Source organism: Nycticebus coucang, chromosome 12 (assembly GCF_027406575.1).
Source record: "Nycticebus coucang isolate mNycCou1 chromosome 12, mNycCou1.pri, whole genome shotgun sequence".
NCBI lineage: Eukaryota > Metazoa > Chordata > Mammalia > Primates > Lorisidae > Nycticebus > Nycticebus coucang.
Window position 1 is genome coordinate 37,018,522 of NC_069791.1, and position 72,089 is coordinate 37,090,610.

Below are 72,089 nucleotides of genomic sequence, written 5' to 3' on the forward strand. Positions count from 1 at the left end.
ATGAAACAAGACCCCTGACCTCAAGGAATGTATAGTCTAATTAGGGAGAGAAATACTTAAACAAATAAACAAATGACCATGTGACATAAGCAATATCAGAAGTGCAGAAGTGAAACAGAGGGAGGAATGAGTCAATCTTTCTGGGAGGGAAGGAAGAGAAAGTGAGCAAGGTTTTGAAGGATGAATTCAAGTTCAAAGACAAAATATGGAAGAACTTCTAGGCAGATGGAACAGCATTTGCAAAAGTAAAGAGAGAGGGAGTAGCAGGCTGTGTGAAGCAAGTTAGCTATGAATTTTGAGTCAGTTTCATAGAAACAGAGCAAGATTGAGAGGTGACTGGTCTTAAATCCAATGCCAAGGAACTTGCTTGAATTTTGTCCCAGAGATGTTATCTAAAATGGAAGATGATTAAACTGAAACCAACAGGATCAGATTTATATTTTAGAAATTATGCTCATGGCAGGAAAAAAGATGGATGAGATCAATAAAACAGAAGCCTCTGATACAGGAAAACCTTTTTAAGTTCCCACCTCACTAAATGTAATTATCTAAATGGAGCACTTTCTACTTTTTGCGAAAAGAGGAAAGCAACTTATTTTGAGCCCAAATTTGAATCTGTTAAAAAATAAATAAATAACTAAATAAGGAAAATGGTTATTTTGAAAGTATGACGTGATTGTGACTTGGATTGTGTCATTCACGTTCAATATTGCCTGGCATGTGGTGGGCACTAAATATTTAATTACTTGATTAATTAATATAATTGGCCTTCATATTGGGTCTTTTTCATATTGTTTACAAATCAGTCTTTGCAATTTACCCTTTTTAATAGAAAATAGAATTAGCTTAAAATACTTAAAAGTAATCAAACTGGATTTATTTAAATTTTTTCTATAAATCAGACTTTTATTTAGTCAGGCTGCCCTTTACCCCAATTAATCCAAATCAGTGAGCTTTTACTGTAATTGAAAGTTGTGCATACTTGCCATTTCCACTGACCCTCTAAGAGCCTGTAATAGCAATTGGAAAAGTTCCAAGGTGCTGGCACCTTTAGTTTCTCCTTTCCTTTCTTACAGACAATAGAAGTTTGCATTGTCAAGTTTAAATCTGTTCTCAAAACGCCCTCTCATATTCTCAACATCTCTTTCTTTAGAAAGTTTGCTATTTCTTAACATTGACTTTACTCAATAGATCCTTAGATGGATATTAAGTAAATTTCTTCTATTCACCATCTCCATTAAAGTCAACCACCAGCCACAGAGCTAGAGACCTCAGTCAGCCTCAGGCTCCCTCCTTCTCTCATTCAGGCCATTTGTGATCCAGCCTTGTTCAATTGCTGACTGTTTAAAAGTCTTCCAAAGCTGTTGTTTCTACTACTTTAACTTTCCCACCTGTCTTTAACTTCTCACCATTTCTTACCCAGACTGTGAATGGACCTCTTTCCAAAGGTTTCTCACCACCCATGCCATGGCCTTCAATCCATCCAGAACCATGGTCCACTGTATTTCTTATTTCACATGTAAGTCTGATTGATTTCTCTTAGTGGGTGTAAAAGTCTTCAGTGGACTGGGCATAGTGGTGCACCTCTGTAGTCCCAGAACTTTAGGAGGCTGAAGAGGGAGGATTGCTTGAGCCCAGGAGTTCAAGTCTCCAGTGAACTATGATTTGCACCACTATACTCCGGCCTGGGTGACAGAATGAGACCACGTCTCTTCAGAAAAGAAAAACAATAATAATAATAAATAGATACGATTCTTCAGTGGTTCTCCACTACTATTCACAAGCCCAAATCCATTTTTTTTTCAGTACAACCCAAACAGCCCCTTACCACGTGTTCCCGAAATACTTGTCATATATTTTTACACCTCTGTACTCTTGCACATATTTTCCATGCAGTCTGAAATTTTCTCTGCCTAGCCCTCTTCTTCAATTAGGAAATGCATGTACATTCTTCCAAGATGAGCTCCAGGGGAGAGGAACTGTCATTTAGTGGTTAGAGCAGCGACCTCCGTGGGTTTAAACCTCGGTGTGATAGTAGGACTGCTTCCAACTGCATGCACCTACCACCCTACCACATACCTCCCGGCTTTAGGAGCTGGGACAAATTACACAGTTGTTCTGAGCCTCAATGGCATTTCAACAGGGCATTGTCATGAGGATTAAATGAGATAAAGTCTTCAAGGTGTGCCATAGAGTGCTTTAGCATAGCAACTGTGCAGTCAAGAGTGACCATTATTTTTCAATGTCATCTCTTCTGTGAGGTTCTCTTCCATCCAATCACCAATCCCTTAAATTGGAATTAATGGATTCTCCTCCTGGGCTCTCAGAATGTTTTACATATACTTCCAAGCACTTACCTTATTGTAGATCCTTATTTCTTTGATGATAGAGTTAACCATTTATTCAGTACTGTGTATGTGTGTTACATTTGTAAGCCCCTTACATGTATTATCTAATTTAACCCTCAGAACTCCATGAGGGAGGTATGAATATACCATAATATACTAATGTTAGTGAGGAGAAGCCCAAGAAAATAAGCAAGTTACCTACTGTTATTCTGCCAGTTTGTAGCAGAATCATGATTTGAAAACAGGTAGTCTTGCTCAGAACAAACATATTCCCTTAACCACCATATAGTCCCTTGGAATATAACTTCCTGAGTTCAGAAGCCATGCCCCTCTCATCTCTGTTTCACAAGTACATGCGCAACTTTGACAGACAACTATGAGGCTTACTATGAGCTTCTGAAGAGCTCTTGGAACCCAATATCTGGCTGCCTCCGACCCAAGACAAATGAAAACCCAGGCACAAAAGTCATCCATTCAACTTGGTTTGTTCTTCTTTTTCCATCTGCAAACTCAATTCTTTTCCTTTGGTCCAAGGTAAAAACAGGGAATTTTATACTAAATGTAGCCCAGTTCCCTGCCTGCTCTACGTTGGAAGCAGTGAGGAAGATTTCTGTGAGTTAGAAAAGTTACTTCAAAAGGAAGGGACTTGAATTTCAAATTATATTTCTCATTTCCAGAAAGGAGTATCATATTTCTTTTTTTTTATTAAATCATAAACACATAGATCATGTATACATTATGGGGTACAATGTGCTTATTTCATATAGAATTGGGAGTGCTTATATCACACTGGTTAATATATACCTCAAATAAACTAAGTATGCTGGTTTTTTTTTCTTTTGCCTCTTTTGCATTAATTTCTGGATTTTGTGTTTTATATCCATATATATTCTGCTACTACATTTCATGTCTTTTTTTTTCATTGCAGGCTGTCTCAAGTCCTTTTTGGAAAATAGTAAATAAAAATTCAATCAAACAAAAAAATCAAAAATAAATAAATAAAACCAAAAGGAAGGGACTATACCCAGTGTGCATTCTGGCTGTGGCTAGGCTGTAACAGGTGGATGAGTATAAAACATTGTAATCAACAAGTTAGTCTTTAAGGATCTTTTGTTCCTCTAGAGAATATTTTCACCATTAATTTACCAAATTTAAGAAAGACAGTTGTGGAGAAAGTATACCTTCATATTTACACTCAGAAATATGGGTATAAAAGAGCAATTTTTTTAAGTGTTTCATGGGAAATAGCATACTTCTGAAATGTTAAATTTTACCATCTAAAATTTCACTGCATTTCTTATGGGGATAGGGGTGTATATAAGGCCCAGATATATATTTCACCATCTATTTCAGCTAGCTGTGCTCTTACTTCTGTTTATAAAATAGGTGAATATAAAATTACCCAGCATTGCTCTGTGTAGCTTAAAAAATTGTAAGCCTGTATATGTTGGGTAAAATTTGCATCTGTTTTGTGAGCATCACTCAATAAATCTCTAATTTAAACACACAATGCCTTTATACTTGCCTGAGCTCTTGCTGGGTCTGAGGTCGGATCATCTGTACGTACCCATTCAGAGCATTTCATGAACTATATGATGTTGGCAGGTCATTAATAAAAACTGAAAAAGTAAAAAGCCCCATAATTAGCTCCTGAGGTAACTTTGAATGTAACATTTTCACCTCAGATTCAACACCATTAAACAAAATGACTGGGGTTTATTCACTAATGTAGCCTGAGAATCATTCCACTATAGTTAAACTTTGCCAAATTGAGAGACACTCAAATAGCAATATGTTGTGATTCATTGAATCAGAGGCCACAGACAAATCAATAGAGATAGTTGCAGCATAAAAAATGATAATGAACAAATGTAACAATATCATCAAGGTTACCTTGAGAGGAGCAAAGAAGTGGTTTAAAACCATTACTAAAAATAGGGTTGATATATCAGCCTTGAATAGAAAGCTTCTTAAAGTTTTCAGCACATTTAGGGAAAACTAAAATAAGGCAAATAAATAATCATTAGGAAAAAATTATTTACCAAAATATTATATAAAGGGCTAGTCTTTTACTATTATAAGCAACCTGATAAGTGATAAAGCTTTAAGCAATAGGTTAAAAAGGGCTTACTATGGCTGTTATAAAAGCAAATTCTAAGAAACAGAAGCCCAGTATACCAAATCAGTGAGTCAATATATATTTATTTTTTAAATCTTGAGGGAACTTGTTGGTTAAATGACAGATAAAGAAATAAAGGATATGAATGAGTCTAATTCTTTCCTTACTTTAACTCAATTTGATTATTTATCTTAGAACAAAACCCAGTCCCTGGAAGAGATTATGATGTTTACCTGAATTACTCAAGTGGCTCATTGAATAATTTGTTTGCATAAAGAATGCATTAGCAAGTTATCTATTCAAATAAAAAGCATTACACTGATGTACACTTAAATTGGTGCCTTAGACAGCTGGTGGGAAACAGTGTCATATTATTTTTTCCAATGATGAAAGTCTAAAAGCTTAAAGCTAGGGTTACTTTAAGATTTAATCCCAGCCCACCTTCCAGTCACTTCTTTCTTTTATAAAAGTACCCATTTCTTAATATATTAAAGAATTAAAATATCATCTAACTTACTTTTTTTGACTATTTCATGAGTAAGTTTCTGTAGGTATTTTTCAAATATTTTTTCAGACAGTAACAACAATGGCAAATTCTACCTAATACTTAAACATTTTTCTAAACCACAAAATCACTATATGAAAAACAACTAAATCATAAAATAAAGGTTGAACTCAGGTTGTTCAGAAATATGAATGTTAAGCTCTTAGGGAAAGGAGGCAAAAATTAGAAATTCATCACCTTCTCCATGGTGAGATTATCTTTTCGATATAAAATAAGAAATTTCAATAATTCATTTTATGCTTTAGCAACACAAGATAAAAAATTATTTACCACTTAAAAGAAGTTTATAGAATGCTTTGATTATGAGCAGCTAAACTCATATGTAGTCTTTAGAATTCATTATTTTGCTTAATGCATGTACAAATGTGAATTTCTCAACTCTTTTATCTTGGAAACCCAGTTGGGTGCTTGCATTGGTACAGTTTTCAGAGAATTCATACTCCTCACCAATCCAAAACAGAAAAAGTCATTTAAAGACCTACCTTCACAACAAGAATAGACGTATTTATCTAAGAAATCAAAAGAAAAGTTTTATAACCCTTATAAATCTGAATGATCATCCGAATGATAACCACAGTGAAATGTTACAATTCCAGCTCCTGGTAAGGTTCCTATTCACCATCACAGAATCTGGGACAGTACGCTTCCTTTTTTATTTTTGCAGTTTTTGGCCAGGGCCAGGCTCGAACCTGCCACTCCCGGTATATGGGGCCAGCGTCCTACACCTTGAGCCACAGGCACCGCCCCGTTTCCTTTTGTATTAGTACACGGTCCAAGGCTATTGATAGCTTCTGTATTATTGATTGTTTTCAGAAAAGCCCAATTTAGAAATGAAACTCTTTCATTGGGACTATTTAATTTTAACTGCCAAAATTCAAATAGAAACAGACAGTTTTGTTATAGTGTAGAAAATAAAGACAATGTTCTCGCCTATGACTTGCTAATCCTAACTTGAGTAGGGCCGCCTGAGAATGCAGTTTATTTAACTTACTGAATTTTGCCTTTGAAACTAAGACTTTTAAAATATGAATCCCAGGCCTAACACGTACTGTAGAGCTTTGCAATCTGGATGACTGTAATTACTTGACAGTACTGGTTCTTAGTCATTTGAGGAACACGGACTCCTGGACTACCTAACTGAATATTAGCACAATATTTTAACTATCATGGCACTTAGATGACATTTTAAATGTATGCTGGATTTCATCAACACAATTCCCTTCATTCTGCTTTATTTGGTAAACATATAAAGAGATGATGACACCAGGGATTTGGGGCAAGGATCCATGTACAATGATACATACGCATCATTCCATTGATGTGAACTTTTAAAAATACACCCTCCTTGGCACTGTAAATATATAATCTAACTGAAATGTGAAGAATCAAGAGTACAAGGGAAGTAGAATTTTGGGATTTCACTCAATACATCAGGTCTTTCAGACATTAAGAAATTGGCATACATTTTGGAGTATAAGCAAGCTACCTAACTATATCAGTCTGGCTAGGCATGAAATGATTTCAAGTTATCTAAAAACTCCTATAACAAACCATAATGTCGCTATAAGGGAGAATCCTCCCTGAGTTTCTGACTTTTCTAAGCCAAATTACAATAGTGCCATCTTACATTGGAAAGGTCTGAGTGTGTCTTATTCTCTCTACAGGAAAAGGTTAACCAAAAAGGCTTTCCATCTGTCTGAATACTAGAATCCACCAAAATCTCCAGACTCAGAATTATTGGAGGTATTACTCTAGCACTAGCTTTGTTCCTGCCTGGTACATTAATCTAAACGTAGTTGGTCAACCAGCAACTACCTATCAAGTGTTTCTGTGCCAGGTACTGTGCTTAAGAATGAGTTTATACCAATAAAACAACTAGAAAACTGCCTGCTCACTGGAAGCACTCAACAAATGTTGACTATTATTATCATTAGGTCATAACTCCCCCACTTAAGGAACTATAGTCTATCATGATATTTCAAATAAAGAGTGATAAGATTATGAAGGAAGTACAGTCATCTTAGATATCCATGGGAAACTCATTCCTGGACCCAGGGGTATAACCAAATCTGTGGATGTTCAGATCCCATACATAAAATGGTATATAGTATTTGCATATAACTTATGTACTTCATCCCATATACTTCAACTCATCTCTAGATTATATACACTTAATACAATGTAAATGCTATGTAAATAATTATTATACTGTATTATTATAACAAAATTATATTATTTTGAATTATTTTATATTGCATTTGTATTATTTTGTATTTTTGTACTGTATTTAAAAATTTTTTCCCAATATTTTTGGTCTGAAGTTGTTTGAATCCATGGCTGCAGAACTCACAGGTTTGGAAGCCATAGAGGCAGAGGTTCCACTGTATATATAAGTGCCACCGAAACCAAGAGGCAGGCTATGGAAGTTCTAGTGAAACAGGGAAAGTTTTTCAGGAGAGAAAGAACACTGGTTAGCTAAACAAATCAGAAGGGAGCTGGGGCCTCCTAGGTAGGCAATTACAGAAATATCACACACAGTATTTATTGAGGTGACTATAATACTTTAGCATGATTGAAGCCAAAATTACATGTAGAAGTTTTTGACAGACACCACACCAGAAAGGAATGATGAGGCAGATTATGTTGTTAAGTGCTAAGCTAAGTTTTATTTTGAATGCCATGAAGAGTTATTTAAAAGATGCTAACACAGAAGAGTTCTTCCCTATCAGAGGTCAAACTTGATTTATTCACCGAATAATTTTAGGTTTTGGCTTTCTCATGTTAAAAAAAAGAAAAAAATGAATGGATAGAATCCAGGGGTGTTTAGCTATCTTCTAGCCTGAACTTTTTTTGTTTGTTTGCTTTAGTGATTCCATTTTTTTTGTGTCAAGAATGAGCAAAATGAATGGACAATACAGAAGTTTTCATTTTTCAGTAGCCAGATATTATTGTAGAGAGATAACTATATGACTTTTAAACTTTATATGTAGCTTATCTAAATAAATAAATAAACCAATCACTTTCTGATTTTGCCTTATGTCTTTTGCTCTATAGGCACATTACAAAAAACAAAACAGGCTTCCAAAAATTCCAGATATTCCCTTCAAAATAATGATCAAAATGCATTCATGGGCCCACTTGAAATTTGCATAAGATATTTTTCTATTTGTAACTTGAAAAGGAGGAAAAACACAAATTATTGCTCAATCATTAACACAGTCAGGTACCACTTCAGTGGCTGATATTCAATCAGCCGATTAAAATCATCTAGTCAGTTACCTTATGATTTTCCAATTTTATAGTCAGATCAGTTGGAGATGCAATTAATACATACCTAAATTATCAAGTTTTAGTTTTGTAGTGTGTATCACTAAAATTATAATTTTGATTGACAAGTATAAAATTTAACTTTTCTTCCTAAGACTTGAATTTTTCAATTATTTTATTAAAATTAAAATGGCTTCTTATATGCTGCATTCATGTCTCATATGAGCTCATGGAACCTTTTATGAGACAAAAATGTAACAAGTTTATTCTGGCCACCTTCCTCTACATTCTTCCCTTGATCATTTTTATTACTTGAAAAATAGAGCCAATCAACAAAATCCAGTAAAATTATTGGGTTTTGTGGCATTAGAAGATAGGCAGACAGACTTCCATGCTGCAGAATTAGCACTGACCAGCTCCAGTCTAGGCCCTGTCCACACCCCTCGAGAAATCACCCAAGAATCTGGACTCCTGGGGACAGGCCTCCAGATCTCAGAGTGAGAGCGGAGGGGAGTGCTGGGAGCTCAGAATTGCAGGGTGGTGTGGAGTCAGCTGCAGCAAAGCTGAGTCATATGTAGACATGGCATCCTCGACCTGAAGAGTGTAGTAGCCAGAATAGTGTCAGTTGTGGCAACCTGGAAACAGAAGCTACTAGATCCCTGCTGTTCATTCTCTCCAGTGACACAGACTCAAAGCAGTCCCCTAAACAGTTTGGAGGGAATGGGAATGTGAAGGGAGAAATGTTATTGATGCCTGTGTACCACTGAATTTGATTTGACAAGTTAATCATAGAATCGACGAGTGGTTTCTGGAAGCGATCACCATTCTGGTATAGTGAAACTAGGAAGCATCTCAAGAATATATACTTTTACTGGAGTTTGTAAATGTTTCACATATAAAACTCCAGTTATCCTGGCACCAAGACATCATCAAACACTTAGTCATGGGCTCTGGAGGAAGGCTTCTGGGTACCATGATGTAATGCGTGTGATTGGGTCACACTTGTGGACACCTGCTGCATCCTCAGTGCTGAGTGGAAGGACCAGGCAAAGTCTCTGAAGAAAGAGGTTGATCATAATACAATAATATTAAAATCACTTTGAGGTTTCTGCAGGAAGAATGGTTTCAAGTTTACCATATTAAGCAATTAAAACAAATGTTGAAAACTGGCCTCAAAGTTGTTCAACTGAAAATGAAGGCTGTCTGGTAAGAGCTGCACCGCAACCGTGATCGGCACCCTCCCAGACGTCTGTAAGAGCTGAGCTGCGACCACAATCAGCGCCTGCCAGGCCTCTGCAGGCCCTGAACAGGAACTGCGTGAGCCATGCAACCCTGCGTCCTTCTTCCTATACCCTCCCTGCCTCCACACCAGCCTGCTCATCTGGCCTGGGACTCTGGTAGCCACATGCCCTTCGGAGCCCTCCCTGCCTCTGCGCAGAGCACTTCTCCTGGCCAGAGACTTCTGGAGCCTTGGGCTCTCTGTGCCAAAGTCACTGGGCGCCAGGCACTCCCAGAACCATGCGCACTCCCACCCCTGTCCTGTTGCTGGATCCAGGTGTGTCACACTCCGGAGCTGCTTCCACAACCAGAACTCCCTGACTGGGGCAGCCCCTGAGGAACTACACAGGGTCACTCCCTACAAAGATCCAGCAACAATAGAGGGATCACGCTGGGGTCTAATCTTGGAGAGACACCTCCCCAACTCTGAGGACTGCCAGAGGCAACGGTGAAAAACAATCATGAGGTGAAATCAATAGAAAAACTCTGGCAATATGAATAGTCAGAGTAGATCAATTCACCCAGGGATCAATGGGGCAGACACAGCACAAGATCCCATGCACAAACAAATAGCTGAGATGTCAGAAATCAAATTCAGAATCTGGATAGCAAATCAGATCAAATTAGAATTCCAAGCAGTAACCCAAAAGATATCTCAAGAATTTAACAAATTCAAAGACCAAATGACCAAAGATTTTACATTGAGACAAAAAGTTGCAGCCCTCAAAGATCTGAGAAACACAGAGGAATCCCTCATAACAGAATGGAGCAAGCAGAAGAAAGGATTTCTGACACTGAAGACAAAGCTTTCAAACGCTCCCAAACTCTTGAAGAGGAAGAGAAATGGAGGGCAAAAACAGATCACCCTCTGAGAGAGCTCTGGGATAATTCAAAGAAAACCAATATTCGTCTTATAGGGATCCCTGAAAGCGATGAAATGGCTTCACAAGGCACAGAGTCTCTTCTCCATGAGATTATGAAGGAGAACTCTCCAGAAATGCCAAGAGATTCAGAAATTCAGATAGCAGACAGTTTCAGAACTCCAGCATGACTCAACCCAAATAAGACATCCCCCAGACACATCATAATCAATTTCACTAAAGTTAATATGAAGAAGAAAATTCTGAAAGCAGATAGATGAAATAAAACCATCACCTATAAGGGGAAGAATATTAGAATAACTGCAGCTCTCTCTGCTGAAACCTTTCAAGCTAGAAGAGGATGGTCATTGACTTTTAATCTCCTAAAACAAAATAACTTTCAACCCAGGATCCTATACCCAGCTAAACTGAGTTTCATTTATGACGGAGAAATTAAATACTTCAATGACATTCACCTGTTGAAGAAATTTGCCATAACTAAGCCAGTTCTCCAGGATATTCTCAGACCTATCCTCCATAAAGGCCAGCATAATCTTCCACCACAAAAGTAAACTCACCCAGAAAATTTTGATCAAATTCCAACTTCCACAGTTGCAAAAGGATTAAAAACGTCCACCAGACTCTCGAAAGGCTTATCAATATTCTCAATTAATGTGAATGGTTTAAATTGTCCTCTAAAGAGGCACACATTGACTGACTGGATACAAAACCTCAAGCCAGATATCTGCTGAATACGAAAATCTCATCTTACATTAAAAGACAAATATAGACTCAAGGTGAAGGGATGGTCATCTATACTCCAGGCAAATGGAAAGCAGAAAAAAGCAGACATTGCAATCCTATTTGCAGAGGCAATAGGCTTTAAATCAACCAAAATAAGGAAGGATAACGATGGACACTTCATATTTGTTAAAGGTAATACTCAATATGATGAGATTTCAATTATTAATATTTATGCAGCCAACCAGAATGCACCTCGGTTTACAAGAGAAACTCTAACAGACATGAGCAACTTGATTTCTTCCAGTTCCATAGTAGTTGGAGATTTTAACACCCTTTTAGCAGTGCTGGATAGATCCTCCAAAAAGAAGCTAAGCAAAGAAATCTTAGATTTAAACTTAACCATTCAATATCTGGACTTAACAGACATCTACAGAACATTTCAACCCAACAAAATTGAATATACATTCTTCTCATCAGCCCACAGAACATACTCCAAAATCGACCACATCCTAGACCACAAATCTAACCTCAGCAAATTTTTAAAAATAGAAATTATCCCTTGCATCTTCTCAGACCATCATGGAATAAAAGTTGAACTCAGTAACAACAGGAATCTGCATACCCATACAAAAACATGGAAGCTAAGCAACCTAATGCTGAAGGATAGATGAATTATAGATGAGATTAAGAAGGAAATCAACAAATTTTTGGAACAAAACAACAATGAAGACACAAATTATCAGAACCACTGGGATACTGCAGAGGCAGTCCTAAGAATGAAATTTATAGCACTGCAAGCCTTCCTCAAGAAAACGGAAAGAGAGGAAGTTAATAACTTAATGGGACATCTCAAACAACTGGAGAAGGAAGAACATTCCAACACCAAACCCAGCACAAGAAAAGAAATAACCAAAATCAGAGCAGAATTAAATGAAATTGAAAACAAAAGAATTATACAACAGATCAATAAATCCAAAAGTTGAAAAGAGCAATAAAATAGATAAATCTTTGGCGAACCTAACTAGGAAAAAAAGAGTAAAATCTCTAATTTCATCAATCAGAAATGGTAACGATGAAATAACAACAGACCCCTCAGAAATTCAAAAAATCCTTAACGAATACTACAAGAAACTACTCTCAGAAATACGAAAATCTGACAGAAATCGACCAAAACCTGGAAGTATGCCACCTACCAAGACTTAGCCAGAATGAAGTGGAAATGTTGAACAGGCCTATATCAAGTTCTGAAATAGCATCAACTATACAACATCTCCCTAAAAAGAAAAGCCCAGGACCAGATGGCTTTACGTCAGAATTCCACCAAACCTTTAAAAAAGAACTAGTACCTATATTACTAAACCTCTTCCAAAATATAGAAAAAGAAGGAATATTACCCAGCACATTCTACGAAGCAAACATCACTTGATCCCCAAACCAGGGAAAGACCCAACAAGAAAAGAAAATTATAGACTAATATCACTAATGAATATTGATGCAAAAATACTCAATAAGATCCTAACAAACAGAATCCAACAACACATCAAAAAAATTATACACCATGACCAAGTGGGATTTATCCCAGGGTCACAAGGCTGGTTCAATATACATAAATCTATAAATGTAATTCAGCACATAAACAAACTAAAAAATAAGGACCATATGATTCTTTCAATTAATGCAGAAAAAGCTTTTGATAATATCCAGCATCCCTCCATGATCAGAACACTTAAGAAAATTGGTATAGAAGGGACATTTCTTAAACTAATAGAGGCCATCTACAGCAAACCCACAGGCAATATCGTATTGAATGGAATTAAATTGAAATCATTTCCACTTAGATCAGGAACCAGGCAAGGTTGCCCATTGTCTCCATTGCTCTTCAACATTGTAATGGAAGTTTTAGCCATTGCAATTAGGGAAGAAAAGGCAATCAAAGTTATCCACCAAGGGGCAGAAGAGATCAAACTTTCACTCTTTGCAGATGATATGATTGTATATCTGGAAAACACTAGGGATTCTACCACAAAACTTTTAGAACTGATTAAGGAATACAGCAATGTCTCAGGCTACAAAATCAACACCCACAATCTGTAGCCTTTATATATACCAACAATAACCAAGCCGAAAAAACGGTCAAGGACTCTATCCCTTTCACAGTAGTGCCAAAGAAGATGAAATATTTGGGAGTATACCGAACAAAGGACGTGAAAGATCTCTACAAAGAGAACTATGAAACTTTAAGAAAAGAAATAGCTGAAAATGTTAACAAATGGAAAAACATACCATGCTCATGGCTGGGAAGAATCAACATGGTTAAAATGTCTATACTACCCAAAGCAATATATAATTTTAATGCAATTCCTATTAAAGCTCCATTGTCATATTTTAAAGATCTTGAAAAAATACTTTGTTTTATATGGAATCAGAAAAAACCTCGAATAGCCAAAACATTACTCAGCAATAAAAACAAAGCAGGAGGAACGCTACCAGACCTAAGACTGTACTATAAACCGATAGTGATCAAAACAGCGTGGTACTGGCACAAAAACAGAGGTAGATGTCTGGAACAGAATAGAGAACCAAGAGATGAATCCAGCTATTTATCATTATTTGATCTTTGACAAGCCGATTAAAAACATTCAGTGGGGAGAAGATTCCCTATTTAATAAATGGTGCTGGGTGAACTGGCTGGCAATCTGTAAAAGACTGAAACTGGACCCACACCTTTCACCATTAACTAAGATAAACTCTCACTGGATAAAAGATTTAAACTTAAGACATGAAACTATAAAAATACTTGAAGAAAGTGCAGGGAAAACTCTTGAAGGAATTGGCCTGGGTGAATATTTTCTGAGGAGGACTCCCCAGGCAATTGAAGCAGTATCAAAATACATTACTGAGATCTGATCAAACTAAAAAGCTTCTGCACAGCCAAGAACATAGTAAGTAAAGCAAGCAGACAGCCCTCAGAATGGGAGAAAATATTTGCAGGTTATACTTTCGATAAAGGTTTAATAACCAGAATCCACAGAGAACTCAAACGTATTAGGAAGAAAAGAACAAGTGATCCCATCTCTGGGTGGGCAAGGGACTTGAAGAGAAACTTCTGTAAAGAAGACAGATGCACAATCTACAAACACATGAAAAAAAGCTCATCATCCTTTATCATCAGAGATATGCAAAGCAAAACTACTTTGAGACATCACTTAACCCCAGTAAGAGTAGCCCACATAACAAAATCCCAAAACCAGAAATGTTGGCATGGATGTGGAGAAAAGGGCACACTTCTACACTACTGGTGGGAATGCACACTAATACATTCCTTCTGGAAGGATGTTTGGAGAATACTTAGAGATCTAAAAATAGACCTGCCATTCGATCCTATAATTCCTTTACTAGGTTTATACCCAGAAGACCAAAAATCACAATATAACAAAGACATCTGTCCCAGAATGTTTATTGCAGCCCAACTCATAATTGCTAAGTTATAGACGAAGCCCAAGTGCCCATTGACCCATGAATGGACTAGCAAATTGTGGTACATGTATACCATGGAATATTATGCATCCTTAAAGAAAGATGGAGACTTTACCTCTTTCATGTTTATATGGTTGGAGCTGGAACATATTCTTCTTAGCAAAGTATGTCAGGAATGGAAGAAAAAGTATCCAATGTACTCAGCCCTACTAGGAAGCTAATTTATAGCTTTCACATGAAGGCTATAACCCAACTATATCACAAGAATATGAGGAAAGGGCCAAGGAAGGGAGGGGGGAGGGTAATGGGTGGGGGCACACCTACGATGCATCTTAGAATGGGTACAGGCAAAACTTACTAAATGCAGAATACAAATGTCTACATACAATAACTAAGAAAATGCCAGGAAGGCTACATTGAACAGTTTGATGAGAATATTTCAGATTGTATATGAAACCAGTACATTGTACCCCTTGACTGCACTAATGTACACAGCTATGATTTAGCAATAAATAAATGAATAAATAAATAAATAAGATAGGCAGACAATGCAAGAACATGAAATTACAAAAAAAGAAAATTTAAAAGCAAATTTAAAAAAAGTAAATGTCAATTAACAATCTATCTTTTTCATGCATCTGTAAGTAAAACTCTTCATTCTTCCTTAAGGATTTTAATCTACTGCTGCTCTGACATCTTTACCTAACTCCCCATTCCTTACATTGGAAGGATCTACTTCAAGAGTCAATTCTGAGTGAATTAGACATTCTATTAGAATGTCTTCTCTCTCATCTTCACCTTTCAAAGTCAAAAGCTTTGGGGCCAAACCACGTATGTTCAGGTTGGCCATATCCATTTTCTCTATTGTTTTTGCTGTTAGCACATTCTTCCACACCATGTTCTGTTCTATAACACTGTTTTCATCACTTGGCTTTCTGCCAAGCTTTCCAGCTATGACTTTCTTCAAACTGTTGGGGTTTTTTTTGAAGACTTTCAACACAACTTGAATCTAAATATAAGTGCTCTACCACAAGCCCCTTTATCTAGTAAATGTCACCAACTTTCTCCACTTCATTTAATTCTACAGTATTTTGGCTTCATTTATATTACAATATCAGTAGATAAAGATATATTGATATATTTGGAATTGCTGCTCTAGCTTTCTGCCATGTTGGTCTGTGCTCTAATCCTCCCAAACAGATAGAGAAGATTGCAAGTCATGCTCACCCTCATCCTCAGCTAGTCACATAAAGGATCCTCCTAAGCCATGTGCAGCAGTTCATGTCTGCACACCAGCCCCCTCAGACCATCATGCCAGCAGCTGCATTCTTAGCTACAAGATGAATAGTGTACCCCTCTACAACTAATCCTAGCTGAAACAAGATTCTTGTTTGTAAATATTTCCCCCCTGAGGTTTTTTTTATCTCCTTTATGTAACTTGTTCTCAAGAAGGTAAAAATGCACTTAAGTAACCACAGAGGAGCTCAGATGGGATCCCCAAGAAACAAATCCCTGAACTCTTTTGCCAGCTTCTTATGGGGCTTCCCATGGGACCACTTTCAGGATTATGTGAGGGTGCCATAAGAACAGAAAGTCTATCCTTTGGGAGTTTCAGTGAGTCTATTATTCTAGGAAGTAGGGACATATCCCACAAGCCTCTTGCTGCTAATGGGCAGTCCCTTGTCTCTTCAGCCCTTACCATCCTTGACCTCTCTGAACTTACATCCCTAGACATGTATGTGTGTTTTGTCTCCCCTTAAGGGTGGGAACTTTGTCTTAGGAAGTTCTCTGTTCTCTCTAATGGTTTATTTTCTCCACAGTCTGTTCCAATGGTATACAGTATACTATAGTTGCTCATTAAAATTGTTTAAAACAATTATATAAAAAACTGAGGACTAATATAAAGGTCATACATTTCCAGTTCAAGAAATACATCATGCATGAAAATAACCTAAAAGAAAGAGAAATCCATTATCATCATGTTATTCAACCAGGCTGGGTCCACTTCCCTAGTACAGCAAAGTCATACGCTGAAGCTAAGTGTTGTGGTGGGAAAAAGAGGTATTTTTATTGAATGGCTCTTTATAGGAAGAACAGGCAGCTAACATTTAAGACATGAACTCTCTTATGGGTTACAAGCAAGGTGTTTGTTTGTTTGTTTCTACAAGCACAGGTTTTTAAAGATAGGGATGGCATGGGGGCAAGAAGGCTGACTACAGACATTGAATGCAAGATTATCCCAAAGAGAACAAAAAAAAATATGTGAGAAAGCATAGCACAAGTGAAATACTGAAGGAAAGGCACCAGAACTCACCCTTACTAGAGATCCTACAGGAAAGAGTTGTGGAGCATAAGAAGAAGAAAATTTTGCCAGAAACTTACCCCCAAGGGATTTGGAGCCAAGTGGATAAGGGGGGGAGGTGTGTTAACTTTTCCTCCCCTCACACCTGTAGTTGTCTGCCAGCTTCCAACTTGTCAGAGAGCCCTTCCACCCTGAAGGGCCGTCAGCCCTTGCAAGTGCCGCTGCTATCAGCACACTGAGAGCTTCTTGGGAGCAGAGCATCCGGCTAGAGGTCAGTATAGGTTTGCCTCCCTCCACCACAGACGATGGCTGAAACAGTGGATGGTATATTGCTTGTGGACATACAAAGCACCTCTATCCTGCAGGAGAAGACACAGCCAGCATCAGTCTCCCAGCATCCACGTGGACTGTGATAGCCGCAAAGGAACAGGGAGACACAGACGAATAGCTATGCTGGAGTTCTTACTTATAAAGCAGACTTCCCCAGGGGAGAACTGGGAAGTGACACAAAAGCTTTTTAAGATAGAGGAAGGAAGAACACACCCTGTCCTGGACAAGGGAACCTTTGGCTCATGAGCTGAAGTTGTCTGTATCCTGTCAGTGAAGATACTCCACACCATTTAGGGCCTTTTCCTTCTTCCCTCTCCTGTCCACTACTGCCAAGGTATCCATGGTTGAAAGGCTGTTTCTATTGGGCCTAGAGAGAGTTCTATAGGGAACAGTTAAGCCAGGGCACATGGGAACAGCTGCCATACCTCTGACAGAATGCCTATCACACTCAGGATTCCTCAGAGGTTAGGGATCACTCTTTTCCCTCTAAAAAGCCACAGCAAGTGTTTCTGTGTCTCGAGGAAAAAAGCTACCACCTTCCCTGAGGGAGGGTTATGCTATGAGTCTTCTACCCCAGCTGCCTATCTCTTCTGAGAGGAGCCTACCCTCCCTGAGGGTAAGGATGACTGTCACTTCTGAAAGAGAGAGATATGAATGGCTGTATGGCCCACAGCTGCCAGCCTCTGTTAATCTTATCAAGAGGTGCCCAACTTACCTGTCATGAGCTCACAATATATCTGCCCTTCTCCTGCCTAAGCATTTCTGGGGCAGGGAGGGTAATCACTTTTCACTGTCACAGCTAGCACCCAGAGAGGCTGGAGAGAATGTTTGCCAGCCCCGTCTTTGTTATTCCTCCCAGAACACAAGCATGCCATCCAGGGGCCTGGAAACTAGAGTTACTTTACCTTGTCCACAACCACTGGCACCTGAACACTCTCCCTGGGACCTAAGGTCCAACTGACCCAAATTGCCAACAACAACACAGTGGGTACCTAAAAAGTCAGTGGACCTCTTCCTCCCTACACTGAGCAGAAGACTTCCCAGCAAAGAAGAACAAATAAATTGCAAAGCTATCTGTTTTGAGCTGAGAGAAGAGATTCCACGTGAGAAGGATCCAGAATATTATCCCTGGAAAAATGAAAATCAGGCTATTTCATACCCCCCAAAGATCACATTAAGTATTTAGCAGTGGGCTGCAACCAAAAAGAAATTTTTGAAATGTTAGGTATAGAATTCAAAATATGGATCACAAGTAAGCTCGGTGAGATTAATAAGATTGAAAACCAATACAAAGAAACAAACAAAAAATTCAGGACATGAATTAAGAATGCACTAAACTTATAGAGACATTAAAAGAAAACATAACAAAACTTCCAGAAATGACGAGTCATTAAAGGAATTTCAAAATAGTAGAAGGTTTTGACAACAGACTAGACCAAGTAGAAGAAAGAATTTCAGAAGCTGAAGCTTTCAAATCAACCCAGTTAGTCAAAAATTAAGAAAAAAAAAATCAAGAGAAATGAATAAAATCTCTGAGAAATATGGGAATATTCAATATGCCTAAACATAAGAATTACAGGTTATCTCTGATGGAGAAGAAAAACAAAAAACCATAAAAAATCTATTTAGAGGGAATAATGGGAGAGAACTTCCCTATTCTTGCTAAAGATTTAGACATCCAAATACAAGGAGGTCATCAAACTTCTGGAAGGTTTATTGCAAATAAGACATCATGAAGGCACACAGTCATCAGTCTGACCAAAGTTAAAGTGAAGGAGAAAATCCTAAAAGCTGCAAAATGAAAGCATCGTATAATTTACAAAGAAAAACTCATCAGACTAACAGAAGACTTTTCAGAAGAAACCTTACAAGCCAGAAGGGAGTGGACCCATCTTTAGTCATCTCAAACAGACTAACTGTCAACCAAAAATTTTGTATACTAAAAAATAAATTTTCATAAATGAAGGAGAAATAAAATCTCCCTCAGACAAGGAAACACTGAGGGAATTTGTCACCATTAGACTTGCCCTACAAGAAATGCTCAAAAATATTCTAAACACACAAAAAGAATGATCTATCAATGTAAAAACACTCAAAAATAAAAATTCACAGTTCTTGTAAAACAGTAATACAAGGGAGAATAGAAAGCAATTAAATAATAATCAATGTGATGACTGGAATAGTATTTCACTTATCAATGTTAACATTGAATGTAAACAGTCAAATGCTCCAATTAAAAGATATAGAGAGGATTCACAGAAGCTTAATCAGAAATTAAAAACAGAACCTTACAACTGATATCACAGACATTCAAAATATCATTACAGACTACTATGAAAACCTCTGTGCACACAAACTAGATAGAGGAAATGGATGAATTTTTGAAAGCACACAACCTCCAAGCTTCAATCAGCTTGAATCTTAAACAGATTAGTAGCAAGTAGAAAGATTGGATCAGTAATAAAAATCTCTAAACAAGAAAAAGGCTAGGACCAGATGAATTCATAGCCAAATTCCACCACACCTATGCAAAGGAACTGGTATCTGTCCTACAGAAACTCCACCATAACATTGAGGAGGAAATCCCCCCTAACTCATTCTACAAAACCAATACCACTCTGATACCTAAGTCAAGAAAGAGCATAGCAAGAAAGAAAAACAAAAACAAAACAAACAAACAAACAAAAACTGCAGTGCAATATCCTTAATGAACATAGAGAAAAAAAATCCTCGACAAAATACTAGCAAACCAAATCAAACAACACATCAAAACAATATTCACCATGATCAAATGGATTTCAAACCAGGGATACACAATGGTTCACCATATGCAAATCAACAAATGTGATTCACAACATAAAATTAAAAATAAACCAATATGACATTTCAACAGACACAGAAAAGGCACTCCAAAAAATCCAGCACACCTTTATGACAAAAACCCTCAACAAACCAGGCATAGAAGGAATGTATCTCAAAATAATTAAAAACATATATGACAAACCCATAGTCAACATCATACTGAGTGCACTAAAATTAAAAACATTCCCCCTAAGAACTGGAACAAGGCAAGAATGTCTACTTTCACTACTTCTATTTAACATAGTCCTGGAAGTCCTAGCCAGGGCAATCAGGCAGGAGAAAGAAATAAAGGGCATCCAAATTAGGAAAGAGGAGATAAAACTATCCCTGTTTGCTGATGATATGTTCTCATACCTGGAAAACCCTAAAGTCTCCTTTAAAAGACCCCTAGAGGTGTGGCTGGAGGATGAAGAAGTGCCCTGCAATACTGGAACAGAGATAAAGAGCTATTGTGAGTGTGCAGAGCAAAGAAAAGGGTCTGCAGAAGTAACCCTGGGAAGGAAAATCCCCCAAGATTTGCAGAAATCATGGCAATGGCAAGATATTCCACTGGAGGCAAAAAAAAAAAAGGGTTTGAACCAACTATCTAAATCTCAAGAAGCAGAGTAACTCCAGGCAATGTGAGAAACTGGAACAAGATGGTGGTCTAGAGACATGTTCTTTGCAGCCACTGGTGGTGAGATGAAGAAAGGACTCCAGCCACCTCTGGCTGAGATGCCCTACCCAGAGGTATCACTTCAAGGGAGTAGGAAGGCAGCAGGGGACTCCAGAAGAGGTCAGAAACAGTGGAAAACCAGCATATAAGGCAAGTGCTTGCATGCCGGTAGAAGACAGTTGGTGTAGCGGCAGGTTTCAGACAAAAAAGTCCGGTCTGGCAGAATTTTTTTTTTTTAATGTACTTGCCAGAGCTACCTGGAAAGAGCTTGAATGAGCAAGTTATCTTAAACAGTGTCCAGTGGCTGGGACTGAGCCACCGGCAGAGTGGAGCTCTCATCGTTTAGCTGCTGGCAGGGTACCACTATTGTGGAAGAGCTGCCCTGGAGAACCAACCCACAGGGTCCTAGTGTCAGGCTGCTTCTGGAACACCTGCTGAGCTAGGCAACCACCTTTTTGGAGACTAGAACAAAACCAGTTTTTCTGGGAAAGCTGCTTTGTGGCCAAAGGGCACTGACTGGGAAAGTAAAAGCAAGTCTCTTAAGTAGGCAGACTCCTCCCTGTGAGGATTAAGGACAAATAATACAAGAAGATAGGACCTGGTTGCCTTAACAGGCATCCTCAACTGCGGCCCATGGTCCACATAAAGCGGTGTGATTGTATTTGTTCCCGTTTTGGTTTTTTACTTCAAAATAAGATATGTGCAGTGTGCATAGGAATTTGCTCATAGTTTTTTTTGTTTTTTTTTTTAAACTATAGTCCGGCCCTCCAGTGGTCTGAGGGACAGTGAATTGGTCCCCTGTTTAAAAAGTTTGAGGATGCCTGCCTTAATAACTAGATTGTGGCTTCCAGCTCCCATCTTAAATAGCCACATCAGTGTTGTGATTAGCATCTCCTAATCCCAGGATATCACTTGTCCAGGCAATATATTGCAATATGTGTTCCCCCCTCCCTCAGTTTTTCTCTCCCCTCTCTGTTTTTCTCCCTAGGTCTTTTAGTTAGTTTGTTTTTGTATTTTTAATTTTTAACTGTTTCTTTCTTCAAAAGTAACAGCTCAATTTTTGCTATAGTTTTTCTGCTCTTATTCTTTTTTTCTGATTTTTTTCTTAAGGTTTATTTTTTTCTTGTTTGTTTCTTTTGTTTTAAAGTATTTTTATTTTCCCATTTTTACTTTCTTCAATAATAAGGGCTCCATTTTCACTGTTTTTTTTTCTACCCCTTTTATTCCTTCTTTCCTTTCCATTTCTCTCATTTTCCCTCTTTTCGTAAAGATTTTCCACGTTTCTTATCTTTCCCATATAAATTTCTCAAATAACAACTAAGATATACCTCCTTTTTATTTACAACTTACACAATTTAATTTCAGTTTTCTTTATACGCTTTTATTTATTTATTCTGAACTGTTCTATTCTTTGTCAATCTGTATTCCATTTATAGGAAAGAGCCTCATTCTGAGGTCTGGGCTGGGATGCCACAGCATTAGCCTAGCTCAAGGAGACTTTGATCCCCTGGTCTAGGGTGTCCTTTTAGCTTTGGCCTTCAGAAGGACACTAGTGATAAGTCCCCACTGCAACATACTGCTGTTTGTTTTTTTGTTTTGTTTAGTTTCTGTTTGGTGGAGGTGGGATATTCTTTTTTCTCAGGATTATCAGTAGCTCTTTACCTTAAGGGACTCACCCATCCCAGCTCCTGGCCCAGAGGGATTCACCTATCACAGCCCCTCGCCCAGAGGCCAGGAATTATGAGTGTGGGCACAATCACCCTGCTGAGCACCACTATTACTCTTGTCTTTCTCTTTCTGTTCTTCTCCTCTTTTTGTCAACCTTTCCTTTTGCCCCCTCTTATTTTTCTTTTCTCTTTTTCTTTCCTTTATCCCTTCTTTCTCTTTACTCTTCTCCTCCTCACGGCCCTATACAAGAAAAAACCCACTTCAACACCAAAGCACAAAGACAAGGTAATTTAAAGAGAAGAAAAAAAGAAAAGGAAAAAGTAGGAGAAGGAAGCAGACTAAAAGAAAATACTCAAGAGGAGGAACAAACAGAAAAATGCTGGCAACATGAAAAATCAAAACAGACCAACTTCCCCAAGGGATCATAAGGTAGGTACCACACAAGATTCCACCTATTAAAAAATGATGCAAATGACAAAAAGAGAACTTAAAATGTGGATGGTAAAAACAATGAAGGAAATTTCTGAGAAAGTGGAAAATATCCAAAAGGAAACCCAAAAATAAAACCAAATAAGGGATGAAAGATATTAAGACTATAGAAAGGATATGGAGGAGCTTAAGGAATTGAGGAGTCAGTCAGAGCACTAGAAGATACAGTAGAAAGTATCAATAATAGATTAGACCATGCAGAAGAAAGAATCTCAGAGGTAGAGAATAAAACTCTTGAGCTAACAAAGGTGGTTAAAGAGGCAGAAAAGAAGAGGGAAAAAGTAGAACATTCACTCAAAAAATTATGGGATTCATGAAACATTCAAACATATGAATTATAGGTATCCTGAAAGGGAAGAAGAATGTCCCAAAGGAAGGGAAGCCCTACTGGAAGATATCATAAATGAAAATTTCCTAAGTTTACCAAAGATTCAGATACATTCTTATCAGAGGGATATCTAACCCAGGGTCATCTCAACTCAAAAAGAGCATATCCAAGACACATTATCATGAACCTTCCCAAAGTCAAGATGAAAGAGAAAATTTTGCAAGTAGTCAGGAGTTAGCATCTGATCTTCAACGAAGTGGACCAAAACCTACACATTGAGAAGGGAAAACATAAGAAAAACTCTTCTGAACATTGGCCTGGCAAAGAATTTATGATTAATACCCCCAAACCAAATACAATAAAAATAAAATAAATAAATATAGTATTTATTTTTTCCGTACAGTAAAAGGAAAAATAAGCAGAATAAATAACTTAGAGAAGGGGGAAAATACATATGCATATCTGGCAAAGGTGTAAAACCCAGAATTTATAAGGATCAGCAATTAAAAAAAAAACTCATTAAAATGTGGGCAAAAGACATGAGCACACTTTTTTCAAAAAAATATATACAAATGGCCAACAGATATAGATAAAAAAATGTTCAACATCAAGAATCATGAGGAAAATGAAAATTAAAACTATAATGAAATACTACCTTACTTGTGTCAGAACTACCATTATTAAAATGTAAAAAAACAATAGATGTTGGGGAGATACAGTGAAAGGGGGACGCTTATACATTATTGGTAGGAATGTAAATTAGTACAGTCTCTATGGAAAACAGTATGGAGATTCCTTAAAGAATAAAAGTAACATGAAAACAAGTGAAAAAAAAGAAATAAAGGTAGGCTTTCAATCTACCAATCCCATTACTGGGTATCTACCCAAAGGAAAAGAAGTCATTATATCAAAAAGGTACCTTACTCATAAGTTTATCAGAGCAAACTCACAATCGCGAAGACATGAAATCTACCTAACTGCCCATCAACTGATTAATATATAAAGAAAATGTGATATATACACTATACATACATACCACATGATACTTGTACTACTCAAAGAGGAAAAATGAAATCATTTCTTTCACAGCAACTTGGATCGAATTGGAAGCCCTTATCCTAAATGAAGTATCTTAAAAATGGAAAAACGAATTCTGGATACACTAACCTGTAAGTGGGAGCTAAAGGGGAGAAGGATGGACAAGAGGGAGGAATCAAAAACTGCCTGTCAGATACAATGTACACTGCCCTAGGGACAGATACACTAAAAGCCCTGACTTGACCACTATACAATTCATCCACTTAACAAAAAACCAATTGTACCCTCTAAATCTATTGAAATAAAAAAAGAAAAAGTCAGGGATATATTTCAGGAAAGCAGAAGTTCCAGGCAAAATTATAAATCAATAAATGGATGTTATATATTGGCCTGGACCCAAAAGTTGGGATATCCTGAAGTGTGGGTTTGGGGGAGCCTGTGGGTCATAGGTGGATTCAGAGATTCTTGGATTAGTGTAAAGGAAGGTTAAGATGAGTGTGACTCTCTCCAGGTCACTCAGAGAGAAATTCAGAACACAGAATAGCCAGCCATCAGAGTTCAATTTCTGAGTCCCCCCTCATCTGCATTTGTCATCTGGTTGAGGTTTCCCAAAAGCAACTCTAGAACATATGTTAAGATCCCATCTTTTAATTTCCTTAGGGAACCAAAATACTTCATGACTCTTACTTGGTTGGAGGACCACTGTTACTGCTATCTTCCTGCCCATCAGTTTGCCCATTCACTTTTCAAGGCTAGCTAGATGTCCAGAAGTTCCCCTGCAGGGACTCAAGATTTTCCTTTATTCCCACACTTACGGGGTCCAGCAGGCCCCTATGAGGGGTCGCTGCTCCATCTCAGATTTGATGTTCTTCTTACATGAACAAGGAAGCAGGAGGTAAGGGAACATGAATGTTAAATTACAATGAGTAGGAAATGATGCTGCCTTACTGGGCTCAGACCTCATGTAAAGAGCAAAGTTAATCCTGAGGGAAAATGTTCCTAAGCTTCCATCCAGATCTAGAATTTTACTATATTTCCTTTCTGACCTGATAGTAAAATATCTGACATGAAAACAAAGACAGCAGGCAGATGCATATGGATTGCCTGAGCCATGAGCGAGCTCAAAGAACTATCGCCTCTTCTCAACACCTGTTGCTCAAAGGAATGACCAAAAAGGGCAGCCCTTCACCTAAAGTCATAACTGTGGGGTCATACCCTATCAGCCAAGGATCCTGTGTATTAGTAAATGCATTGAGAGCCACAGTTACACAAAACCAAAATAAACTAGGGGCCGCACAATGAAAAACAAATCAAAAGAAGATATAATGAACATTCGTCAATACTTTTGAAAAAAATAAGAACTCTTATACTATCTTGGCTTAAATAAAACTAAAAACTAGAAAATTTAATAGTATAATCTGTAGTATAAAACATCCTTTAGAAACACATATGTTATCCTTAACCCTTTAAAATTATAATAGGCGATGAAAGTAATTGCAAATTTGGAGTGGAGGGACTTAATTGTCTACATTTTCTTTAAATTATTCTTCTTGCTGTAGAGTCTTCATTCCTGTTACTAGTAGGGAAAGTGAAAATGAAAAAGGGTCCTTAAATTTGACAAAAAGGATTTTTGTTAGGGTCTTCCCTTTCTGCCTTGGTGTTCTGTGTTCCTGCCTCTTCCTTCACCTTGTAGAAAAGATGTTTGAGAGCAAGGATGTTTCCAGTGAGTGGAATCCAAGTTTGTCTTTACTCTATGATTGTCAATCCTTAAAACTGATTCTCAAAATTTGAAGAGAATTTCTTTTATAGTTTACGAAACTCTTTTCTCTTCTTGGAAAAGTTGCCTTTCAAGACAATTGACTCATAACAAAATCAATTTAGAAAACTGATCAAGATCATTTACTGCCTCTTAGTTCTAGGTGTTATCCTTTTTCTCGTGAGGCAGAACATGAGAAACCATGTCATTTTCTTGTATCAGACCTGAAATAGTTGTAGCATTCCATGCTTAGCCTTTGCTTTTTAAACTACAGAGATTTAAAGATATAAACACTCTCTGTTTCATCTGCATATCTTTCATTGTTAATGAGGGAATCACAATCATTTTTTGTTGTGCCTACAAATCATTTCCACACATTTTCATCATAAATGCCTCTCTTTACATACAGTGATTCTCAACTAGGGAGGCCTGTGCTTTCTTGTGGAAAATGTTTCCAAATTCCAGGAAGGCAAGGTGAAGTACATATCCTTTGCAAATGGGCTGAATGTTTGTATCCCACCAAAATTCATACATTGAAAAACCCTAATCCTCCTATGGGCTGAATGTTTATATCCCACCAAAATTCATACATTGAAAAACCCTAATCCCCAAAGTGATGGCATTTGGAGATGAGGCCCTTGGGAAACAGTTAGGTCATGAGAGTACTCTCACACTGGCATTACTGCCCATAAAAGATGAGATGAGGAAGTTTGCTTCCTCTCTCCTTCTCTTCCAATGTGGGACTACAATGAAAAGATGGCCTGGAAGAGGGCTTTCCTCCCAAATTCCATCCTCCTGGCACCCCAGTCTTTGACTTCCAATCTCCAGAACTATAGAAATTAATGTTTGCTATTTAAACTACCCAGTCTATGATATTTTATCACAGCAGACCAAACTGAGTATGACAGTTCCCCTGCAAAAACAAACTTTGCAGTTTAGAACTACTGAACAATAAGATGACAAAGGCACCTTATAGTTCCAAACAAACCACAGGTTGGGTAAGGTCTGATGCTAACATTTTTTAAAAAAATGTTATTATCCAGGAGAAAAGTGGTTAGTTGGAAATTAAAAACGCATTGCCTAAATTTTGCTCCTTTTCAAATTTTTAAACCTCCCCTCCAACAACCAAAGTCTTTAGATTTTGCTGCCTATGTGAAATTGAAAGAGCAAGGGATGTAGTGAAGGAGATACTCATTGCCATAGAGCTAACAGTCTGACACCTCTGTGAATGAAATACCACTCTAAAACATTCTGTGCCTACAAATGTATCCTACAATTGCCACAGTGAAGAGGAAATTGTATAGCCCTGGCTATAAGTGATTCCAGAATAATTTCATGGCTTACAGGAACAGGTTTCTTTCACTTTTGAACATCTCCTCTCTCTATGTTCATTTTCAGTCTCTTACCATCAAAAGCTGTTATATTACCCAACTTCAGGTTGTAGGAGCTATTTCCTTAATACAAAATATTGCCTTGCAAGAGCTTACCCTTCCATTGCTTCACATCCCCTGTGTGTGGACCACACTTATTTCAATATATCCAAGACAAGGAAAAGAAGGAAGGGAGGAAGAAAAACAACTATTAGTATACAAAAAATTAAAAAGAAGAGAGGAGGAGGAGAAAGGTCATTTCAGAGTCCTACATTGTAGGAAGACTTCCCCATCTCTTTTTTTTTTTTTTTGTAGAGACAGAGTCTCACTTTATGGCCCTCGGTAGAGTGCCGTGGCCTCACACAGCTCACAGCAACCTCCAACTCCTGGGTTTTTAAGCGATTCTCTTGCCTCAGCCTCCCGAGTAGCTGGGACTACAGGCGCCCGCCACAACGCCCGGCTATTTTTTGGTTGCAGTTCAGCCGGGGCCGGGTTTGAACCCGCCACCCTCGGTATATGGGGCCGGCGCCTTACCGACTGAGCCACAGGTGCCGCCCCGACTTCCTCATCTCTTTAAAATGAGACTGCCATGGCAATTGCAATAACAACAAAAATAAACAAATGGGACTTCATTAAACTGAAAAGCTTCTGTACAGCTAAGGACACAATAACCAAAGCAAAGAGACAACCTACACAATGGGAAAGGATAGTTGCATATTTTCAATCAGACAAAAGCTTGATAACCAGGATCTATAGAGAGCTCAAATTAATCCACATGAAAAAAGCCAACAATCCCGTATATCAATGGGCAAGAGACACGAATAGAACTTTCTCTAAAGACAACAGACGAATGGCTAACAAACACATGAAAAAGTGTTCATCATCTCTATATATTAGAGAAATGCAAATCAAAACAACCCTGAGATATCATCTAACCCCAGTGAGAATGGCCCACATCACAAAATCTCAAAACTGCAGATGCTGGCGTGGATGTGGAGAGAAGGGAACACTTTTACACTGCTGGTGGGACTGCAAACTAGTACAACCTTTCTGGAAAGAAGTATGGAGAAACCTCAAAGCACTCAACCTAGACCTCCCATTCGATCCTGCAATCCCATTACTGGGCATCTACCCAGAAGGAAAAAAATCCTTTTATCATAAGGACACTTGTACTAGACTGTTTATTGCAGCTCAATTTACCATTGCCAAAATGTGGAAACAGCCTAAATGCCCACCAACCCAGGAATGGATTAACAAGCTGTGGTATATGTATACCATGGAATACTATTCAGCCATTAAAAAAAATGGAGACTTTACATCCTTCGTATTAACCTGGATGGAAGTGGAAGACATTATTCTTAGTAAAGCATGACAAAAATGGAGAAGCATGAATCCTATGTACTCAATCTTTATATGAGGACAATTAATGACAATTAAGGTTATGGGGGGGGAAGCAGAAAGAGGGATGGAGGGAGGAGGGTGGGGCCTTGGTGTGTGTCACACTTTGTGGGGGCAAGACATGATTGCAGGAGGGACTTTGCCTAACAATTGCAATCAGTGTAACTGGCTTATTGTACCCTCAATGAATCCCCAACAATATAAAAAAAAAAATTAAAAAAAATAAATAATAATAAAAAAAAAAATGAGTGAAGGAGCTTTTCAAAAGGAGATAGTCATTCTTAGACAGTCTGCCCTCTGCTGGTAGCTTTCCCATTCTGACATAAGTGAAGTCACCTGCCTTCTCCTCTGGGAGTTATTCTAGATGAATCTGGAGTTCTCTGCAGATTAGAGTTAAATTATAGAACAGCATGCTGAATTTTAACTTTAGATAAATAGTGAGTGTTTACATACGATGAGTAGGTAGTACGCGGTATTTAAGATACATTTATATTTTTTAAATCTTTTGTTTATCTGAAACTCAGATTTAACTGGGCATTTTCTGTTTTTATTTGCTAAATCTAGCAACCCTACTGTAGATAGTCAAGGGATTTTAAACAGCCCAGCTAAGCCACAGATGTGGTAACAAAAATCATGCCAGCCTTAATATCCTTCAGAATCATAAGACTATTCTCCACTTGGCCACTAATCAAGATTTGGACTTTCTTGTGTTAAATATTGCTAACCAGTGCTCATCACAGGAAAAACTGTTTAAATTGATCTTTAAAGTCTGCTGCACACCACTTGGACTCTTGTGGTATCCTTGGTGTGAGATGGATGTAGGGACAGATTCTGCAGCAGAGATAAAGAACTGGTTATTCTTACTCTTAGGAACTGAGATTACTTACGCCAAAAAAAGGGAAACTCAATTTTTTTCTAGACAAGCCTTGAGCTTCCAAATATCTACTCTGATACCCCAGACTACTGTGAATGCTGGGTTTCCTTCTAGAAATGGCACCTATATCATCAAAAGAGCCAGCAAGAAAGAGGAGGGAGGGAGGAAATTTGGGGGAGGGGGATGCACTTGCTGTCTGATTCTTCTTCTTCAGCAGGAAGGTGTAATGAGGAGAGGACACCAGCCTGACCAGTATTATGTTCCTTGGGCCCAAAGACACTCGTATCTGTGTCCCTTCTAGAGCTATAGGTACCAAATGCAATGTTGAGCCAGAGAATGCATAATAGGAACAGGGCCAGAATCAAATAGCCAGACAAGGAAATCAAAGAACCAGGGGGAGATGAAAGCAGGGAATGATAATGTTCAACCAGCAGTGTGTGGTCTTTGGACGATTACACCCAGCAGGAGCCTCTCCCCAATATGTCTTTTGTATCTTCTGAACATGGCAGAGAAAAGTAGGAAAGCTGAGGATCCAAGGATGAAGCAAACAGAGGCTGGGATCGTGTGAGGCTTGATGTCCCTGGTATGTGTGCTTTGTCATGGACTGACCCCAACTTTAAAGATACAGGCAAGGGGCTCACTTCCATCTTCAAAAACAGTCTTGGCAGGATTTTGTAATGGAATATCCTTAGGTAATTAAGATGAGTTTAAACTGCCTCCTAGATTACCAATTCTATAATTTCTCCCCCAAAGTGAATCCTATTTCCTCAGCCTTCTAGAATGACTCTCTTCTGGATGTCTAGCTCTAACATGTACGGAAGTGTTATGAGATGCTGGGAAGATACCGATGTGAAGAGAGCGCTAGGTTAACCATCTCAGACCTATTCTAGCCCAGGCATCCAGGATTCTCAGCTCACAGGCTCTGCCCTCCCACTTACTTGTTATATTAGCTAAAATCTATCACTTAACACCTTTCAGCTTCAGTTTTTCATCTATAGAACAAGACTATCACCACCACTAATAATACAAATAACATTAAAAAGCCATAACATGGATCAATAACAGTTATAGAATAATAACTATCTTGCCTTTAAATAGCAGGTAAGAAATTCTAGACCTGAATACAAACAACTTCTAGTAAATACAAAAGGAAACCACCAATGTCTGTGGCTTTCTGTCCTAAAAATATTGACCAACGGCCCATCAAGGAACAATTGAGGGAATCCCCAGATCTGGAAGGCAATTGTGGGGAGGAGGAAGGCTGGACATTTCCCCTACTGTTAAGAATCATTTAAGTTGCCTTATGTGGTGACTGCTGGGGTGGTCCCTGACTTAGAACTATGGTCAGCCATTTCCTGGGCTCTTTTGTTAATACTTAAAACAAAAACTCAACATTTCACCTACTTACATTTGATGTGTGTGCTTTAAAAACATTTTATAATGTTACATTTGTTCACATTTAAATATTTCTTTTAAACAGCCTCTGTTCTTTTCTTCTAATTCCCCCCCCCCAGCTTAATGGTTAAAAAATGTGTTTTTTTCATGAACAAAATAAATTAATACTTTGACTCATAGTTTAACCTCTTAAGTGTGCTTCCATTAAGTGTATTCCATTTTTTTATTTTAACTAAAATCCTTCCAGTTTTAGTTATGTTTTACTTTTATTTCTTTATATTGTTGTATCTCTCTTATTTTTAATCTCCAGAAGTGTTTCCCCAAATTTAACTATATTATTATTTTGAATTTTTTAAAATTTCCCTCGCTTAAAAAAAATGGTGAGAAGGGTATGCGGCTGAGATAACAGAGAAGAGGCAACTGTGAATCTAATTCAAGTGCTAGGTTAAAGAGGCTGGAGTTCTCTCTTTTTTTCTAGTTGAACTAGCAGTGGTATTTCTAAGGCCCCCATTACGATTCCTTCTAGAATTCAACTTCTGACTCTGAAACCTTCAAGCTAAGTAAACTAGTAGACTTCATAGGCTAACCTTTCCTGGATAACAAATCTTCCCCCAGTGGCAAGACAGCTGAGCTGCTGGCGTGGTATTGGCTTCTCATATTACGTTTTGAAGGGAATCCTTGGGTAAATCTCTGTCCAGGGACTAAATCTCCAAGCTCCTGACACACAGTGATTTTTCCTTCCTAAGGAAACACAGACTATAGCCATTTTTACAACAGAAGTCACTGTATCTAGCCACATAAAATATCTGCAGAGGGAGAATAAATAACCTGTGAATATTACCAGCTTAAAAAGAAATTCCACTAATCTACTGAAAAAGGAACTGGCCTTTTGTTTGAGGTCAAATGAGACTTTGCCTGAGAGTAGGACTTGAAAGAGAGATTTTATTTTTAAAAGACCAAGTAGGCTGGAGTGAGAAAGATTAAGATTAAGTCACCTCTGTTGCTCGTTGAATAGTAGTGAAAGTGGGCCCCAAGTCAGAGGCTTGGCTATAGACTACGGGCACCACTCTGCCCTCCTTCACCCTTAGCGAGGGCTGAGCCATGCCAGATAGACAGGGAGGTTTCCATCATGAGACAATAGGGCTTGAGCAGGTTGATGGAGTATTTAAATACTGCATGAGGGCGTGTACAACCAAGCGGAAGCATAGATAAACTTTGTCTTTTTCACATTTGGGACCTGAGAAAAATTTTCTATATATGATTAAAAGATTCTAAACATTAGCTCAGAGAAGAAAACTAAGTCCTTAATTTTTAAAATGCTAAATCAATTTTAATTCTCTTATGAGGCTATATATGACCTCATTACCATAAATTCTGCATAGGAAGCCCAAGCACACTAAGTGAATAAAAGATGCAGCGAATGAAAGCTATATCAAGACAAGAACACTCAATGTAATAGCTTAGGTTTCACCTGCAGTCAACCAAAATACCATGAACCTTCCAATAACACCCATTAAAAGGAGTTACATTAAAGAGTCTACTGTCAAGCTAATAGATCATTTTATATCTTTTTTTTTTTAGCATAACCAGTTTTTTCAAATGATTAACTTCTTTTAGCATATAGGTCACCCTCAACCCCCTTTCCTTATCATAAGAGAAAATAAAATTTCACAAAGCCAGAGGTTACCCTCAAAAAGACTTTATAACTGAGAAAAATAAAAATAATCCATCAGATTACTTATAAGTAATCAATCAGCCTAATCTGATAACCCAGGCATGTCTGGAATTCTAAGAACTAGAATGACGGGGCACCTCGATCATCTAGGATTAGAAATCTCAACCTCTATAGAAAGAATCCTCAACATCACTGGTAAACTGGCTCTTCCATTCATTCAAATAGTGTTGTGGGTTCAATTGTGTCTCCCAGAAAGTCCTAACTCAAAGGACTTCTGATTGTCACCTTATTTGGAAACAGGGTTTTTGCAGAGGTAATCAAGCTAAAATAAGGTCATTTTAGAGGGCCCTAATCCAATACGACAGGTGTCTTTATAAAATTAGAAGGCAAAAGCAGACATCACGTCATGTGACGACAGAGGCAGAGACAGGAGTGCTGAAGCAGCAAGACAAGGAAGGCCAAAGATGGGAGGCCCCGCCAGAAGCTAGGAGGAGGCTTGTAAGGGTTCTACCCAGAGTCTCAGAGGGAGTGTGGCCCTGCTGATGCCTTCAATTTGGATTTGTAGCTTCCAGAACTGTGAAGCAATACATTTCTGTTATTTTAAGCCATACAGTTTGTAGAACTTTATTATAGCAGCCCTAGGAAATTGGATATACTAGGTCTCACTATTAAGCTCCTGAACTAATCCTAGTAAAAGTGCTATATACCTCATTGTTGAATATCTCTATGGTCACCTTTGAAGTACTCCCCTTCAGAAGCTATGCACCAATGCCAGCACCTAGTCTACCCTTCAAAGCAATTTTCGAACTCTTTTTCTGGAATGACCATCAGAGTTGTCATCATATTACTCTTGATGTCTTGAATGTCATCAAAGGGTCTTCTTTTAATATCTCATTTTCTTTGGATAAAGAAAAAAGTCATTAGGGGCCAGATCAGGTAAGTAGGGGTGTGTGTTCCATTAAAGTTGTTTGTTCACTGGCTAAAAACTCCCTCACAGACAGTGCTCTGTGAGCTGGTACATTATTATGATGCAAAAGCCATGAGTTGTTAGCCAAGATTTTCAGTTAATAATTTCCTGTTTCTCTATCGATGTTTACTTGCTCTACTATGCTTTTCACAATCAGCTGACAATTTTGATCCACAAGTCGATGCATTTTTGCAGTTTTTATCCCTTCTGCTCCTTACCAGCCACTGTGACCTCTCTTCATCAGTGAGGCTTTCTCTCCCCTAGAAAACCATTTAATCCATTTGTACAGTGCCATTTTCTTCATGGCCGTATCCCCATCAACTTGGACTAACATGTCACTGATTTCACTTCCACTCTTACCAAGTTTAACAAGAAATTTAATATTTGTTCGTTGCTCTAATTCAAGCTCCAGATGCTCACAATAGCACACAAAACACTCAACAACAATAATGAACACAACTCAGCAAGACTCCACCACATGTTGAAATGAACACAAACTGGGAGACATGGACATACCAAGGTTATGAAACCTTGCTGAGTTGTTTGTACATTGCCGCCAACCTAAGTGCACGTACAGTACCTGCCTAAGAAATAATGAAATACTTTATAAGCAGATTTGAATGCTTAATAAATGAATTGATTACACATAGATTAAGCCTTTACTAATATAACATTACACCTGCTCAAATTACCCTCCATTTTTCTGAGACTCCCATGAAGAACTTGCAGACCTTTCTACTCCAGTGTCGTGTGCTTGCAATTTGACATTCACAACACTCAACAGTTTGCATATATTGTGCCATTTAATCCTTACAGGAGCACTCTAAGATATGCAATATTTTCCCTGCTTTGCAGCTGAAAAAAATGAAGGTTGAAGAGGTTAAACAAGTAACTTGCCCCAGGTCATAAAGCCAGTAAGTACAGAACTGTGATTTAAACCAAGTCTGTTTGATATTCATTTCCAGGCTCTTAGCCATAATGCTTATTGATTTTACTTCACACTCTGTCCAACAGTGTTTAACCTCTTCAAATGTTCTTTTCTGTTCATGGTATAGAACATTGTTTTAAATTCGAGATGAGGAGAAAAATCAGAATCGTGGGACGCTTGTTTAAACTTTGTAATCTCCTTAAAAATACTAACACAGAACTTCAAATATTCTCACTCCCTTTCTCTCTCCTCCCCTTTCTCTTTTATTCTACATAACCCCACCCCTTTGTGAAGCTAAATATGTAGTACCACCAGCCTGTCCTTCAAGTGTCATTTTATTTTTTTATTATTACTATTTTGAGACAGAGTCTTACTCTGTCACCCAGACTAGTGTGCCTTTGCATCAGCCTAGTTCATAGCAGCCTCAAACTACTGGGTTAAAGCGATCCTCCTGCCTCAGTTTCCTGAGTAGCTGGGACTATAGGCACCCACCACAATGCCTGGCTAATTTTTCTATTTTCAGTAGAGAGCAGGTCTCTCTCTTGCTCAGGCTAGTCTCAAACTCCTGAACTCAATCATGCCTCCCGCCTCCACCTCCCAGAGTGATAGGATTATAAGCATGAGTTCCTGAGCCCGGCTTCAAGTGTCATTTTACGTGTTATTTATTCAGTAATCAATCCTTGAAATCACAGTTGGAGCCTATAATAACACAGCCTCCCAGCTCTCTATTTCTCCTTTGTGGCACATATCAAAACAATAATGGAAATAATTATTTGAGTAGCAGGACCGACGGGTTTAAAGACTGCTGGTGCGACTCACTTGGAAGTCTGGGCAGCTGATTTTTGTACTAGTTCCATTGCCCGAAGATTGGGAAAATACGTCCTCTAGGCTACATCAGCCTGGGGAAGCCGTGAGTGGTAAGGAATGGATTCACATCCAAGTGTGTTCTCGGTGCTGTCCTCTGCCATCATATTATACATTTCTAAAAATGAGATAGCTCAGTTGAAGGGTCCTGGTTATGTCCAAATTAGACCACGTGCACAGCTGCTCTTATCTCAGGTATGGAAGGCTTTGCTTGGAGGGAGGTAACCAGTTCTGAAGAACTGATATGATCTTTTCTCACTCAGTCTTATCAACTATCATAGGACTGGGGCACCTCAAACTTATATCTCTGTGACTGGAGACAATTGACATTCTTTCTCTCTGCTGCATGTCTGCCTACACTGATTTCTTTCAGAATTCTGCAGAGAAGTAAATCTTGTTTAATTCCCCAGGTGATGTTCACTCTGTAAAATAAATTACTGCATTTCCCAAGATCTAGTAAGCATGGACTATTTCTTGCAACAATTAAAAGTGAATGAGGATGAAGTGTTAAATATAAAACCAATCTTCTAACTTTTCTCAGGAACTCCTAGCAATTTTAACTGTAACAAGAATGGATGATAGAAAACAAATTCCTTCCCGAAGAATTAGGCCCCCCATGTACAAAAGAATGCTGGCAGAGTAAGACGTAGGCTGATCCTGTTAAATCCCAGTAAATGACAAGGACAAGCTCTTATTTCACTCAATCTTAAACTAGTGACATGCTGTAGTTTATATACCTCTCCTGATAAGGAGCATAGAGATTGTTTAGGTGCCTCAAATTCATGACCCCTTGCTTTAAATAGTCCCCTGCATCCAATGTTTGGCATAAGTTTCTTTCAGAGATCTACATGGTAAGATTGACAAAAACACTGCCAATGAGCCACAGGCTGCATCCCATCTACGAATGTATTCAGTTTAGGCTGCAAAGTATTTTTTTTTTTTAACTGTTTTACTTTCTTTGGTTTTGCTGCAATATTACTGTATAATAAACACAAACATCTATTTCTTATCCACAGGTCTGCCTGTTGGCTGGGGCTCTGCTGGGCTCAACAGGAATCCTCCGGCATCTGCTGGGATTGACTGAGCTTGGAGCCAAACTGCAGGTGAGGTTCCAGTCTGTTCCACGTGTCTCCTCCATCTGGGACTGTAGAAAATGCCTTTCTGAAGGTAAATGCAGGAGCCCAAAAGGGGTGGGAAGTGAAAGGTGCTTCTTAAAGCCACAACTCATTTTTTCCCCAGTATTTCACTGAGCAATCCAAATCACATGGACAAATTCAAAGCCAAAGAAGCCAGCGATGTAGACCCCATCTATTCCATGGGGAAGCCCTAAGGAGTCAGGCGGCAAAGGGTGTCAATGTATAATTCTACTACAGGAGGAATATAGAGCGAGAACAAAGACCCAAATGAACACAATTTACATTTAAAAATTGGAATGGTTTCCATAAATTTCCAGATTTTCTTATAAATTCAGAAGATTTAATAATATCATCCCAGAGCTCAAAATACAATCTGAGTTAGTTGTTAGAGTTTTCTTATTAAAGAAACAGAACAAATAGGATTTATATCTAGATATAGAGAGAAATATATCAGTCTCTCCCTCTATATATATATAGAGAGAGAGATGCCAAAACATACACATTTTAAGAAAAAAATAAAATTGTAATAATAAATATATACTGATAATAAAAGATGACAAGTCACGTTCAAACATCTCTTGCAATTACAGAAGTTAAATGTGACTTGAATATTACAAGTTTAATTTAGTTTTTCCTTTCTTCAAATGGGTATACATTTTTTTGGCCCCCTCTGCATATACATATACACACACACATTTATGAAAGGCATGGGCTCGTGCCATTACAGAGGCTAAGAAACCCTATGATCTGCTGTCTGCAGTCTGAAAAATAGCAAAGCAAGTGCTGTAATTCAGTATGAGTCCGAAGGCCAAAGAATTGGAAGCCAGCTGTGTAAGTCCTGGTCTGAGTCCAAAGGCCCAAGAAGGGACCCCTGATGTGTGAGGACAGGAGAAAATGGATGTCCCAGTTCAAGAAGAAAGAACAAATTCCCCTCTCTCCATCTTTTTTCTTCTTTTTAGGCTCTCAGTGATGCCCATCCACATTGGTGAGGATGATCTTCTTCACTCAGATTACTGACTCAAATACCACTCTCTTCTGGAAGCACCCTCACCAACACACCAAGAAATACTGTTTTACCAGCTATGTGGGCATTCTTTAGCCCAGTTTGGTTGATATATCAAATTAACCATCACAAGATTACCACTTGTCAATTTGGCACCTAAACACATCTTCTTAATCCACACCTAATCTCCCAATAAAATAAAATGGTCATAATTTCACCTAACATGATAGAACTATTCTGTGTACCACTGAAGCATACTAATACCTTCCCCAGAAGAGGAAATAAAGTTCTTGAGTGATGTTTACTCTTCTTATATCCTATAACTTAAATACTATTATATGAGATTAATGATAATTAAATACTAATATAAAGTCAACATGTCTTATGCTACAGGATAAGGAAATAAGAGGGTAAAGATACTTGCTTAAAATATGTATATATACATTCAAATGTTTTCTTAAAAATAAAAGGAGGAAATACTCATGACAATTACAGTCCTCATTTCTGCAACTGGTCACACAGTCATAGCTGATATTTCCTACTATCCATTCTGCATTCCCTTTGCCTTCAGGAAACACGTGAGCTGGCCACACTGTCCTATCAAAATAGGACCCCAAAAAGAAGACAAAACAATTTGATTCTTTGAATCAAGATCTATGGATTAGGCCAAGTGCAGAGGCTCATGCCTGTAATCCTAGCCCTCTGGGAGACTGAGGCAGGTGGATTGCTGGGGTACAAGAGATCAAGACCAGCTTGAGCAAGAGTGAGACCCCCATTGACACTAAAATTAGAAAAATTCGCAGGGTGGGCGGCGCCTGTGGCTCAACGGGTAGGGCGCCAGTCCCATATGCCGGAGGTGGCGGGTTCAAGCCCAGCCCCGGCCAAAAATAAAAATAAAAAACAAAAAAGAAAAATTCGCAGGGTGTTGTGACCGGCACCTGTAGTCCCAGCTACTCTAGAGACCGAGAAAAGAGGACCTCTTGAGCCTAAGAGTTCAAGGTTGCTATGAGTTATGATGCCACGGCACTCTGCCCAAGGTGACAGTAAGACTCTGCCTCAAAAAAAACCCAAAAAACTATGAATTGATAATCATCTGCACTAGCAGTCACTCATAGTCTAATGGAAACCCACTGTGTCCCTATGTCTGTGTTCAAATCCTGACTCACCGCTTACTATCTGTGTAACCTTGGGCAAGTCACTTAATCTCTCTGAACTTCCATGTCTTCATCTTGCAGAGTTTTAGTGAAAACTAACTCAGATAATACACATAAAAGTTGTTCTATGCATTCAAACATGCCACACAGATGATGGTTGTCATTATTAGCAGGGCTCACCTAGTGCAGCTCAAATTACTATTTAAGGAAATGACCAATTTGCATAGCCACCTGGATTTTTACTGTCAACGACTTTGACTGGGATTCAAATGCTTTAACAGCGGGGTTATTTCATTCACTGAAGATCCAGCTGGTGTAGCAGTTTGGGATATGCACTAAAAGATGCTTGGAAATACCTGCTGGTCTTTCAGCTATTGTGCTATAAAACCAGGTAGGAGAATCCTTTTATCATTTCCACAGCTGAATATGCTTTAAACCCCCTAACAGAGCCAAAATTGTCAGACCAAATTCCACTTGTGATGAAATCCAACCAGGTTAACATGTTCTTTCCTTGTTAACCACCTAGGCTTTTCTGGATGAAATCCTGCAGCCCTAAAACAGGCAAAACTTGACTTAACTTCAAGGAAAGTTTTGGATTTCAATGGACCTTTGAAGTCTCTTCAAAAGAGATAAGAACTTCAATGAGAGGTTTGCCTATACAGAGGACCACAGAGGCAGGCCATTTGTAGAAATTCAGTTCATCTAGGAGCAGAAGTTGTCTGGTGAAAATTGGTTCAGCAAGGAGGGGCTAAGTGAGGCATGTAAGTTCAAACTCCGTAAAATGAAAATGAGTCAACTTTAAATGATCAAACTTTGTTGCTTTGTATTTTTCCTCTTGAGTTGACAAAGGCAAGCTTTTTATTTTTACTGCCATAAAGGCCAATCAATTTAATTGTTGTAGTAAATTAGAGCCAACATAGATGATACACAATTTAGGAAATACCTAACACATAATACGTTGTCTCTATATAGATCTATTCAATTATCTAATTAACAAATAAGTACTTTAAAATAAAGATTTCCACAAAGGCTATGAATGCAGACTTTTACTTATGAATAAAGAGCTTCAATTTATATTAAGTATATTCTTCAACACCAGATACGTTAAAGTGGCAATTCTTCAAGTATTTTTTATCATACAATATTTTCTAACTCAAGCTAATAATAATTGCATATTGAGAATCTTTTTCTCAACACATTTCTAGCAGGGCACATTATGCTGTAGCTAAATCATTTTTACTGTGAAAGTTATTGTTTTCTAAGCTGCAAGAAGTTGTCAAACGAGGCCACAGGAAGTTAAGTATAACAAATGTATTTAACCAGAGCTCACTGAGGAAGAGATTCTATCAAGTAACTGTAATAGAATTATATGCATATCTATACAGAGAGGGTGAGAGAGAGAGTTGGCACTCCATGATAAGAATTTGCTAATTGGAAAATGTGATTCCTGAATACATATAAGAATTCCTTGAGACCTCTCAGCTTGGAAGATACTAACTCTATCAGGTATGAACCAGCTAAGAAAGATTTTATCATACTAAATTGTCTCTGTTAGAGTTTATTAGAATGTTATCAGCTGGATGTTGTAATAAGATTCAGCAATGGTCAAAACAGGAATTCCAAAACACAAATACCTCTTTTTCCAGGAAAAAAAAAATAGAACATTATACTCTGTGCTGAATTCTAGTACTTCTGAGGAATCTGGGGGTTTTATTTAGTCTACAGATTAAAATCTTAGAGTAAATATAATAAAAATACTTTAAAGGTTATGTATCAACAAGGTGGCAGTGTGCATAAGGATGAAGCATTCTAGTCATAATTAAATTTCAAACCTAATTATAATTTGAGGCGTCCTTTTAATTACATTACAATATTTTCTTTTCCAAGGAAGACAAGTGGTATAGCATCTTTTATCTGTAATTTTCATTTAATTAAAAATGTAAATAAATCAAACTTCTTCCTTAAAAATATTTACTTTACACATAAAAAAGAGGATTTATAAAGTTAGGTTTTATCTAGTTAATCAGATTTGCTTTGGGCCATAAATACATGACATATGAATATATAAGAGTAGAGGTCTAAATTTTCTTTAATATTATGAAGCAGGGGGGAAAAATGTTGCCAGTAATTATCTTTCTTGCCAGTGAGAATTCTTTTATCACTTCTGGTAAAATCCTACTAATCCTTCAAAGCTAAGTTCAAATGTCACCTCCTTTGTGTGAAGTCTTCCCTAACTCCCAAAGCCAAATTCAGGGATAGGCAACTGAGCCATAGCCAGTGACTTAAATCCATAAGGGACACTAAAATAACCCTGGGATTTTACAAAATCCCCGAAGAAAAAAATCTTTACCAGGGAGAAGGGACACAAAGAAAGGACCTGCTGAACCAGGAAGTCTCGAGGGCCCATAAGAATGTGGGTATGAGGTAACATAGGTAACCAATGACCAATAGAAGTAGACAACAATCAATGACCAATAGAAAAGGGTAATAATGCCTGGAGGCTCAGAGAGGCCACTGAAAGACTTGCAACCAATTTCAAATGAAGAGAAAGAGGGTATTTATACTTCTGCACACCTCTGCTTCTCCTTCTCTCTCACCACCTCTCCATAACGGGAGGGACACACTTCTAGCTCTCTTTGGAAGTGCTCTAAACCTTCCCTTTGTTCTTAAATAAAATTTGTCTTAGTTACACTGTGCAAGTTACTTTTGCTCTCTATTCATGCTGTCTGTGCTGTTCTAGTTTTATTTTCTGTTTCCATTCACTTTTGCTTTCAATTACTGCTGTGCCTCAGTTGAGCTTTCTAGCTCAGATGAGTAATAGAACCAGGTCAATGGGGTTCAGAGAACTGGGACCCCGACCCCCCAACAACCAGAGTGCTCACTAGAGGACTGCACATAGTTAGAAACTTGAGCCACTTGGGGTACAAGATAAACTATACCCGACTCTGCTTCCAAACCAGAACATATGACTACCAAGGATCACTAACTTGCCTCCTAAGGATCCAGCTGCCTGGCAAACTTACAGCCAAAATGAGATTCTTGGATAATAGGTGAGAGGCTGGAAACAGGCTTGAGTGTTTCTCTACAGTCCCCACCATCATAATAGATCTCCAAATTGATGTAAAATACACACTTGCAAATGCCACCTGATTCCATTTCCTTATGCTACTTTTGATGACATCAGACCACAGAATATAAACTAGGAAAGGAAGGATATAAAAAGGTGGGAGAGTAGGAGACAGGGGGAAAATGACATTATCAATGAATGGTAGAATCTATGGGGTAGGAAGACTCTTAGAATGGAGAGAGAGTTGGAATCTTAGGAGAAGGTGATCAGAGAGTGAGGACTTGGGATTGAGATCCTAGAGCAGTTGCAGTTATCAGCAGTGATGAGGTTCAGGCTATGACAAAGGAACTAATGGCTGAGGATGGTAAGGTCACTAGAAAAGAGGAGGCCAAGGGGAACAAAGGATGAGAAGGATTGGCCTCAAGAACAATATAATCACTAAGAATTATGATAGACCATGTTGGAGACAGTGACAGCCAGAAACTCAAATGTTCAAGGAATTACAAAGAGTGCCTTCATGTGCATTAGGTGACCACAGCAAGGAAGATTCTAGGAGAGAACCAGGTTTCCCAGCTGATGGAGTGAAATGGCAGGGATCTGATCAGAAGTAAAGGGACTGTCCAGAGAAGAGATGGAGGATATGAGGCATTCTTGCTGATGGCTGATGGCTGATTATGAGTTCCAAGACAGAGTAGAAGGGGTGCAAGTATTGAAGAGAGACAGGAAATGAGATCATAAAAGTGATGTGAAGATCTATGTGAGTGGTAAGAGTGGGGTTGTGGTATTCCTTGCCACATTGGGCCTGTGAAGGTAATGAAGTAGAGTTAAAGGATAAAATTCTGTTCACCTTCATGGTCTCAAGACTGATGGTAGTGATGAGTCTGGAGTCATGCATAAAGAAGAGCTTTCCTTAGCTCTTCCAGTTTAGAGGCCACGACAAAGGAGTTTCAGACAGAACACCAACATCTTCATGGCAAGCCTCTTTTGACACCTGGAGTGCTCAGGGTTTCTGGGATTCTCCTCAATATTTGTAAAACGCCACCTAGAGAATGGGAAGGTGGGTCTTACCAAGAGCATCTGGGGCTCTTCAATCCTTACGATCTTTTCTTTTCTTTGAAAAATAGAGAGCCATTTAATTTTTTTGAGGGTGAGAATGATAAAATTCAGGTTGTATTTTAGAAGTTGGTCTCAGAGGGTCAATGGGCAATGGTAATAGATAGTTTCAAGGATTTCACATCGGAAGGAATATCTTCAGATCATCTGTGTTCCAGATGCAGTCTGTTAATGGGCAATGGTAATACACAGCTTCTAAGATTTCACACTGGAAGGAATATCTTAAGATCATCTGTGGTGCAGATGCCATCCCTGACTTTTCAAAGGGCCATTAACAATTAGGAGATATTCCTTCCAGTGTGAAGCTTTAGTCTCCAGATTTTATTTATTAAGAGGCCAGTATTTCTTGAAAGGGAAACATTAAAAACCACTGTACTCACAGATCTCTCTGAAGAACATTCTTTCCCCAGAAGCTTTTCCTTACCCCTAACAAATCATTGACCATAGGTTACCTACTCAGCAAGAGTTCTTGGACTACCAAGAAGAGAGACCTACCTGCTGAATTTGGGTCTGTAACATGAATTTATAGCTGTTTCATTTCTTTGATGGCAGTTCCACCATCCCAATCCCTAAACTAGAAGATATACTCTATGTGGGTAGGGATGTTTGTCAAATGGACCCACTATACTTACTGTGAAATAGCCTGTTTTTTCACTTTACCTGTAGAAAAACAATTTTCCATGGAAGAAAACATTGGGGTGCAATGAGTGTTCAATAAATACTTGCTAAATAAATCTGGCTTTATCCCTTCATCTTTTTCCAGTCTCATGTTCTGCCAAGCAACCTGTTAGGGCCTCCCTATTGGGTGTGCTCTTACATTTCTTCATGACTTTTCTCAAGTAATTCACTCCATCTGCAATGCACCTTTCTCATATCCTCCATTTATGGAATTTCTATTCCTCTTTCAAAACCCAATGTAAATATTATCTCCTTCATTATATTTATATGTTTATATTTGATGTTAGAATCTAACATCAGTATTGAGAACGGTATTCTGATATCACCAATCAAAATATGTTTTTTTCTTCCTTATTGCTTCTAGAGTACTTGATTTACATCTAGTTATTGTATTTTTAATCTGTTGATTGCTATAGCCAGTTTTTCATGTGTCTGTATCTTCAGCTAGAATTTATAAGCCCCTGGAAATTAATGATTATATCGTAATTATGATTGTTATTTTCAAAGGGTTTATCACAATGCCTGACATATAATTGCACAATAAATACTGGATTGAATTACTTTTTTACTCCGCTTTGCCTATATATTGACCTCAGCCATTTTCTTCATCTTCTTCCATGATTCAGGTTGTGGCATTAATGAGCTCATCACTTGAATAGAGTCTCTATTAAAGGCAAAATGAGAACAATGGTATAAAATCAGTTCTGTGTGCTTCTTGACCTTAAAGCTCCTCACTATCTGAATCATCTGGATGTTACAATAGCCAGGTTATGTTACTGAACTGAAAAGGGAAGCTCACTTCTTCATTCCTCTCCTGAGTATGGGAAAATGTGATAATGGGACGCGTTATGATGTGTGCGAAGAAGGGGGAAGAGGAGGTTGCAGTTTCACTAAGTTAAAAGTTGGAGCACATTTTAGTTGGTCCCATTGTGGTTTTCTTTCTTTTCTCTTTTTTTATGAAATTGAAGAAATAAACATGTTAGATGTGGAGTTTGTGCTTTGAGTGGAGATTGTTGAAATTAGAGCAAGTAAAGAATTCTTGATGTCCTATAGCCCATAAATAACTATACCTCCTGCAGTTTTCTCCTAGAAGCCAATCTAGAATAAAAACCTAAAAGCTTCAGAGTCTAAAAAAATCTCCTTTCTCTTTTTCTTTTTTTTATTCAATCAACAAACTTTTATTAAGCACTATGCTCTAATTTTTCACAAGGAGGTTCATGGTCACAAAAGCAAATAAAACAAAGGCTTATCTTTTAAAAGATAGTACCATGATTTGTGCTATGATTCAACTGTGTGCAGAGAGTAGAAAAGAGACACACCTCACCCACATTTGCTCAACATCTGCTGTGTACTAGGCCTATTCATGAATAACAGTTCCTGCCCTCAGGGAGTTTATAATTCAGTCAGGAAAACAGTTTAATGCTTTTCTATATAGAATGATAAGACATATTCTATATATGCATTAGGCCTATTGGGGGGCATATGAGTGGGGGAGCTAGAAGAACAAATCTGCCTGGTTTGGGAATAAAAAGAGTTAAGTGCTTTTAGAAGTTTAAATGTAGTGTTTAAATCAGGTTAGGAAGATGAGGAATTTACCTGTGCAATTCAGTAAAGGAAACCACCTAAACACACAAAAGGCAGTCCCCTACAGCCTGTTAGGGAGCATCATAAAAATATCCCTGGGGAAGATCATAGAAAATATCTTTAAAGTGAAAGCACCTGAAAGTAGTCACCCCAATGAGGAGACAATGGGACTGATGTTTGAAGGCCTTGAATTTTGAATTTGAGCTAGTGAATTCTTCCTTTAAGTCTGGGATTTTGACAAAGGATTGACAAGTTTCATTATGCTAAATAGGGCAGTTAACAAAAGCACTATCATCTCACCCTACCATGAGCTCATAAAATAAAAGCTTTCTTAAAACTTTTTATGTGTAATGTAAATAGCTCATAAGAGACATGGATAATGTATATGAGAGCCCAATGAATTTTTATTGGGCTAAACTAACTCTTTTTATTTATACTGATAGGTATAAAATCATTTCTCTATCTAGCACTCTGATTACCAACAACCCAGAAACCACATTGCATTCCCTTTGGTCACCACTCCCGTGCCTCACTGACTTTTAACATGAAAGAATAGTGTTCTCTGCTTATGCATAATAAAAAAAATTTAGCACAAAACAAAAAAAGTCATAATTACAAATTTTAAAGACCCATGTCTCTTAGTTGAATAAATTTAGATTCATGTAGATTCATAAAAACCCAACTTTTAAAATAGTAAATTTTTTAAATTTAATTTTACTGTTGGAAAGTTTGTTAAGGATTAGCATTACTACATGGCCCCACCTTGAGGATTCAATGGCCTAGATGAAAGATGATGAAAACTGGATTTTGGTTGGGTGTCATGGTTCCTGCCTGTAATCCTAGGAGACCAGCCTGAACAAGAGTGAGACCCTTCTCTACTAAAAATAGAAAAACTAGCAGGGCGTTGTGGTGGTTACCTGTAAACCCTGCTATTGAGGAGGCTGTGGCAAGAAGATGACTTGAGCTCAAGAGTTTGTGGTTGTTGTGAACTATGATGCCACAGCACTCTACCTACCCAGTGCAATAGAGTGAGACTATTTCCGAACAAACAACAACAACAACAACAACAAAAAAAAAAAAAACTTGTATTTTATTAGAGACAGTGGGGGCAAAGAGAAGAAAGAAAGAGCTGCAGATGACTGAGGACACTTAACAGTTATGTGTGGGAGGGGCATAGAAAAAGAGTCTCTGCAGCTATTCTGCCTTGAATGTGCCTGAACTCATCTGATATGGAAAAGGGTTAGACCACGAAGAAAAGTCTAGAATTAATAACAAGTTTCAGATTTAATTATCTTAGTGGATAGTGGTTCCATAAAAAAGAGAACAAAGGAGAGGGAGTTTGGTTGGGATAAAATAAGGTTTTAACTTTAGAAATAATAAATTTGAGGCTTCTAAGGAATATTGGGGGTTCTAAGAATGAATCAGTGCAAAAATGCTAATACTGTGGCTACTGCCATTGCCATGGTATTAAATTATCCTTTGTCTCTGACCCAGGAGCTTCATGTCTTCTACAAGGACCCGTGAAACTGTGGCAAGTTAATATGCTAGTTCGCAAGAACAGTGAAACGTTATACCCGTCACAATTCTTGATATTTATCTTTAAAATATTGCAACATTTTAATTTGTGTAAATTATCTTAGTTTTTTCAGTTTCAGACTTCACCATAGAAAGGTCTTAACACTTAATTGACAGTCCCTAACATTTCAAACTCATAGTAGGATTAATGCATTAATTCTGACAGTTAAGGAAATGATTGTCAGCATCACGTAGAAGGAAAAAAATCAAACTACTCATATGTATGTGGTTGGTTTGCTATTACAATTATTTGACATCTAAAATACTATTTTGCATATGGGCTCAGGAAAATGTGAACTGAATCTAATTGATTAAAATTTGCTCGAATATTAACTAACCCTCTTCAGAATTACAGAATCCACCTCATAAGATAAATGCACCTGTAGCTCAGGGACTAGGGCGCTGGCCACATACAGCAGGACTGGCAGGTTCGAACCTGGCCTGGGCCTGCCAAACAACAATGACAATAACAACCAAAAAGTAGCTGGGCATTGTGGTGGGCACCTGTAGTCCCAGCTACTTGGGAGGCTGAGGCAAGAGAATCGCTTAAGCCCAAGAGTTTGAGGTTGCTGTGAGCTGTGATGCCACAGCAGTCTATGGAGGGCGACATAGTGAGGCTCTATCTCAAAAAAAAAAACCATTAACGGTACAAGTAAGTATAATAAAAGAATCCTGTGGCTCAAAGATATTACTGATGTTTATGTCCCTCCTAATTTCATATGTTGAAATCTAATGCCTAATGTGCTGACATTAAGATGTGAGACCTTTGGGTGGTGACTAGGTCATGAAGGTGAAGCCCTTGTGAATGGGGTTAGTGTCCTTATAAACTTATAAAAGAGCCTTGAAGAAGCTTGTTTACCCCTTTTACCCCTCCTACCACGTGAGAACGTAGCATGAAGACACCATCCATGAAGCAAAGAGCTTTCACCAAACAACACATCTGCTGGAAACTTGATCTTGGACTTCCTAGCCTCCCGGGCCACGGGCAATAAATTTCCATTGTTTATAAATTACCCAATCTCATATATTTTATTACAGCAGCTAGGACAGTCTAAGACAATGTCCATATTCTAAACCCAAGAAGCTGTGAACATGTTACCTTGCATGGCAAAACAGAGTTTATGGATATGATTAATTTAAGGATCTTGAGAAGGTAAGATTATCTTGGATTGTTTGGGTGATCCCCATGTAATCACAGGAATCTTTTTTTTTTTTGAGGCAGAGTCTCCCTCTGTTGCCCTGGGTAGAGTGCTGTGGTATCAGCCCAGCTCACAGCAACCTCAAACTTCTGGGTGTAAGAGATCTTCCTGCCTCAGCCTCCCAAGAAGCTGGGACTACCGGCACCCACCACAACACTTGGCCAATTTTTCTATCTTTAGTAGCAACTGCGTCTTGCTTTGCTCAGGCTGGTCTCAAGTTCCTGAGCTCAAGTGATCCTCCCGCCTTAGCCTCCCAAAGTGGTAGCATTATAGGCATGAGCCACCATGCCCAGCCCGTAGTAGTCTTTATAAGGGAAAGAGGGAGGCAAGAGAGTCAGAGTCACAGGAGTTGATGTGATGATAGAAGCAAGTTCAGAGAGTGATCTGAAGGTGCTGTACTGCTGACTTTGAAGACAAGAAAGGGGCCCAAGGTGAAGAATACAGGTGACCTCTAGAAGCCAGAAAATGCAAGGAAATTTAATTTTCACTGCAGCTTTCATCTAGAAGGAACAGATACCTGCCAGCAGCTTGATTTTAGGACTTCTGACCTCCATAAATGTAACATAATAAATTTGTGTTGTTCTAAAGTATTGTATTTGTGGTAATTTGTCACAGTATCAATAGAAAATGAAAACAGCTTTCAAAGGGTCCTACTTACACCATAACACTTAAGCACTAACTTAACTTCCTTGGTTACTTTTTATGCGTATATTGCTTTCTTTTCTTTTTTTTTTTTTTTTTCTGTAGAGACAGAGTCTCACTTTATGGCCCTCGGTACAGTGCCGTGGCCTCACACAGCTCACAGCAACCTCCAACTCCTGGGCTTAAGCAATTCTCTTGCCTCAGCCTCCCAAGTAGCTGGGACTACAGGCACCAGCCACAATGCCCAGCTACGTATATTGCTTTCTATTTCCCCCTAAGCAACACTGAGCTGAAATGAGTCCCCTTTGTTATATTTGCTGTCTCTCAGTGAGAGGTAAATCACTTTCAGAAAAGTAGGTGGAGAGGGAGTTGGAAGGGAAGGAAAGGGAGTTTCCCTAAGCAATAAAAGAAGAAAACCATCCCTGAAGCACAATTAAAAAGTAGCAAACAAACAAAGCAAAACAAAACAATATCGCTTTCCAAGGAACAACAGAACAAATATATCTGCTGTACCATGGTCCAAGAAGGATCCAGATTGCCAACTTCCCCTACATGTCTGCTTTTCCTAGTTACCCATCTACCCCATGACTCCAAAACATCTGTCTGATCTCCTCTCTCCCTGAAAAAGGAGATTTGGGTATGGGGTAGAAACTGAGGCTTGTTAAACATACCATACCCTGAGGCATGCACATGAGTCTCTTATTCATATTGCTAATGGGAGTGAAATAACACAATTGTGGATAGAAATTCAGTCCACCTGTTGAAGTCTACGCAACTCTCAACCCAAAGGAGCTAGTACAGGTATGATTCATTTGGACAAAAGTCAGGACAATAGTGGGGTGGGGATTTGAGGAGGATGCGGAAGAAAAATCTGAAGTAAGTCTTAGGCTGACAATGGCCAACATTCTTTACATAATTTCTGCTTCTTATTTGTTTGAAAGTATGGAGCGCATTTCAAAGTTTGACACTCCCCGTGACACCCAGAAGATAAACCCAGTTCGGTTTAACATAAGCACTTACTAAGTGCCAGACTCTGTGCTAGACATGGAGAAATCAAAGACAAATCCCTGCTCTTTGCTCTGAAGGGACTGACAATTGAATCCTATGCCAGCTCTTTCTGGATCATGCCCCTGTCCCATGGCATGCAGAGCTGGGTAACTGCAGCTCCCCTTTCCACAGTCCTGCACGAGACGCAGTTTATCCCCCTTAAGTTACATGGTTGGGGGAACTTCTCCCACCTTCCTAAAGTTTGCATATCCCATGACTCTGCACAGGACCAACATCTATGGGGGCTACCGGACCTCATTGTATGAACATTCTCTTATCATACATTTTATCTATTTGGAGGAAGCAGGAAGCGTGAAATCTTATTTTCCCCTATGCCTCAATCAGATTTCACTTTTACTCCAGACTTCTGGGTCCATTGGAGCAGTGGCAAGTTCTCCATTTTTCCCAGGGACAGTAACACAAGAGGTTGTCACAAAGACTCTGACACTTTTTTTTTAAAACTTTGAGTCAAAATAGGAATACTGCTATTATCTTTATTCCTAGAAATCTACATAGCTAAATTTGTCAGTGACAGAGATGAAAAAGCTTGCAAGTATATTAAAAGCAAAACCAAGGGCCCCACCAAAAAAAAAAAAAAAAAAAAAAGGGATTTCTAACCAAACAGTCCCAGGCATAAAACAAAAGCACTTATCTGTTTGCCAAAACTGTAGATTCAAACCCTTTCCAAAACCAATGGAGGGGTCACTTCCTGTCCTGTTCTTGATTTGACATGCTCACTACCAGCAGTTAGTTACACCTGTGCCTGAGAGTTTTTCTAGGCTTCATCTTTTAAAATCCCTGAAGTACTCTTTTTTTTTTTTTTTTTTTTCACTTGGCACCTTATCTTTGCACATGAAGGGTTTTGGATCAGAAAGACCATGATGGAAGTGCTCAGTGGTAGTGTTCTTTTTCTAACTTGGCTTGCCTTGCTGCCATTCCTCTCAATCCTCATGAAAACACACATGATTCAGTGATGCTCCCCCACTCGGCGTACAGCACCCTCCTCCAGGCCTCTCAGAGAGGAGCCCAGGACTTTCCTATACTAATTGTCTCCCAGCCAGTGGCTGCCTTTCCTACAGCAGCCCAAGCCAGACTTCCTTGCAGCCTGTGAATATTTCCACTCCAGTGTGTGGTGCCAAAATCCTTCCACCAGGCCTGCTCCAAGTTTTCCTGTCAAGAGAAGCTTCCAGCCTGATGTATAGTGGATTAGCACAGAACATCAAGACCAGACTTACAATCGTAAAACTGGCAGCACAGCTTCCCAAGTCGAACAATGAGACGGATGTACCCTTTAAATGAAAGGTGAAATGTATTTTCAGAGAAAGGTACCCATTTCTATAAGAACAATTTACTTGAGGTTTTAGTAAACTTAGTTAAAACTAATTTTGAAAAGTGATTTTTATTTCATACACACAAAAATGTAGAAATCCTTCATTATTATAAACATACTGAGCCCCAGCAACATTTACAAATTTGCCCTTTGTCCATCAGATCTGATTTATTGCTGCTGCTGCTTCACAAAACCTTAGAAAATCGATGCTATGTGCCAATGTCCTTCTGTTAGGGTACACTGTTTTAGCAATGACTGAGGAGAAAAATCAAGCTGGATTAGAAAAATCTAGAAAAGTAGCCTGATTTTGACAATAGTACAGGTGACCACTGTGATGTGGGATAAATATCACCCATAAAAAGCAAGCTATCGATGAAGAAATGTTTGCCGTCTACCTGCTAAACCTATTATTCATTTTTGAATTCTCAGTGTCTACTGTGTTCATGGCAAGAAGCATATTTATTTATTGAATGAAAGAATGAATAAATGAATGAACACACCCAGTTTCCCTAAAGCTGTTGATTTACCCATTCATACTTGGGCATATTGATTTTTGAAGACATTCCAGTTCCTTGGATCACAAGTTCTCTATGTTGACTACTCTTAGGAAACCACTTCAAATCAATGTTTAAAAACCTGTTGAGTTTTCTTTCTGCTTAAATTATATTGTTCTGTGGTGTTCTTTTTTTTTTTTTTTTTAAGTAAATACACATAAGGGCTATAATCCTGGCAGAATTTGAGATATTAGAGTCTCCAAGCTCTATAAAAGAAAGGTTTTGAATTGCTAAGGAAACAAGGAATGTGGTTCTCCTCTTGATTTCTGCATCACCTCCTTCTGAAAGCCTCCTTGAACATCTGCCTTCCTTTTCCCTTCCATCCTACTCCTTCCTGAAACTTCCTCTTAAAGCTCCCTAAATCCTTGTGCACTATATTGCCATCTTGGAAATGTCTCCCTTTGTCAACTGTGGCAATCCGTCTTGGTACCTTTGGTTTCCGGCATAGATCCTGGTACTTAGTGAGTACTCAGTTAATGTCAGAACAAATGAATAAAGAAGGGAATCATGGTATTAAATTTACCTGAGACATTTGTTCCTCCAGATGCTGAAAACATCCAGAAGGCTTTCAGTATGAGAAGAGTACTTTCTTCTGTTTGGGGAAAAGATCAAAGGATCCCTGCCTCAGACAAGGCCTCCATATGGTTTTTATTGTCATCTTTTTCCCCCTACTGATTAAAAAGAAAGAGAGAGAAAGGGAGAGAGTCAAAAATAATCTGGGAGACTGGCAGAACTGTGAAAAGACTGTGAAGCCATATTTTTTAAAACCTTCTGGGGATCCTTGTCAACGCAAGCTGTGCTGGCCCCAGGGCTGGGGGCCATCAGTTCCCACATCACTGCTAGACAACTTGCTTTGTGAAGGGCGTTTCCAGGGCTCCTCAGAGGCAATTCTGTCAACCTGCTCTGCCTTCCCACCAGTTCTACTTGCCCAGCACATCGCAGAGCCCACTGACGCCTTCTTGCTCAGTGGACTTTCCAGCTAAGGTTAGCCTCACCACTCTGCTGCCTCTTCTTCTGGATTTACCTGAGTTTCTGCCAATTTCCTGTCTCACTGCCTCTCTTATTTTGTCTGTTTACCTTGTCTCTTTAGTCCTTAGATTTTGCAACATATCCTTAACTTGAACCAGATCCATCCCTTCCTGGTCTACTGATATCTTCTACCTGAAGGATCTGCCAGGGGAACATTCAAAGCCCAGAGTAAGTGATCAGACAAAGCTCTATGTATTGACCAGACTCTGAAGACCATCAAGGCAACTAGCTCAGTATCTAGAAAGATAACCAGAGCAACAAGGAATCTAGAAAACAAGCAAGGAGACAATGATATGAAGAATTAAAAGCTCAAAGAGTTAAGATCACAGAGTGCCAGAAAGCCAAAGAGCCTGGGAAACAGCTACAGGGTTACAGCAACAAGACCTTGCTTCTGTATTAATTCATTGTATTTGCCAAGTAAAGTTTTATTTATATCCTACTAATGAAAGAGAAAGAGTCCAGGAGTGGATTGCATATGGTTTTGAACTGGGACTTTCCACTCTTAGTCCTTATGTTGGGCTAATTCAGTACCCAATCTCTCTGCCTGCCTCAGTTTCCTCTTCTACAAAATGGAGCTAGTAATAGCACCAACTCTAGGGAGTTTTTCTGAGCATTACACAAGGTAACATAAGTAAAGCATCAGCATATCCCTGTGCAGCAGAAAATGCTCAGTGATTATTAGTTGTCATTGTTATTAAAGTGAGGACAGTTTTTAATGTGACTATCATGGGTCACACTGATGGAGGTTAAGGTGTTTGGATCCCATGAATAAAAATTAAAAGAGTCAGTATATCTTTTTTTAAGGTTGCATAATATTCCATGGTATACATATGCCACAATTTATTAATGCATTAATGGGTCAATGGGTACTTGGGCTTCTTCCATGATTTGGCAATTATGAACTGGGCTGCGATAAACATTCTGGTGCAAATGTCTTTGTTGTAAAATGATTTTTGGTCTTCTGGATATATACCTAGTAGAGGGATTGCAGGATCAGCCTTAAAAAAAAAGATGGAGACAGGTAGCGCCTGTGGCTCAAAGGCGTAGGGTGCTGACCCCATATAATGGAGGTGGCGGGTTCAAACCCGGCCCAGGTCAAAAACTCCAAGAAAAAAAAAGAAAATGGAGACTTTACTTCTTTTATGTTTACGGGGATGGAGCTGGAACATATTCTTAGTAAAATATCACAAGAATGGAAGAAAAAGTATCCAATGTATTCAGTACTATTATGAAACCAATATATAATCACCCACACTTTCATAGGAAAGATAAAACACAACTATAGCCCGGGATGAAGGAGAGAAAGGGGTAGGAGGAGGCTGGGGGGAGGGAGGTAATCAGGGGGACCTCACCTATGATGTATATTGCAAGGGTACATGTCAAATCTATTAAGAGTAGAGTATAAATGTCTTAACACAATAATTAAGTGAGGTGAAGGCTATGTTGACCAGTTTGATGTAAGCATTCCAAATTGTATATAAAATCAGCACATTGTACCCCATAAATGCATTAATGTAAACAGTTAAGATTTAATAAAAACATTGTTAAGAGAAAAAAAGTCAATGCAATCACTTTTTCTGGTAGATAGCTTTGAAATGTAAAGATATTGAGTGTTTAGTTATGTTTTTAAGGAACTTTTTTACAGCTTTATTAAGGCACGATTGGCATACAACAAACTGTGCATCTTTCAAGTGTAGAATTTGATGAGCTGTGACATGTGCACACACCCGTAGAACCATCACCACAATCAAGATAATGAACATACCCATCACCCTCCAAAATCTTTTCCTGACCCTTTGTAATCGCTCTATCCCACTTCTCTCTGATCCACCCTCAGTCCTCTCATCATCCTCAAGCAACCACCAATCTGTTTCCTGTCACCACAGATTAGTTTCCATTTTCCTCGAATTCATATAAATGGAATCACACAGTATTACTTGGCGGGGGAGGGCGGAGAGGTCAGGCATCTTTCACTCAGTGCAAATATTTTGAAATTAATCTACATTGTTGCTTGTTGTCAATAGTTCATTCTTTTTCATTGCTGAGTAGTACTCCATTGTATACCATGATTTGTTTACCCATTCATCTGCTTATGGAGATTTGGATTGTTTCCAGTTTGGAGCTATCACAAATAAAGCAGCAGTAAACATTCTTGTACAAGTCTTTTTGTGGGCTTAGACTTTCATTTCTCTTGGGTAAATATCTATGACACGTGTATGTTTTTTAAGAAACTGCCACGCTGTTTTCCAAAATAGTTGTACCATTTATATATTTAACGGTCAAAGATTATTTTCACAAGGGTATAAAGCAGCTTTGGCTCCCTTGGTTCTTAATCTGCATCTCAGATTGCTGACTACATTCATGAGCCCTGAGTCCTCATCTTTCTTAGAAATTTAACCTAATTTGGGCGGTGCCTGTGGCTCAAGGAGTAGGGCGCCGGTCCCATATGCCAGAGGTGGCGGGTTCAAACCTAGCCCCGACCAAAAACCACAAAAAAAAAAACAAAACAAAACAAAAAAAACAAAAAAAAGAAATTTAACCTAATTTGTTTTGTTCCTCTGGGGGGAAAAACTTTTCCAAATGCGAACTCACTAATTAAACAAATCAAGTATAAAAACAAGTATATCCGGTATTGGGTAATTTACGTATTGTTATAGCCTCAATCTCTCTTAAGTCTCCATAGGGCAGGCCAGGATCTAGCAGTTCAGCGTCTGATAAATAAATCACCTATGAACTCTCTTTGCATAGCTTTTGAGGCTGTTCCCCTAGGGCCTGGTCATCCTCTCAGACTGAAGAGTCACGACACAGTGTCATATCAATCAAGCATGCCCACAAGGTTTCCACATTCTTATTCTCAACCTCACTGTCAGCCTTCACCCTTGTGAGAGCCACATGCGACTGCCTAAAATGTCACATAACTGGAATGAAAGGAATTTTCACATGTCTCAAAAAAAAAAAAACAAATTCAGACTGCAAGTACATAGTATTGTTTAAAATAATTGTTCGTCTCAATTCCAAAGGGTTAGAAATCTCTGTTCTGAGAATCTGGCTTAAAGAGAAAAAAAAAAATATGGTGCCAACGGGATGTCCTAATAATAGAACCGTCAATCCTACATGCATTCTTTGGTTGTCAACTGCTAGTGCAAATCTAAGTCCTCTCCTTTCACATCCCCCTTCCCTTCCACACAGTTCCAAAGCCCAACTCTCTCTCTCTCTCCTGTACATGGTAACTCTGTTTTCCTACCTGAAAGAAGAAAGAGGTGATGGTACGGAGAAGGGCCAGAAAAATAGAAGATGAAAAAGGAAGATAAGAGCCTATGAAATGAATTTAGCATCTTTGGTTAGAGGAGCAAAGGACAAGAGCTACTGGAGGGGGTGGGCTTGTGGAATGCTGAGTCTAAGGCAAGTTACTTTAAGTCCAGGGCACAGATGTGGGCACAGAGTTCACTCACTTCCAGTCTTGAAAACAGACATGTTGGCACCCTAAGGGCGGGACCTCAGGGAAACCATCAGAGGCTGCTCTGGGCAGGGACATTGGCATACATAGCAGGGAAGGGACTTCACCAAGCAACTTTATAGGCAGTGGGTATGGGTTGTAGCAGCAACCATGTTAACAATGGTAAAAAGAGTAGCTAACAAGCTGTACAGTGTATTAGGTATTGTACTTGGTGTCTTAAAAATATCATTCCATTGAAATGAGCATATTGTCCCAGTTTTTGAGATAAAGAAAAGAAAGCACAAGAATGTTAAGTAACTTGCACAGGCCTTGCTGCTGGAAGGTGCTGGGGGGCAGGATCACATGCAATCAGTCTGCCCTCAGGGAAAGGGGAACAGGGTGGACAGAGATGCATGTGGCCCAGAAGCTGGCAGACTGTTGTGTAAGAACACGCATGAGGCTTCCTTTGCAAACCCTTGGGAATCAGGAGGGGATGCTGTAAAGAATGGGGGCTAGCCAGCACACCAGAAAAAAACTGGCAAATGTCAATCTCAGCAGAAGGTCTTAACTCTGGGCTGTGGTCTGAATGTTTATGTTCTCCCACACCACAAAATCATATATTGAAACCTATTGCTCAATGTGATGGTGTTAGGAGGTGATCAGGTCATAAGGATGAAGCCCTCAGGAATGGGATTAGTTCCCTAGTACAAGAGGCCCTGGAGCACTGCCTTGCCTTTGCACCATGGGAGCCCACAGCAGGAAGACACCATTCTCTGAACCCAGAAGCAGGTCCTCACCAGACAATGAATCTGCCAGAGCCTTAACCTTGCACTTCCCAGTCTCCAGAACTGTGAGAAGTGCACTTCTGTTCTTCATACCCGGGCTAAAGTCTTTTGTTATAGCAGCCAGCCTCAGCTAAGACACCCCATAACTGTGTCTGCTGGGGATTACACCTTATGACACCACATCATGATTTTTAAAGATATCACTTGTAGTAGAAGGTTCAGTGGAGCCCATTATCAATGTTCCAGAAAGCAGACACACAGGGCATTAGTTTCAGGCAAGCAAGCAGTAGTCAGAGCTCTTAGTGAAGCACCCAACTGACTGTGAGCACGTTCAAGGGCAGCTGACCCAGGGAGACGAGACGGCTACCTGAGCCTGTCTGAACCCAAGGTGGGATAACAGTCATCAAAAGCTGGTTTCCTGAAAGGGATCTCTTGAATCACAGGAGTCACTACCTCCCAGAGAGATTCGAAGGTTTGGGTGGCTGTGGAAGCCTGTGAAGAAATCTGCCTGTGGCCTGAGAGTTTTTCCAGCTTCAAGCCCCGACTTCAGGCTCAAGGAGAAGACGAGCAATTAGGCTCTGCCAAGATCCAGGACCAAACCCTTTCACTCCTCGACGCTTGCCCTCACTGCTCCTGCTCTGGGCTGGGAATGCCCCGGCCCCCTATACACCCAGCAGGTATCCACTCATTTTTGAAGACACAATTAGGTTCTTCCTCGGAAAAGCCTCTCTGACAAGCTCCTTTGAGCCTATCTCCAGCCCGTGGTTCCCTTGGAGCCCCTCTAACAATAGAGCAGATTAATTTGTTCTCAAGTCTGCCTTCTCACTCAAGGCAGAAAGTTTCTTAAAGGCAGGCAAGAACCCTGTACTGTTCATCTTCAGTTCAGTACAAGACACTTTATTTTTTTTAGAATGAAGATGACAATGGGGAGTAAGTGAAAACTTCAGCAAAGAAAACCAGACTTGCTAGAAATCTTAGGCTTTCTTCTGATTTTTCTGTACCTTCCCCTAGGCCAGAATTGCTCCTCCCTTGCTATCCAGTTTTGTTAGGAAAACTGGTAATAACATGTGACAGATGGACATTGTCCTGGGAATGTCTTCAGCAAGCCTTGGGCCTCAAAGGCACCCAATTGACAGCTCCCATGATGGATGAGATTGCTCAAAAAGGAGGGGCTGCCAGAGCTGGCAGGGTGAGAGTTGATGCAAAGGGACCAGGACAAATAGGAAATTTAAAGATGTCAGAACACGGATTGTCACTGTAATCGTCATTGCTGTCCAATATGCCACAAAACAGGCAAGAGCCATGTTCAGACATGACTTAAAATTTGAGATATAAAGATGTGACTCTCCCCAAAATAAAAATTGGTACCACGCATCGTCAGCATCATCACCAAAAGCCTGGGCATTCTTTTGATATGAAGACATATCTTTCAAGAACAACTTTCTCCAACTCTTTCCTAGGAATAAGGTGAAGGGGCTTAACTCTTAACTCTTCTTATGGAAGAAGAGTTCAGATTTATTTATTTATTTATTTATTTATTTATTTATTTATTTATTGCAGTTTTTGGCCAGGGCTGGGTTTGAACCCACCACCTCCGGCATATGGGGCCAGCTCCCTACTCCTTTAAGCCATAGGCGCTGCCCCCAAGAGTTCAGATTATTTATACTGGCATTATTTTATTTTGTTCTAAGTGCTTTACCAGAGTCTTTTCTATGGTAGTTAGAAATATATCTTCCTAATCATTCAGTTTATAAGCCTATCACTGCATGGGCCACTCCAGCTTCTAGCTTTTAGAAATATTTAATAAAATGTAAAATACAGTCAAAACAAAACTAGTGTTAATTATATTTAAGATTTTCTTTTCCTTCTTCTTTTTTTTTTTTTTTTTCAAAAAGAGGGTATACGCCTTTCTGAGGCTTAATTATACCTAAAAAAGATTTTGTTGTGAAGGGGGTGGGTGATTTTAATTTACTATATTGATTCCTCTGAGACATCCCTTGAGCTATAAATTGACATTAATTATTCATGGCCCAGAAAGGTCCTATATTAGAAGAAAATTTTTCCATTAAGACTTAATTCACTAGCTCAACACTTTAAAAAGTTGATGCCAGGGTTATCAGAGGTACAAATGTGTTCTAATCCTGGCAGCGTGGGGTAAATCTGGTATGTCTGCCACAGTGATGAGGTAAAAATACAGGGCAATTGACGAGGAGAAGAGAAACAGACCAACAAAAATCTCTCTTTGCCTACATTATTTACAGAGAGAATCATTATCATCATCACTATCCAGCTAAAAAGACTCTTGGCTCAGTACCCAAGATCATCTTCCTTTAATAACAAAAGACTTTGTTCCCTGGCCTCAGACATCTTTTGTGCCCACCCTTCTTGTTTTTATTATTTCTGCTCTAGGACAAATGTGCTCACAGAAATATGCCCCAATCTGGCTCCTCCGTAGGGAATTGACCATAGGTCATGGACCACAGAATGACATACTACATTATCTTCCAATCAAACAAAAAATAATAAACAGGAGGAACTAGCTACGAGGTCTTGAAAGCATAGACCTCATAGCCAGCCCTGCCTTTGAAGTTTCACTTTTTTATTCAATACTGATGTGGTGTTGTTCTTAGCCTATGACCTGTGTGCTGTCCCCTGCAGATGGTGGAGATCTGAGGGCCATTGTTGTGGAGCGTGTTCATTAGCTATGAAAAAACAGACTGTGAATGAATGAAACAAAATGTCAAATCCCTTCAGATTCTTTAAGAATAAAAGCAAATGCACCAGATACTGAATACGGCTAGGTTTTATGTGTGTGAGGGAGCTGAATTAATATTATCCATTAAATATATTCTATCAAAGGAGAGAAAACCCGGCACTGATTTAAGTTTTTTAGGATGCCTGTCAAATCTAGGTGATATTGTTACATCCTTTTAAAATAAAATACCATTTATACCATGTGTAGAGTATATACCAAGGCCTCCTCAAGTGACTTTGAAAGGAGATGAAATTCCTCAACAGATGGAAGAAGAATGGATGCCACAGACAGAGATAATCCATATGCTAGAGAATGTTGCTAAATAGCTCACTTCATGGAATGGAAAGGTCAGTTGTTTGGAAGAAAATTCAAATTCAGCAGGCCCTTCTCTGAGTTTGAGTCTTCCTTCATTTATTCTTTCAAATGTTTATAGAGTGCCTGCTATCTGCCCATACTGTTCTTGGGTCTGTGGCTGTGGCACTGGGGAAGAATGGACCCCTACCCTCAAGTTGATGACCCTTCCAGTCTGGTTCTGTCTGCTGAGAAGATCCTGGCCACCCTAATTATCTAGTTATCACAGAGCTTCCATAGTTAACAGTGTGCCCAAATTAGGTAGTCTAAGGTAATATTTCTAAATGAGGGTTTTTTTTTTGGTTTTGTCTGTTTTTAATTACGTGCAAGGTAAGATTGTGAAACGTGCAGCCACTTTGGAAAGCAGTTTAGCATTTCTTAAAAAGGTTAACTGTAGAGTTGCTATATGATCAAGAAACTCTATTCCCTAGGTGTATGTTCACAAGAAATTCGAAAATCAGCTGGATGTGGTGGCTCATGCCTATAATCCTAGCACTCCGGGAGGTCAAGGCAGGGGTGGGGAAGGGGGAGGGGGAGGAATAGCTTGAGCTCAGGAGTTAGAGATCGTCTTGAGCAAGAACAAGACCCCATTTCTAAAAATGAGTATTGTGGAAGGTACCTATAGGCCCAGCTACTTGGGAGGCTGAGGCAAGAGGATCACTTGAGCCCAATAGTTTGAGGTTGCTGTGAGCTATTATGCCTTAGCACTCTATGGAGGGTAACAAAGTAAGACTCTCAAAAAAAAAGAAATTCAAAAATCTATGTACAAAAACATGTACTTGAATATTCATAGCAGTATTATTTATACTAGTGCAAAAGAGGAAACAACCCAAATGTCCATCAACTAATGAATGGGCAAATGAAAGGCAGCAGAGCTGGACAAGGTAAGATTATTTGGCCATTAAAAAGAATGAAGTACTGAAAACCACTGCAACATGGCTGCAACACAAAGACGTCATGCTAAGAAAGAAGCCTGGCACAGGAGGCCACATGTTATATGATTCCATGTGTATGAAGTGTCCAAAACAGACAAATGCATAGAAACAAGAAGTAAACTAGTGGTTTCCAGGGGGTGGGCAAGAGAAAACGAGGAGGGTTGCCCAGGGGCATAGGATTTCTTTTAGATGCAATGAAATTTTCTGAAATTAGATATTGGTGATCATTTTACAACTCTCCGAAGATACTCAAAGCCACCAAATTGGGCATTTAGAAAGGGTGAATTTTTTGTGTGGTGTGTGAATTTACGTCTCAATAAAGCTTTTATGTAAAAATGAATACATGAATCTTACACAAAAATGAATACGTGACTAGATAAAGCCTGACCCTTGTTTTTAAGACTGCTGTTCCTTTCTTGATTCCTTCATTAATCACCCGCCTGCCTGTCCACCTCCAAGGCCCACCTGCTCAGGTAGTGTAGTCTTCATGCCTTAGCTTCTTGCCTTCTTAGATCTGTAAGAGATGTTCTTGACTTTTTTGTGAAAAGGAGTTGGGAGAATATAGAAGGGCAGAGAATGGTCAAAGAAAGGGTGAAGAGAACAAAAGATCAGGGCTACACATCAGAGTCAAATGACCAGCAATATGTGAGCAAAGGGCTGACGGAGTGTGAGCTCCAACACCAGGGAAGGAGGGGAGAGGTGTGAATGAGGAAATGAGAGGAAAGATTTTAAAATCGCACACTAAAGGGCAGCGCCTGTGGCTCAAAGGAGTAGGGTGGCGGGTTCAAGCCCAGCCCTGGCCAAAAACTACAAAAAAAAAAAAAAAAAAAAAAAATAGCACACTAGGTTAAGACTTAGATTTCTCCTTAACACAATCCAAGAAATGCAATAACAAGTAGAGTTGTCTTCCAATTCCTTTTTTTTTTTTCTTTTTTAACCAAGCCATGTGAAGACCAAAGGTTTTTAAGTTAACAGTTTTTATTCTCACTTTTAGTTGAAATAGGGGGAGGCACAGAAAAGCAGTGGGGTTTATCGGGTTACACAGCCACTTTGATAAAGTCTTCAGATTAGAATCTGGATCTGCAAACTCAAGTTCTTGGATCTCTTCTGCTGAGAACACAAATTCTAGAGTCAAATTGCTTGAATTTGAATCACAGCCCTGCCACTTACTAACTGTGCCTCTGTTTTCCCCATTGATAGTTTCCAACTCAGAGGATATCTGTGAGGACTAAATAGGTTAATGTATAAAGAAAATTTTAGGACACTCTACAAATGTTACGCAGCAGCAGCAGCAGTAATAACAATAGTAACAGTATTAGGTGGTAGTAATGTTAGTTGAAACCATTTTGCCACTCTTCTGATATTTTGCTCAAAAAAATTTACGGACTTGGCTCTGGTTCCCTATATATAGGAATAGTAAATGTCAGTTAAACTTATAAGAGATACATTATACTTTTTTTAAACAGTTCGTTTCCTGACAGGTACAGATAAATCGCCTTGGCCCTCATATCAGAAGACAGGCTCAAGTGAGCAAAGAATTTTTTGAGGTCTTCAAGAAATTCCTCTTGACAGAGGACATGAAGGCCTCTTTCTCACCCTACTTTCTGTTGGGGGGACCTAATGCAGCCACACATGAACCCTTCCCCCCCCCACCTCCTTCTCTCCTCCTAAGACAAAGACACAAAGGATCTGGCCAGCCCCACCCTTCTGAGAAGTTCCTGTCAAAGACCCTAACTTTCCAGGCAAAGTTGGAAAGTGGGGGGCCCCTACAGCCCTATATAAAAGGGGTCTCTAATTGCCCCCAGGCGCAGACACCACCTTGGCACTGCCCAGGCAGCTCACCCTCCCCTTTCAATAAAGCTAGCTTTGACAGGGGCGGGTGGCTCATGCCTGTAACCCTAGCACTCTAAGAGGCCAAGGTGGGTGAACTGCCTGATGTCATGGGTTTGAGACCAGCCTGAGCCAGAGCAAGACCCTGACTCTAAAATGGGCAGGGCACTGTGGCAGGGACCTACAGTCCCAGCTACTTGGGAGGCTAAGGCAAGAGAATCGCTTGAGCACAAGAGTTTGAAGTTGCTGCAAGCTATGCCGCCATGGCACTCTCCCCGGGGCAACAAAGTGAGACTCTGTCTCAAAAATAAATAAATAAATAAATAATAAATAAAAACCTGGCCTGAACATTTTATCACTGATTATACCTTTCATTTTTCTGAATGGGATGATGATAAGAAATGTTGATCTTGACACACATCTAAAGTGACACACTTCATATCAATTCTCCCCTATAAAGAAAGAAGAAATTACCCAGCTAGTTAGAAACCAGGAGCCATAGCCTGTGCAGGGTTCACACTGACCAGACTCCAGTGATGGTAAATCACGGTAAGAGAATGTTCATCTATCTCTCCCAGGAAGGGTCCTGCTGCTTGAAAGATTTTAAGTTATTTCCTTCTCACTATGGTTGCCATTTCCAGGCCCTTGGGAAGTAAGGCTTGAACGGGATTCTGCCTCAGCCAAGCTCATACCCACCTCTCACTTTTAACCCTCACAGTACTGTCACAAAGACACGGCTCATTCTCATTATAATGTTGAGGAAACTGGGGCTCAGAAAAGCTTCAGTGCCTTCACCAAAGTCAAAAGTCATACCTGGGCTTATTTAAGGTCACAAACCTGGAATGAGGGATGGATTTCAAACCCTAACTTTCAATTCAGGCTTCTTTGTGATAGATATATCACAGTTTCCAAGGCTGGGGACTAGGAGCCAGAGCTGGTCTTGCCCAAAAATACAGAGGTATCCTTAGCGTCTCAGCCATCAGAGCTACCCCCAAAGCCAGTCTTGTTGCTAGCCTTCATTCTTCACCCTATAAATTTTAGGCCTAAAACATCTCTCCCAGGTTAACAACATTTTCCTCCACCCAATCTATTATCTTACAAGCTGGCTGATTAACTAATTTGAGTTTTACACCCTCCTTACACTCCCATCTGGGTAGCATATGTTCATTCAGTGACTGAACATTTATTGAACGATATCACACAAAAAACATCTTTGCTAGGTATGGACAGTATAGAGGAAAAAGAAAAAAAAAAAAAAAGGAAGGAAGCAAGGTCCATGTCCTAAAGGCATTTACAATCTGGTAAGGAAGAGAAGATGAACAGAGATGATTATAGCTGAAATCACAAAGTCCTGAGTTCCCTAGGGAGGATGGCAATTACCAAAGCATGTGAACAGCGACCTTTCTGGAAGGGATGCTTCCCTAACAGTCTAAGGCTCAGAGTTCAGGGACACCCACAGATTAAGTCAAAGACAAGTCAATAAAGTCAATAAAAAAATCTACAATTATGCCTACAAAAAGGTAGGATAGGAACAGAAAATCTAGTGAATGTGTGCAAGGCACATTGCTATGGGAACTGTACTCTTTCCAGAGATAGAGCTTTTCCAAGAGTGGGGACCGGGGGATGGGAAGGAAACAAACAAACAAAAAGAGCTTAACATGGATCTAGCAACATAGACCTCAGACACAGCAGGTCATTTTGTTCCAAAAATCTATAACACAATCAATTCTTGATTAAGAATTTTTTAAATTATTTTTATAGAGATAATTCAGCATTTCTATAGCCATCCTCACCAACTAATTTCTACTTATTCAATTTTAAAAAGAGACGTCAGCTGTAGATGTCTGGAGAATAAAGAATGCACAGAGATGAAGCCGGGGTCGGTGTTGTGCTCTTTTGTGATGAAACCATAGTGCTCTGGTACCTAAATCCCACTTTTTTTTTTTTTAACCTGCCACACTTGAAAAAGTCTACAGAAATGTGAATATATTTCCATGACTGTGAAATATTTTTCTTTGGGCCAATTAGGGGAAAGGGATGAAGGACATCGGATACAGCAAAGCATGTGTAATCCCTGATTACCCAGCTCCTCCTCCACCTGCTGATCGTCAGTCAGGGTTCTCCGGGTCTTAACTTTTTTTCCAATCCCAATTACTCAATGTAAACAAATGAAGAGTAAGTATGGGTATTCAATGTGATTCATTTGAACAGAAGGTAGGAAACATTAGTATCGATGTATTCCAGGACTTGCAAGCAAAGCACAACTAAATTTAGCAGCCAGTGATATTGATTTGATTAAAAATGGTTTAAGACTTGTAAATGTCACTGGAACTTAGCAAAATGAATATTATTAAATCCTTCTGGTGATGGGGAAAACTAACAAAGGGATTTGCAGTGGTTTCTGTAATTAATTGCTCTGTCATGATTTATATTAACTTACAGTACAACTCCATTAGCTCAGACCTGTCATCTCTGCTCAAGGAACCACCAAGTAATCACTAGCACATTAAAGAATAAATTAGTTTTTGGCTTGGCGCCTAGTTGTAGAATGTTTCATTTGTGTCTGCTGTAGACATATGTACCTAATAAAGTTGGGACGAATGAGTTAAAGTACATATATATCAATGTCAGTGGGTTATATTTGAGAGACAATATGCTCAGCATTGTTCATTAGGGCTAATGAATCACGGTATTTCAGCCATCACCTTGTGTTTAGCAAATGCCTTCAGGTAAGCTGAGATGCAAAAGATTCCTTGAAAATAGGTTCATCTCCAGAGAGTTTACCCTCTTAGCAGTCTGTGGCCTGTGGTTGTAATAATAGCTTCATGTGGTTTTTGTTAACACTTCATTACCCTAAAGTTGGATAAATTATCCTCCTTCTTCTGCCCTACATGCAAACACAAAGCCAAGGCTTTAGCTACTACTCCTTACCCTAGATTATGAGGATTTGTAAGGTTCTATCAGATCATCTTTGACTTTGATAGTTGGATGATGCCCTAAGCAGTGCTTGATAGAGGACTGTTTTGCATTTCAAAGAAAGCTCCAATCGCCTTGAGGGTTTGTAAACTAAAACTTGAACCACTTCCTTTTCATTTCAGGCCAAGGAAAGCTCCACTGGCACTCGGCTGGCCTGGATGATAACTGACACAGAGAGGGGAACCTGTGGGCAATGTCCTACGTCCAGGAAAGCTTGTGGCCCCAAGAGCTCACCAAGTCTGCAAGGCTCCAAGGGCAAAGTCATTTCCGTTCAAAATCTCTGGGCACTACCCAGACGTTCATAATTTGTCCTGGATCATTTCTGCAATTTGAATCATCAGATGTCAGCAACTCCTTCACAGATGCTATGCCTGCAGTGCAAGGAGCTTGCTACACGGGGGCTTCTCCTGCCTGGCTGAATAGAGTGACAAATGTCCAAAATGCAGAGAGATTGCAGCCTTAGCCAGCTGGAAAATGCATACATTGTTGAGGATAAAATATGAAGAGTGTGAGTCAGTTTATGAAATATGGGGAAGCTTATTTCTGCTCTTCTAATATGTTAAGTGATTAGATTTCATATTTGCAATGATTCCTGCCGATGGCTTTGTATTTAATTGGGGGTAAACCCGGAAACATCCCCAAATCCATTCTATTTGCGTCCTGCATATTGTTATATACTTCTGCCTTCATTTTAAATAACGAACCAAGTAAAAAAGAAACACTTGCTCTTGAAACATAAAACAAATATTTTTACAAAGAGCAGTCCCTAGGGAAGAAGGAGAGGGATGACAAGACATTAGAAAGGACAGGATGAAATATGGTATCACAGAAGCAACGCTTCAAGAATAGACTAGGTTTTGGTAAAATTGTTTTTTGTAAAATTATAAATATCAGTTTCAGCTAACCAATAAACGAGGAAGGAAATAGTAAGCTAGCCGTTCTGTGAATTGTTCCACTTATTCATATGATGCTCTTACTAAAAACCATCCCAGCTACGGGGACAGGATTTAAAACAGTGTCTGTGAAATAACTTCTTAGCTATAGAGGCTCATGTTTACTTTTTATGAAATTTTATCATGATTTCCCTTTGATCCTAACATAGCAGCAGTTAGATATAAAAATATACCCCCAATTAGATTTTAATAGTAATAACTGTCAGCATTGAAGTTGTTCAGTAGTAGGTGAAACATTTCATCAAAATAGGAATAAAATGAAAATAGAGGGTGCAAAGAGGAAAAAAAAAGAAATCGATGAGCCAGTCAAAATGATTAGTTTGGCAGATTACTTTTTATGAAATTAGACCCCTTTATTTTTCGATCTCTCTTATTTTCAGTTGCTGTTGGAGCAAATTAGCAGACAGACTCGTGGGCAGACAGGATGAGGAAGCAGTGGGAGGAACACAAAGCAAATCCTTTCCTCAGGCCGCGCTTTGTGATTCTCGCCCTTTTGTTTATGCTTTTCCCCAAGGATTGGGAAGTATCAAATATAGATTCTAAATCTATTACAACAGTGGATTCCCTATGCACAAAAAAGAAACACATGCAGATCAAACAGCCAGCTTTTCCCAGCTTTTCCGGATGGATAACATAGAAGCAGCTAGACTATCCAAACAGTTACAAAAATAGGGGTGATTCAGAAAGCATTGACAATTCCCTCTTCCACCATCTTTTGTTTGGGTCAACTAGCTAATAATCTAGAAAGAGAAATTAAAATATCATTTTTGTCTTGTTTCTCGAATCTGTTGGCCAGATTTTCTTTTCCTTTTTTCTTTTTTCTCTTTTTTTTTGCTTGACCACTTCAAACAAATTATACAGCTTTCTCCCTTTTTTTCCCCTCCACTTTGAGCTCTGGCGGAAGTTTCGCATGCAGGGTTGAGCCCCAAGTCTCTCAGTAAAGCAAATGTTTCATTTTCAGCAGAGCCCACATATTCCATTCAGACTCGCTTCTTTCACTTCTAGATATAAAGAGCAGCTGTGTCTCCCTAGTTGCTAAAGAAGATCCTATGTACAAAGTTAACAAAACATAGCTCAGACAATGGATTTGATCTCTACAGCAGGGAAGCCGTTACTTTTCAAATTCATCTCTTTCTGGCTGCAACAAATTACAGGTCCCTGAAAAGATCTGGTGACCCTTTTTAAGTGTGCTTGTTGAACAAGCTCAGAGGTGACCATATGATTTAGTGCAGCATGTTAACATTTTGCAAAGCACCATGGTCCAATACAGACCATCTATGGAGTACAGGCTCCCTCAGTTGGTAGCGTTCAGGGGATCCATTAACTCTGCACAAACTATTTATTTAACTACTTTCTACTGACTGATGGAAGTGTTTACCTCTTGTTGGTACCTCCCCACCACCACCACCACCACAACATACACAAAATACTTTTACCTCCTCAACATGATATTCTTTAAATATTTATTCTCCATTTATTTCATGGGACTGGGAAAAACTTACTTTGATTAGCAAATTCAAATAGTCCTGTATGTACCTACTTGGGAGATATATTCAAGCATACAGACTACAAATAATGAAAAGATCATTTCTCCAGAAAAGCATTATGCCACATATTGAGGACTTTGCAGGCTTTCCCCTAACCTCAGAATATGTGCAAGTTGTAGTCTTGGTTAGTGGTGAGATCTCAAGCAACTTGCACATGTATCTCCCCAAAGATGTTCAACGAAGTTAGGTCTAGAGAATTGTGCCACTTGAATATACAACACTTGAATACTAATTTCCCCACCTCTCCTTTCCCCCTCCCTCCCCACTCAGGAAATGTCCTTAGAAGCACAAGTTGAAGGGTGTTGTGTGTCTGACTCAGTGTACTGAATTTTCTTTCTTTCTTTTTTTTTTTTTTGCTGCCTCTTAATCATTGGTGCTCTGGCCAACTAGTTGGGCAACACAGTCTATAAACTACCTCTGCCTTTCTTTCTGTCTTCAAATTCAACCAAAGCTGCTTATTTGCTCCTGCGCTAAACCTTTCCAACTAGCAGAAAAGACACATTCTTCCCTCTTGAGGAAGTAACTCCTATTGCATATTTATTTCCACATCTTACCATCTGTAGATACATGTTTTTAATTCTTTTTGTCTATTCACAAGAGATTGAATTTTGAGGTCTCAAGTCTCACTCTGTACTCAGCCCAGCCTCTAGAACTCTATGTAAGAATCCTCAGGGCATGCAATAAAGATTAATTAAGTGATAATTCAATGAAGACTAAATTTAAATATTGTGACCAGCAAACATCCCAACTCTATTTTCAACATTTCCATCTTTACTCACATTTCTACATGTTCTATGAATCCATGTCTGTACACACGTATGTATGACAATTACATGCTGGCTCAGTTGCGTGCCCTAACAGTGGAGCCCGGTTGGCATCAAACTTGACTCAGGTGGTGTAATGCCAGGAAAAATGTTTGCCATCTTTTAGGGTTAAAAAAAAAAAATCTATTCATGAGGGCTTACTTATGATTTGCACAATGGAAAATTAGTGCCCTTTGTCTAGAATTAATAGTAATTTGATGGTATTAGACTCAGAAAATGTCAAATAAAACAAGAAGGTTTCAGAATACTGATTCATGAAGTCAGGTAATAAATTTACTTATATAATGATAGAATAAAGTTCAGAAAAGACTGTAACGTGTCTATATTTAACTAATTAATCCTACAGAGAGCTTGACATGAATCAAAAAGAGAGTGGAATGTTCTTATTTAATAAGCATATTAGAGCTCTCTTTCTCACAATTTCTTTTCTCTATGAAGAACCTGCACAGAGTAAACATAAAGGATTGGCTATGTGGATCTATTTAGACAAAGTACTGAAAAAAATAAAAGGGGTGAGTTTAAAATTTACATTGGTCAATCAGCTGCATCAGCTCCAGTGCCTCAGAAGGCATCCCTGGCCCAAGAGACCAAAGTGTAGACTGTTGGTGAGATGAGAATGTTAATAGATTAATTTGTCAAATCACCACAATAATATTTATTCCCATACTTTATCTTAACTCTATATATGTTTTAAATACATTTTATGAGCTCACTACTAAGAGAAAAACACAACACATCCCTTCTAACAATGATAAGTCCTATATTAACTATAAAAGCAACAAACGCATCACAGAGATTTGGTGTAACTTGGCATGGACTGTGGAGTCTATCCAACCTAAAACTGTAGCTACATGACTTTGACCAAGCTTCAATCTCTCAAATGTAAAATAGAGAATACAATACTGTTGGTTTGGGCAGTGAGTTAGACATAAGCAGGGAGGATGGCGGATGCATTTAGGCTATTTTTGACTGGCTTCGGTCAGTCTGACCTGAGCTGTTATGGGAACCAGACTAATCAAGACCTTATACGTGGGTTTTTGGGGGGAGCTGGTAGTTTTGGAGGACTGATTAATGTCCCAGGGACTTTCTGACATGGACAAACAGATGTGGTCCTATTGACTTGGGTCATTTGGGGAACAGCCTGATTAGGATTCTAGAAATGGGGCTCCCAAGAAAGTACAGATGAAGGTCTCCAAAAATGGACCAATCAGAAAGAGGTAGAGAAACCACAAAGTAAAGATATTGTCAAGGCCTGGAGAGAGGGTCTTCTGAGCAGGCGCACAGTTGAGGTAACAGAGTCCCTAGATGAACTACCCTCATTGACATAGTAAAAATCACACTCACCAGTGCCGTGACAGTTTACAAATACTACGGCAACCCTCAGAAATTGCCTTACAAGGATAGACAATTCCAAGAATTCTCTACCCTTTTCTAAGAAAAACAATGAATATTCCATCCTCCATTTAACATAAAATTAGGGAATCAGCAGAAAGGGAGAAATCTTGTCAAACTCAGTGCCTCCTCTGACCTGTTCCTTCTTAGAGTGTACAGCACATTATTCCTTACAAAATCTTGGGCACTCTGCCGGCTTGCACCTGCTTGCTCTGCTCATTCATTCCATAGACTCAGGGCCAGGCACCATTCTTCAGTACTGGGAACCAAGAACCTGGGAACATGGGGATCTAGGGGTGTGTGTGTGTGTGTGTGTGTGTGTGTGTGTGTTTGAAATGCATTCAGTAAGTATTATTATTGTAGTACTTATAGGGTTAAATTCTGGTTTACAAAGGAACAAATTGTAGGTGTTCTCAATACAAAGCTTCATGCTTCTCTTCCCTGTTCCTCCATTTTGGTAGTACTTCATTTAAACGGACTCAAAGGTGATTCTTGCCTATGATTTCATTTTGTTCTTTAATGCTTGAGAGAGTAATTGTTATGCCAAAGATTTGAAATATCAATGACAGGATTTCACAGCAGGTACATGCCTTCCTGATAATGACTCATCACGCAAGTTGATCAGTCCTTTGCTGTTTGGGTAACTGCCTACCTGGGGTCACTTTAGGACCCTTAATCAAAAATATCTGGAATGGCTAAAGCTTCCAGAATTATAACCATTCATTAAATACACAAAAGTTTACTTAACACTAGAGATTCAATAATAAATGATGTGGTTTATCCCTGCCATCAAGGACTATACAATCCCGTAATTGAGACAGATGTGTAAGTTGCTATGCATTACACAGGCCAAATAAATGTGGTTTACTATAGAGGAATAAGCCAAATGCTATTGAGTCACAGACAGTAAAGAGAAGAATTATAAAAGAAAGTTCAGGAAAGATTGCACAAAAGAGACAAAATGTGAGCAAGGCCTCAATAACAAGTAGAACTTTAGAAAGCAGCGAATGGGGCTTCCACAACGAGAAAAGACCTGGAGCATTAGGAACAGCAACTAATTTGGCAGGGTGACAATAAAACCTCCATGGGTAGATGCCAGGGTCAATGGGGCAGGTGAATAGGGTAACAGGAGATTGTTCTGGGACCCATGCTAAGGAACCAGGTACTGTCAAAGGGATGGAGGGAAAAAAGCAAGGTTTTAGAGAGACGTTATAGAAACAAATCTATGTTTTCAAAGAAAACTCTTCATCATCGAGCTGGGTGAAAGAGACAAGAGCATGGAAGACAAAAGAATATTAAGAGTGATTACCTAGAAAAAGAGACTAGCCACTGAAGCTAGAAATATGGACTGCACTGATAGAATTGAGAAATCTTATCTATTGGCTGGCTGTGGGCAGGAGAGAGAGGCAGAGATTTCAGCCTGAATGTGGCCATTACTCAGGGAAATGAAAAAGGAAGAGCAGGCTTTGGGAAAAAGAAAGAGAACGGGGAGAAAGAAAGAGAAGGAAAGCAGCAAAAAGTAGAGAAGTTAGAGAAGGAGACATCACCCCAGAGTCAAGTTTGAGTCAAAGTTAAAGTGGTTGTCTCAAAATGCCTAATATTTTGATGTCATATAGAGAGGAAAACCAGTTTATGTT